Here is a 70,576-nt window from a genome sequence, read left to right as displayed (position 1 = left end):
TGTAGCTTTCATAGATTAGGAACTTTTGTCTGAGAGCTTTTGAGTTTTCAAATTTTACCACAATTGATTGGCCAAATTTTGCGTGGCACCGACGATCGTAAAAGCAATTCAGTGCCGCTCGTGTTAGTGCATCACCACACTATTTTTCACTAGTACAGATCCTTCCATCTGTGACGGCCCATAACAAGACTGGAATTTACGGGCCGTCACAAGTAATCTCAATTGGGCCGAAGTTTCGCCCGATTGAGATATAGTCGCACAGCCATGGTATATCGGCATAAAACTAAAGCCCGTCACGGATGACACTTATCTATGACGGGCTATAGTTGAGGCTCGATTGAGATGAGGGTTCCATATCTCAATCGGGCCCTAAAAGAAGCCCGTCACAGATGAGGGTCACACTCTTTTTTGACGGGCTTTTATTAAGGCCCGATAGAGATTACTTGTATGCCCGTCACGGTTGATTATTTTAGGGCCGTTACAGATATTTGTTACACAGTATAAATACCCCCCACCACCTAGTGTAACTGCATCCCACTGTTCACTATTTTGGTGGGAGGCTGTTGGGGCGATTTTTTGTCCTTTTTCCAAGGAAAACAGAAATTAAATTCCCAAAGTAATCAAAATGGATCAATCAAGTGAGTAATATTAATCATTAATTGAGCAATTTCATCACGTCTTACTTTTGCAATACTGATCTTATAATATGTGCCTCTAATTTGTTTTTTTTTATTTTGTAGCAATTGATTAAAGTTGGATGTATGCTAAAAATTTGAAACGTCATTCTACGGACTACAGAAAGGGCGTAACAAATTTTATGAACGTCGCGGAGGAGGATCGGATAAGAAGAAACAGTGATTACATGTGTTGTCCATGTGCAGATTGCAAGAATGAGAATATGTTTGATAGCGGAGAGGACGTACACGGTCATCTGATACAACGAGGATTCATGGAGGGCTATACATGTTGGGTGAAGCATGGAGAGCAAGAATCAGGAAGTGGAGCAGCAGCAGACAGAAGTGGTGCGCATAATCAGGAAGATGAAGATGAGCATGACATGTTTATACCTTCTCCATTGGGCGGTGAAATGGTTTATGTGGATCACGATCTGCTGCAAGACATGTTACGTGACGTTGAGGACCCAGCCCAGAATGAGAGAGATGGAATGAAGTTCAGCAGGTTGGTCAGTGATTCCGAGACGCCTCTGTACGCTGGATGCAAAGCAAAACACACTAAGTTGTCAGTTACCTTGGACCTAATGAAGCTGAAGGTAAGTAGTGGATGGACAGATAAGAGTTTCACAGATCTTTTAGGAATTTTGAAGGCTATGCTTCTTGGTGAGAATACATTGCCCGAGATGACATACGAAGCAAAGCAGGTTCTGTGTCCACTGGGGTTAGAGGTCCGTAGAATTCACGCTTGTCCAAACGACTGCATATTGTACCACAAGCAATATGCGGACTTGGATGCTTGTCCTGTCTGCAAGGCTTCTCAATACAAGCAAAAGAAAAGACCTGACGAAGGAAATAAGTCAAAGAAGGGTGGTCCGGCAAAGGTTGTGTGGTATCTACCTATCATTGATCGTTTCAAGAGAATCTTTGCCAACCCGAACGAAGCGAAGTTAGTACGTTGGCACGCCACGGAGAGAAGGAATGACGGTATGCTTAGACACCCAGCGGATTCGATTGAATGGAGGAATATTGATCGAAAACACAAAGACTTTGCTGCCGACCCTAGAAACATGAGGATATGTCTGCGTACGGATGGCATGAATCCTTTCGGTGACATGAGTAGTACTCACAGCACTTGGCCAGTTCTTATTGCGAACTATAACCTCCCGCCATGGTTATGCTTTAAACGGAAATATATTATGTTGTGCTTGTTAATCCAAGGTCCGAGGCAACCCGGCAATGATATCGATGTATTCCTGGAGCCTGTTATCGACGATCTGGAGATTCTTTGGAAATAAGGTGTGGAAACTTAGGATGCATATGGTCAGGAGAACTTCAAGCTAAGAGTTCTATTGTTCTGCACCATTAATGACTACTCTGCACTCGGTAATCTTTCCGGACAAACTATAAAAGGAAAGAAGGCATGCTCCGATTGCAAGGAACATACACGAAGCCGATGGCTGAAGAAATCACAATAGATGGTATACATGGGTCATCGGAAGGTTGTCAGGTGTTGGCTCAATCGGAAGGAAAAGAATTAGGCCCGATCAAGCGTCGTACGCGCAGGCTCATTACGCTGTGCTCCAACATATGGCAGAAGTTGGCCCATACTTTGAGGAGCACTTAGCGAAAATCCGAGATGAGAACTTGAGGTGATCTGATGCATGGATTAACAGAGAACATAATTCTCGGTTCAACGAATGGTTCAAGAATCGTGTGACAATGTCCACAGATGTCCCAAATGAGACAGTACAGTTGTTGGGGATGGGACCGTCTTGGACCGTAGACACATGGCAAGGATACGATATAAATGGATACACATTTTACACCGTCAAACAAGATGGCAAAAGCACAGTGCAAAACAGCAGCGTCCGTACAAATGCATTCCAGGATCAAGTTGGGTCAAACACATACTACGGCCGCATTGAGGAGATATGGGAGTTAAACTACGTCAAGTTCAAGGTTTCTTTGTTCTGCTGCCGTTGGGTGAATCTACGCACTGGTGTCAAAGTCGACAAGAAAGGTTTCACTTTAGTAGATCTATCAAAGGAGGGATACGCCGATGAACCATTTGTACTTGCGAAACAGGTCGAGCAGATATTCTACATAAAAGACCCTTCAAACAAGAAGATGCACATCGTGAGGGATGGAAAGCGCCGAATTGTAGGAGTTGACAACGTTGTCGATGAAGAAGAATACAACCATAATCTTCATGTAAGACCTCACATTGACCTTGACGATGAACCCCAAGCCACCGAGACCGCCACCGCCGCCACCGAGCCCGCCGCCGCCGCCGCCGAGCCCGCCGCCTCCACCGAGCCCGCCGCCGCCGCCACCAAGCCTCTACACTGACCGGCGTCGGCCTTCCTCGTCGTCGCCGCCTGCCTCTTCACCGACGCGAATAGCTGCCCCCACCGAGGCCGGCGACGTCCTTCCTCATCGTCGTCGCCTACTCCTCACCGACGCCCGACGCCGCCCGCCTGACGCCGACTTGCCCGACCAGCGTCTACACCGACCGACGCCGCCCTCCACTGAGCCCGGCGCCGCCGCCGCGAACTCCTCCTTCGCCGAGCCCGCCGCTGCCGCCACCGAGCCCGGCGCCGCCTCTACCGACCGGCGACGCCCTCCACCGAGCCTGGCACCGCCACCACCGAGCCCCCCCAGCCGACCTCAGGTGAGTCCTCCATCGCGCCGCCCTCTGCTACCTGCATGTGGTTAATGATGAAATGTGGATGTTGGGATGAAATGTGGATGTTGGGATGAATTTAGTGATAGATGTTTTTAGTGATTGATGACATGATGATGAATAGATGAAATGTGGAGCATTAATGAATTTAGTGATAGATGATTTTAGGGATTGATGATATGTGGTGAACGAATGATTTTTTTGATTGATGACATGTTGATGAATAGATGGAATGTGGTGCATTAATGAATTTAGTGATAGATGCATGATTTTAGGATTTGATGATATGTTTAATTTATTTATATGTGACATTCAATTCATTCTATTACTGTGAGATGTGCAATTTAGTTTATTTATGTTTCATTTATTTATAAGTGACATTCAATTCATTGTAATAGATTGTAGCACTGAATTGTGTATTTTTGTTATTTTGAAAAAAAGTAGACGATGTCTCAGCAAGGCGAACCAATGTCGACGACAACTAGTGGGTCCTTAAGGGCATGTACTCCTAGGACAGGGAACAAAATCCCTAAGGAACGGTTCCGCATAACAGCGGTGGATGCCGTAGGGTTGCCGACATCTCCAAGGAAAATATTGAGCCGATTTAGATCTATCTGTGGGGTCATAGGGAGGCAGAAATTCAGTATTCTGCAAGATGACATCAAGCTCGTGCCGGCCGCAGAGAAGGACATTGCTTGGCTAACGTTCAAGGAGAGCTTCGATTATCCTGCGGAGCATGAGGACCATCTCAGGCGGGCTGCTTTCAAGGTTATGGGCAATGCTTGGAAGAACTTCAAGACTAAGCTAGTCGGCGAGTTCGTCTACAACCCGGCGAATCCAGATCCAAGAAAGAAATTTCCTTGGATCACGGAACAGGTCTGGGAGGAATTCCATGCGAAGAAGTCGACCCCCGAGTCCAGAGCTAGAAGCGAGGCATATCGCTTGCTCCAGACCAGGAACCAGCATCCGCACCGGCTTGGCACCGCCGGATATGCCAGTAAGGAAGAGGAATGGCAGCGTGAGGATGAAGAAGCGGAGGAATCGAACACGCCGCTCGTGTTTAGCGATATCCCACACCCTCGGGCTAGGAACTGGGCTAGGGCCAGGTACCAGAAGAATGATGATGGCACAATCTTCATGCCAAATGCAGAAGATCAACGAGTATATGAAGCTATAGTAAGTGTCTAATCAAACTAGATGTTCGCATTGTTTCCCATCATGCAGTTTATTTAACCCCACTAAATTGTAATGCAAAAGGAGTTGGTTGCCGAGCAACAAGCCTCGCAAGAGGCCTGCTCTCAAAGATGCGAGGACGACCTCCTCACGAAATCGTTGGGCAACAAGGAACACCGTGGACAGACACGGGGCGTTGGGTCTTCTATTCCCTGGAAGTATGGATTTCCAAACTACGCGTGGCAGTACAAGAAGCGGACTTCCAACAAGGCGGAGAAAGATGCACGCCTTGAAGCGAAGATCCGGGCGTCTATAAGAGCTGAGCTAACATCTGAATTCAACGAAAAGCTCAAGTCGATGAGGGCCAAGATTAGGCAAGAGATCCGAGAAGAGCAACAGAACCCCCAGCTCGCCGCTGCTGCTGCGCACGAAGAGTTAGGAAGTCCCACCCAAAAACGCAGCAGTTGCGCATCAACTGAGTTGGCAAAAAATCCAACATCGGCTGACAGCGCCGTCGACCACATAACGGTAAAAGTTTCGTCCACAATACATGAAAGACTTAACGAATCCATATGATATATGATATTCTAAAAAAATTGATTAATCTATCGCAGGATCCAACGAGCTGCACCCTCACAGTTAGGGTGATGCCGACCTTCACGGTTCCAGCAGCCGAGGGACTTGCGTACAAGAGTGCATGGAGTGCAACTCAGGGGCGACTATACAAAAGTTCAAGTCGACTCGGTGAAGCCCGAATACGAGCTATTCCCACTGAAGTATCCACCGAACGACGAGGTCCTCTCACTAGGAAATGCCCGTGGTACCTTCATCCAATGGCCCAAGGACCTCATTGAGATCAGGGTTACAGCGAGGCCAACCACTGCACCAGGCGGTCGTCCACCGAAGAGACCCGCCTCTGCTCCTTCAGCCCCTCCTGCTCAAGATCGTCATGCACAATCTTACGATGTGCAGTTGCAGTACGACACGGATTTTGGGGAGGACCGAACTGAGGCCGACAGCAAGGCGATTCATGAACCCCCACTGATGAAGAAGAGCAGGAAGGCACACTCTTCCCCTCAGAGAATTACTCTCGATAAACCCGAAGCAAAGGGGAGAGGAAGGGGAGGAGAGGTGCAGGCCTCGCTTCTAGCTCCAAGGAAGCTAGATCTGGGCAAGGGCCAGGAAGAGACTAAGGGCAAAGAGGTCAAGAAGAAATATGTCGCTCCACAGGAGTTCCAACTAGGCATGCCATTGGTTGGAGATGACGTGCTTGCCGCAATGGGCACCGCTTGCAAGGACCTTCACTTATACTACATGGAGAAATCTAACGCCAGGAAGCCGAATAAAGCTACCGATATCCTTGGAGAGCACGATGGAAAGCCATTTCTTGGTCCAACAAATTATATCGTGGTCGACTTCAAGGATCTTTTCGACCTCTACAGGCTCCGAGCGGTGGACACAAGCCTCCTTAAGTGCTACTCCTTGTAAGTATTATCGCCCAACTCAATCTGGTAATAACAATCGGTTTAACTCGTTTACAAGATTGTTTATCCTGTGTGTAGGTTAAGTTGTCAATGGTGTCAGAAGAATGCACCGGAAGTTGCCTTCCTTGATCCACAAGTGGTCACTGTCACAAATCTCCAGAATGTCCGTCAAGGAATGGTCAACTACATCTACGACACCTTGTGGTCCCGCCGAGACAAGGAGTACATTATGTGCGCCTATAATCAATAGTAAGTGTGTTATCTAAATATACACAACAGCATGACACATTCCTTCAGTACTTAATTAACTTTCACTATATTAATACCGCAGTGCCCATTGGATCCTTCTGGTCATAACACCTAAGTGGAGTACATGTCACTACCTGAACTCCAGAATTGATAAGAACGCATATGATTGGACCCCAATTCAACTAGCGATAGATGAAGCTTGGGCCCAATACGTGCAAAGAGGAGGCCTCAGGAAGACAGGACATGACACCCTCATCCACAAAAAAGACTTCCCGGTGAAGCAACAAATAGGTGACCAGTGCGGATTCCATGTGTGCCACAACATGCGCCTTCTGTACAGAGAAAAGGTGAAGACTTTGGCTGAGTTTGAGGTCGGTGGTCTCAATTGTGATAGACTAACTACATTTTAGTACTTATATATGATCGATCAACTAATCTAGAATTATGACAATGTAGGGCACAATAACCAAGTCTCTGCCTACCAGCTTTGAGGAGGTTCGCGAGGAGATAGCCAGCTTTATCCTCCGCGAAATAATTAATCCCAAAGGAATGTTTAGACTTAAACTAAAATGATGAACAATGTTGAACTTTTATGTCTAGGCAATGATGAACACTTATTATGAAACTGTGATGATGTAACTGTGATGCTTATATTTATGTATATATTTCATATGTTTATGTTAAGACTTTCTAAATAAATATTTGATCCAATTAACTTGGTTTTCCAGGTGAAATATGATAAATATTTGAATGGATGTGAATGGATGTGAAATATGAGATGGCTGTGAATGTGTAGTTGTGTGAAATATGTTGATGTCTGTGTATGTGAATGCATATGTATATGAATGGGTGATGCTGGGGAGCTGGGGATATTGGATATCTGTGTTTGTTTCTATCATTTTTGCAGCGGGCATGGCTAGCAAAGGCCTGAGGCTAGCCAAAAAACAAAAAATATTTTTTTTGTGGATTCTAGTCATCTGTGACGGGCCATAACTAAATGCCCGATTGAGATGACGGTCATCTGTGACGGGCTCTAGTTTAGGCTCGATTGAGGTCAGCAGTCATCTGTGACGGGCTCTTGTTTAGGCCCGATTGAGGTCAGCAGTCATCTGTGACGGGCTCTAGTTTAGGCCCGATTGAGGTTAACAGTCATCTGTGACGGGCTCTAGTTGTGGCCCGATTGAGATAGGTCATCTGTGACGGGCTATAGTTTGACTGGTCGTCTGGGTCAAAACTATTGGTGACGGGCTTTACTTAGGGCCTGATTGAGATAGATTCATCCGTGACGGCCGTTTGCCCGATTGAGATAACTCTTCACATTAGTGACTTCTAGCCTGTGACGAACGCTGTGCCCGATTGAGATGGGGCTTACCACCCGATTGAGATGAGGGTATCCGTTCTAGTGTTTTTAAAATAGTTTTAGTTATGTTATGTATTTATTTATTTTTATTTATACATGCTCTGAAGCCTTAAAAAAAGTCTTGGTCCTTTTTTTCCTTTTGACCACAATCCGAATTTTTTATATTTTATTATATTTTTCTAGTTTTTCTATTTTTTAGTTTTTCAAATTTTCAGATGTGCCATACCTATTCTAGTAGTAGTATTGTTCAAGTCACCGGGAGGATCCAGATCTTCTCAGTTAATATTACAGACCTTGGAAGTGCAATGAGGAATAGTAAGCAGTGAGAAGGAAATGCAACGAGGAACAGTAAGCATAGGTGCATAGTTAGCTGCAGCAGTTTTTCTTTGTTCAACCTTGTAGGCCCATATGGAACAATCAGCTGACAAGAAATTTGCAAGCTTGAGAAGTAGTGATTGATTTACTACGAGTAGAGACCACTGTTTTAGGTCATCACAATTAACAAACCCTACTATATAAACCAATGGAAAAACAAGGCAAGGACAGTACTCCATGGAATTCTCGAAGATAAAGGTCGGATGCATCATGTACCAAAATTAACACTATTACTTGCTCAAGTAGTTTACAAACTTTTTCTCCATGTTACCCTGAACTTAACATCTTCCGATCTGAAGTTAATTCTGAATAAATGCTGTAATGTCAACATCTTGACCCGCTAGACGAATAGAAACGATTGCCTGAACGACTGAAGGTCCATTTTAATCAATTCCCTTTTGGAAAATCCACTAAACACGGCGTAATTACTTGCAAGCTTGTTCTTTGAGTAGCTAACTAGCACAAATATTCCCATCCAAAATATCGGCTTGGTTTTCAGACTTTGGGTAACAGAAAAACACTGATTTCTCCGTGGAATTTAGATGACTAGCACTTTGGTACAAAAATCACGCTGATTTCGCATTCATGATTCACCTGATGGCAACACCTGTACTTAATTTGCTGGTTGATGTGATCATGATGTCCGTACCAATTAAGAAGAAATTATGCACGTTTGGTCATGTTCTGATTCTCTGGTGTGTTTTTTTTTTCCCTAGCTTCCTTCTTCCTTCTGTACAGGCACTTGTATTACTAACTATGGCAGCACTATAGTAATCAGGAGTGCTACCGATTATTAAGTAATACAAGCTTATATACAAATACTTGTACTTATGACACTTCTAATTTTTTACAGCCTAAACACATTTTTTAGATGGGTAGAGCATCCACATGGCTCCAAATATCTATAAAAATTGGTATTTTTACATGTGAGCATCATAACTGTACATGAAAACCCATTTTTACAAACGGCCAAGGCACCTAATTACGATGATTTTTCCCCAAAACATTAAAAAATAAAAGCAAATCCAGAAACCCTAGCCACCTTCCTTGTGAAGCCACCGTCGTTGTTGCCGTGGCATTCCATTGCTATCGGGCGCCACCGTCATCACAGCTAGCAACTGGCAGGTCACGGTCATCATTGTAGCCCTCATCGTGATCGAGGTCGTTGTCGCAGGTGGCGGATCCACTGCTTTGCCGTTGTCACCGCCGCTACACGAAACCCGCCACTGCCACCGCATGAAGCCTGAGGCCACTACTCTCACCATCAATGACCTCCCTGGCTACAGATCCACCGCTCCCATGCATGCAGGCGGTGTATTCACCCAATCGGAGGCCACTACACTCAAACCCACGCCGCTACCCATGAGAGGCGAGGATTCTGGTAGAGAGTGGGAGAGAGAGGAGAGGGAAAGTGGGACTAGGGGAGAGGAGTGGGAAAGAGGAAATAAATGGTAGGGGTGGGGGAGCTGAAAAGATTAAAAAAAAGGAAAGGAGCGGAGGAGGGCGGCCGGTGCGGAGACCTGAGGTAGAGGAGAGAGAAACCACCGTTCGTAAAAATCGATATTTATAGACTGAACATCACCAGTATATTTTTGCAGGCGAATCTCTTTTCAGTCCATTCGTAAAAATATAAAGGAGTATCAGTAAAAATCATTTTACAGAAGAAAAACACAATAGGGAATTAGAGCGGTACGCATGGGATTCTTTAAGGTTATGGGCTATTTAGGCCCTATTTATTTTAGCTTAAGACTATTGTAATTTAGATTACAGTAAAATAATAAGTTGTTAGCTGTTTGTTTCTCTGGATTATTAGCTGGTTGTTTGGTGTTAGCTATCTAATAATCTAAAAAAATCACCTTTAAAGTGGATTACTAGATTATAGTAATCTGGTTTATAGATTATAATAATCTAGATTATAATAATCCTAAGCTGAAACAAACAGGGTCTTAATTAAGTTGATAGCTGATCAGATTAAGGACGATAAATGTATGGCGAACGCATGCATGCAGTTAAGCCACACTAGCAGATGGTCAAACTGGGAACTGACTATATAGAGTGTTTAGTACTTAATTTGCTAATTAAGCTATAAGCTGATATACCGTTGTTGAGTTGCCTTCAGCGACGACGACAGGTACACCGTATTTGTTCAAAAATCTGAGTTGGATAGGAGAGAAAAGTCTAAACTGAATGAGGGCCATCTCCAAGGCCCAACTATAATATACCGGACACATTATTAGAGATCCGAGTGGTCAATTGTTTAATATAGAGAAGCTGTAGAAATTTTAGTACTTTTTTTATACTCCCTCCGCCCCTAAATATTCGACGCCGTTGACTTTTTTAAACATGTTTGACGTTTATTTTATTGGATCCTATCATTTGATTCATTTCCGGAAAAGAATTAATAATTACTTAAATTTTTTTAATAAAACAAACGGTCAAACATGTTTAGAAAAGTCAACGGCGTCAAATATTTAGAAACGGAGAGAGTAGAACTTAGTGATTTGAGTACCTAGATAGACTCACTTGCTTCAATATGTAGTGCATGTATTTCAACCATAATACGTGTGATGAGTTAACCTTTTCAACGAGTCGTATTTGTTTTACTAGGAGTAGTGTTATACCAATTTAACCACTACTTCCAAGCAAGCTAAGGTCCAACCCTTTTTACACTACCATTTTGTCTGGGTGACGCATTACCTGTTTATATGGGCATTTTCTCTGCTCCACCTGTAACCAAACGTCTGCAGAAAATCATGGATTTTTACAGGTGCATCATAAATTAACCACCCTAGAAAATATATTTTACGCAGACGGATATCCTTTCTCCGTCTATTGAAATATGTTTTGAATGGGCTATTACTAAAGGCATCCGCCCGTGGAAACATTCACTACTATCCAGGCGATGAATAAGCTGTTTTCACTGGCATTTTCCACTCCGCATGCAAAACAAGGGCCTATGAAAATCGTGGACGTTTGCAGGTACCAAGAACCACCCCAAAAAAATATATTTACGCAAATGGATATCTGTAGTCTCCACGTATGGAATACGTTTTGTACGGGCTGTTATTTCACTAGTCAGATCTAAACTATGAACCGCGTGCATTGTTTTATTAATTACGTATGTCGGGTTGATATATGTCGCCTTGAATTGAATGTGAAGTTTGATTGGATCAATGCGTTACTGCTACCCCGAGCCACGGGGAACGAGCTCAGGGATAGAGCCCAGAGCACAGCCCATGGAGGGCCGCACCCAGAGGCGAGCATGCCTCGACCATAGCCCACGGGTGGCATGCCCAAAGGTGGATGTGTCCTCAATTCTAGGGCAAATGTGCCCCAAGCTCAGCCCAATGGGGGGCCGTGCACGAGGGCAAGCGATAGATATGCCTCGAGCAGTCGGAGATTGGACTTTGCTTCCCGTTTCTTCGACAGTAATCCCTAGCCTTAACCCTATAATGGATCCACTTAGGATTGAGGTTGAGGCCCTTCCTAACTGACATGGATTTGAATATCTTGAGCATTGGTTCGACCAGTTCCTTGCCCACCCATGTGTTGGTATTTGATACGGTCAGAGATAAATCCACAAGCGCACGAATACCGCTGTAGCATTTCATTTAGGAGTATTCCATGGGTATCGTTATTTGTTTTTCCACAGGAAACACGGTGGTGTAAAGAGTAGGTTGATATATTCATAACCATATACTATAATCAATATACCATAGTCCAAACATGGGTAAATGATAATGATAGTATTTGGGTAATGTGACACACAAAATAATCATCCCAATGTATTAGCTAGCTAGTGGAGAAAGAACTAAAGAAATAGCTATGGTTTCAAATGTACTTCTATATACTAATCATGCTTAGTCGATACAACAACCATATACATACACATGGCTAGGACATAGTTAATTATAGGCAACCAGAATCTACCAGGAGGCCACTCCCTGTTGGTCTGCCAGTGTGGCTATAGCATTTTATGAACTCTTACATCATACCCGAACGTGGAGGAATATAGAGAACAAATAGGGGTTGTCACCACCTGCTGCCTATCTCACTTTCCGTGAGGAACACCCGCATCCAAACGACATTTAATTAATCCAAGCACCATGCTTACATTAATAAATAATGACACTAATTCCTCCGGGACTTCCACCCTATGAATGGAGAGGTAAGAACTAGTGCAACCCGTTAATAAGATCATTAGACCGATAATATCGTATCATAGATTGACTAGCCCAAAAACATATGGTATACACTGGTGGAGAAACCATCTTTGGTCTGTCGACCCAAATCCACAATAGTCTGGGTTCTATTAAAAACCGGGACTAAAAACGATTTTTAGTCCCGGTTTATAAGAATAACAGGGCTAGATAATCTTTATTCCCGGTTGGTGTTACTAACCGGGACTAAAGATGGTTCCCTATCAGACCGTGTCAGGCGCCTAGGATCTTTATTCCCGGTTTGTAACACCAACCGGGACTAAAGATATAACTTTAGTCCCGGTTGGTGTTACTAATTCCGGGAATAAAAATCTAACACGTACTATATAATCCCTATTACTTATCCTCTTCTCTCGTCCACACAACAAACTCTCTCTATCTCTTTTTTTCCTCTCTAACTCCCTCCCTCTTTCCTGCCTTATCTCTTTTCTTTTTGGATAGATCAAGCGAGAGCGCTGAGAGCGAGAGCGGGCCGGCGCGGAGGGCCAGCGCGGCGGGGCGGAGGGCAGTGCGGAGGCGGCGGGCAGCGGCGCAGCAGTGGGCTAGCGCGGCGGTGGCCGGCGGGCGCGGAGAGGAGGCGGCAGCGGCCGGCTGGCGCCTCTGTGATTTTTATTTTAGAATTTGTGATTTATTGCATGATCCTGTGATGTATTGATTTGTGTGTGATGTATTTGCGATTAATTTTGTAGAACTTGTGATGTAATTTGATTTGTGTGCAATTTTTTTTAGGATTTGTGATGTATTTGATTTGTGTGTATAAGTAACTTTAAAGATTTGTGATGTGGATTTGGGATGTTACCTTGATTTGGGATTTGGGGTTTAATTTGGGGATATGCATCCCACTTGATTCGGAAGAAAATAAAAAAGAAAAAAAGAAGAAAGGGGGCATCTGGACTGCTGTTATCTCCTCTTTAGTCCCGGTTGTTAACACCAACCGGGACTAAAGACTTTAGTCCCGGTTGGTGTTAACAACCGGGACTAAAGATCAATCTTTAGTCTCGGTTATTTCACCCGGGACTAAAGATAGCGATATTTAATCCCGGTTGAATAACCGGGACTACAGGGAGGTTGCGAACCGGGAGGAAAGATGGTTTTTCCACCAGTGATACGAAAGAGGTATAAACTACTTATAGGCCATGTAATAGACAGAGCAGTATATGAACTACAAACACAATCAAATAAAGAAGATAATTTTATTATTGAGCTCATAGTCTTACAACAAAAGTAAAGTACTAAAAGCATGCATGCTCGAATCTATGAGAAAACTAGGAAACCGAACAACTATTCTAAGCCTAAACTCTACTAAACTAGAGAGTATACAAATATAGAATAGAGAAATTGCTTCTTGAGTGTGTGTTATGAAGTGAGAAGGATTTCTCCTTCTATAGTGGCACCGCGGCCCGAGGTCGCTGAGCTTCCCGCCACCCACCGCCGCCTGCTCCCTGCTGCCTCCTTGTTGGCGCCACTGCCCGCTGCCCACCGGCTCTCGCTCGGAGAGGAGAGGAAGAGATAGGGGAGAGGAGAGGAAAATATCAGGAGAGAGAGAGACAGAGAGAGAGGAGAGGAGGTGAAAAAAAATTGAAGTTGTGAGAAGACAAAGAGAAAGGATAGGAGAAAAAACTGTGGAGAAGAGAAAATATTTTCGCACCCCACATACGAAAATAGGCTTATTTTTTTATGCAGCTGCGAAAATATATATAGTTTTGTATGTGAGCCTCTTAAGGAGCCGTATGCGAAAATAGAGATCGATTTTTGCATACACGACTAGTTACGGTCCGCCCGCAATTTATAGGGGTTCTCATATAGAAAAATTATTTTTATAGTAATGTATGTTAAACTATCTATAATGATAATTATTTTGGGACGGAGGAAGTAATATACAACTGGTTGTATACAAGCACGCCATCAGTACCCAGTATCACTTAGCTACTATATATTAATTCCAGATGACCGTACGATTATCTATTATATACTATATTATATACTAAAAGTTCATTAAACTTCCTAGAAACGCTCTTAAGTCGTCATGTGGCGCTCTATAAACACTCCTAAATCGCCATGTGGCGCTCTGATAAATTAGAAAAAATCCTAGAAATTTTTTTAAAAAAAGCATCTCACCATTGATTTTCACTTAAATCAGTGGACCCATTAGTTTTAACCATTAGATCAATTTTAAAGCAATATATACTCAATCCAACATATGGGCCTACTAGATCGATCTCACAGAATATGTACCCTTCCCTTCCCCTGCCGTACATGCCAACGTACGTATGTACGTAAATATGTGATACGTATTCCATATGCCCTCCCCTTTTCTCCTATTTTCTAACAACTCATTACAAAATAGTTTAAATTTTAAATAGCTAAATAACCATGATTCTCAATTTATATACAACATTTGATTCATTTGTACTATTTTCATTTGTAATTAAATAAATACATCAAGATCGGTATTGCATATATTTTGCGAAGGTAAAGAAAAAACTGAAATACGTTTGGACATAGACCCTAGCATGTCAGTCATTAAACAATATAAAAAAAATTGACAACAACTATATCATCTTAAATCATTCTATATATACATATGCACATTAAATTAAATATCATGTAGGACACAAACCATCACCCTTCACATCTTAAAAATTAAGAAATATCGTTGAAATTCTATGAGAAATAAAAAGCAAAACATCCTACTATCATTTTACACTTAAATCGGCAGACGTATTAATTTCAGCCATTAGATATATCATTCTACTCTCATAAGCCGCTACGTATCACATCTTAAAAATTAATAAAAATCACATAAATTCTAAAAGAATGAAGCATCCGACCTCAATAAAATCATTATTTCAGTCATTAGATCTATATTTAAAGAAAAACTATAAAAAAACAAAGTACCATCCCATTCCCCCTCCCCCTCACCTGGATTAACAAAGCTCCATCTTTATATTCTGAAATTATAAATATATAGTAAATGAATAAAAATATCGTGGGAGTATATAAGCATACTAACAAAATCATGGAGTAGGGAAATCGTCAATAATTAACTCAAGTTGCACGCATTAGATTTTTAACTTATGTGGTATGAAAACTATTCTACATGGACCAACGGGAGTGCTAGAAAGGTCCATTAGGACACTTCCAAGGCTACACGTGGCCGTCGATGGAGACAACAATTAATAAAAATTCATACGGAAAAGCGTAATTTTGTAGTAGAGAGAGCATGTCTAATATCATATCACGAAAAGACAACCTTTCATGAGAAATAACATATAAACTATAACTTAAATGATTATCTCAACTCTCCTTTGTACTATGTTATTTGTAGGAGTAAATTTGTCTACTGTGGTCAATATTGTCGATGGCAGTAACATCCTTAACTCTCCTAAGATTTATTTCGAGGCCTAACAAATTAGAGAACAAGTCAGAGCACAATGGGGCCATAGTAAGAATGCACGGGGTTTGTGCGAGTCAGGAATCCCGACAATGGAATTGCCTAAGCATCAACTCTATTTTATACTGACAAAGAATTACATTGGACTCTAGCAAATGAGAGAAAAGTCCGGGCATGGCAGGCGTTGTGCGAGCTAGGCATTCATGGCAATGAAATTGCCAAAGTACAACTCGATCTATTTTGTATTAACAAAGAATTGCATAGGAACTAACTCCACTGTTGAAAAATAAGTTTGTCGTAAATTCAAGATTCCACAATTTTGGTGAATTTTAATTTAGATTTTCTATGTTTTAAGGGTCGTTACAAACAAAATCATAACCAAATTTCAGAGCAATCCCAAATAGATTTTTGAGAGAAGTATCATAAGTTTAAAATATAATAAAAAATCCAAGTAAAAATCAGCCAAATTTATACATTCATAAATCTATTATATACTAAAAGTCCATTGAATTTGCTGCAAACGCTCTCAAGACTACTACAAATGCTCCTAAACCACCACGTGATATTCTAATAAATTAGAAAAAATTCTAGAAATTCTGAGAAAAATAAAAACGTACGGCTCTTGATTGTCACTTAAATCAGTCAACACGTTATTTCCAACTATTAGATCTAATCTTTATAAACTAAAAAAACAAATTGAGAAGGATATGTGCTTCAACGGTGATTCTCACCAAGACTAGCTAATGCGGGAGCCCTTTAATTGTTTATATATGGTGAGCTTGAGTGGTCGTGTAAGTGCTGAAGTGAGAAGCATGGTGATGGTGAAGTTGGTGTGTTTATATACATTGGAGCCATAACTTCAACGTATTGGAGAAAAATAAGGTGAGCCAATGTGGGGCCTTGATTGTTGTGTATGTGAGTAGCTTGAGCAGCTAAGCGGATGCAAACAAAGTAATTATACAAGATGTTAAATTCTTATTTGTTGATAATATATTATAGAAGAACTTAATGGTGCTTTGGAAATACCTTATATTTATTTTGAGAGGTGACTGGAGTGGTGGTGGAGGGTTTCCATATAACTAGGAGCAGCAACCGTGGTTTATAAGTGAACAACATATGTATTCTTATTATTTGATATCTGATAGATCCAAGTTCATGACATATTTGACAGCATATATAGCTCTTTCTTTTCTGTCTACGATAATGAGGTAATTAATAATAAAAATTTAAGGACTATTTTATGGTGTAGATCATCATAGAAAATATTAAAGACGCTCGCGCAAATGCGCGGGTTTCCTTCCTAGTTTCTTAATTTCTTTATCCAATAGATCGCAGTAGCCGCCATAGTAGATTAATTTGCACTATTAATCAGCAGGTTTGACGATATATTTTCTGTTTTACACAGCTGGTCCGATTAGACTTCTGACCTCTATGGCTTCTATATATGTCGAGTTTCCATTCGAGTTGGATACTCTGCTAAGATTTTTAGCTACACATAAAACGATACGAATATAAAATTAGATGGGTTATTAGAATATAATTAACTAAATAGTATTAATTATCATAGATTTTAAATATATTTATTTGCAGAAGAGAACTAAGGGAGTAGTTTACATGGTGTTTTAACTTTCAACTCATGTATATAAATATAAATAAATACTGCGCCTATAGTCCTACTTTTTGATTGATCTGTTCGTCGTTGCAGATAATTTTAGAGTGTCAATCTTGCACATAAATTTACATATATTCTCTACTAAATTAATTTTCGTATAAAGCATGTGCATGTTTTGATAAATTGGAAATTGAAGGTAAAGGAGCGAGGTAGCTATAGCTTCTTCTTATAATTTACCAATTCGACAATCTTACCGTACATGTTTTCATCCTGTAGCTGATGTATATATATATATAACCTGTTGATGTTGACAGTCAACATGCATGTGCCGATTAGTTGGAGTTCTAAGTTCCAACGTTAAAGAAACATGTAATTAACAGTTTCACATACTAATTAATACTAGCATATAACCCGGTTACATCTCTCGTCAAAACAGCAGCGTTTGCCCGCTTCTAGTTCAAACTTCAAAGGAGACACGAACATAAAAAAAAAAAAAGGGACTTACCTGTACTCGCATACGTCTGAATATTTCAGTTAACTTCCAATATCATTTTGACATTGGTATATTTTAAACTATGTATACATCAATGATTAAGAAGCAGAGATAATAAATCTCAAACCTTGATTTGTCAGACGAGCTGAGAGATCAATTGCTTCGGCTCATCATCCGTGGAGTATTTGCTACGTAATCTCTGAACATTCAACTGCGGCGAATTCAATCCAAGAAGTGACATAGTACTAATGAAAGGTAATTCAGGAATAATAGTTCTCTAATTAGCGAAGCTGCTAGGAAATCCTCCACTGAATAATCATGTGCGCTATATATCTGCAACTGATGTTGAAACGAGCCAGTTTTCAACTGATGTTGAGATCGCTTTCCCAATTATTGGTTGACTCTTGAGTTCGTTCATCACGAGTCTATGGGAATTTCTTTGACTAGCCATGAAGCTGTAACATAGACAAGGACAATATCATATTTTAATAATTAGCTGATGCAAATGAAAGGCAATACAGGAATTAATAATTCCTGATTCATGACGCCAGTCTTCTTTATGAAGAATTTATTTTTTAAGGCTTCATTTTCACCCAGGTTAACTACTTTGTCAGACGTGCGTTATTTTTTTAATTTATCCGAAATATTTCTTTGGGTAGTTCCATGATAGAACAGAACTAGATGTTGTACAAAAACGACACAAGCCATACGGAATTTCCATATATATAGAAAACAAGTGCAGCAAATAATATATGTTTATCACGATGATTTGTGTACCACCTCTTTCTCAAATTATTGGTCGCTTTGACTTTTTTCTTGCAATGTTTGACCGTTCGTCTTATTTTAAAAGTTAGTGTAAATGTAAAAAAGATAAGTCATACTTAAAGTGCTTTTGATAATAAGTAAATCACAAACAAAATAAATAATTATTTCATAATTTTTTGAATAAGACGAATGATCAAATTAAAAGTTACAAACAAAAACTCAAAGCGACAAGTATTTTTGAGACGGATGTAGTACCCTTTAACTAGGACATATATTTGGATCATTCATGCATATTTCTGGAAGTGATCAAATTTTGAGGGCAATTTTTACCATCCTTAAAGTAAATGTTGGAAGGTAATATACATTTTATAGTGTAAAATTTGATGCGTTCAAATACTACTACCTCGATGTATTAAAAATTTTTATGTAAAATTTTGATAAATAATGATACTTTCTTAATGAGCATAAAATATCTTATTTCTTGAACTGAAATAGGAGTGTTTCGATCAGGAAACAGCCCCAACAATTTGAGTCTTAATTTCACCGTTTTGTACACAATTAAAGTAAATTAAGTAAAAGAATCAACAAAATGTTCATCACCTTTGACATCTGTCATAGAATTGCACCGGAGAAAGATGCAATGTTTCTGAGAGAAAACCGTTGCATTTTCCAGGTGCTCTCTCTCATCATTATTGCTAACTTTCAAGTGTATTTGGTCTCTAGAAAGATGCAATGTATGTAAAAAATTGAATATTAGGGAAGGACCTATTATCAAATAATTAGAAGGGGTGAAGCTTATAAACCCAGATCGTTCGGCCCACCACCTTGTGGAGCTAGCTGAAAAACCCTAGGCGTTTCTTAAGATGCAATGTATGTAAGCTACTACTACAGTAGCAGCAGCTACTATCATCATCATCATCATCTCATCATATGCAAATTAAAGGTCATCATTATTAAATGTATAATTAATTATTTTAAAAGTGTGCATCTGTTTTTCATTACATGTCACTGTTAAGATGTCGACTAGCGAGTACCATGTAATGCCAGTCCAAACTAACCTAATAGTTCACGACAAACATTTTTCTCATAGTTTGACTCCCTTGCTGATCAGCTCCATGATTCAAGCCGAAGCAACTCCCTTATCCATGGAAATGTCTATATCTTTGACATATTATCATTAATTTCCATTCATTGCATAGCTAAGCTAAAGTCCTAAATTCCTAGCTGGAACTCTGAACAGCTATACCAAAGTTTTGTCGACGAACATCATCAATTTCCGACAGAAATGATCGGTGAAGATTAATTACAGTCTCACTGTCTCCGATTGCATCACATCCTTGACAGCTGCTGGACTGTCATCTTTAACTACAGATTCCTTGAGAATTTCCTCGTCGCAGCTGCTGGACTGAAGAATGAACTGAATATTAGCTTTGCTTCTAGAAGTGATAGTAGTGGTTAGCAATCGTATTTTCTCAGAATCAGTCAGCAGCTAGAATCATTAATTGTTAGTCAATGAAGAGTATCTTTACTTTAAAAATGATGAAAAGCGTCTTGCTCTTACGTAGCTAGCTAGCCATTCTCCATTTATTTTAGTACTCAGAAAAAATAAAATTAACCAAGTGTTTGAATTGAGGATAGATTCAGTTTTTTGACTATTGGCCCGGTCCATGCTTACCCATTTGACATGTTAGTGGTGCCAGTTATGTACTGCAGCCTCTGATGCTGATCGAGTGATAGGCTCATAGCAAACATAGTTGACGAAAACACATGAATGACCATATGAGTTGTCTAGGACAAAATATTCTGACAATTGACTAATATATTACCCCAATTTGTCCAAAACAGTTTTGACATAGTACACTCGGAGAGTTTTATTTTCCTTGTGCATGAGGTGCAAGAACGAAAAGTTCCTCGTATTTCGTACTCCTACATGATAATATATACTCCCTCCGTTTTAAAATGTTTGACACCATTGACTTTTTAGTATGTGTTTGACCATTCGTCTTATTCAAAAAATTTAAGTAATTATTTATTCTTTTTATATCATTTGATTCATCATTAAATATATTTTCATATACACATATAGTTTTACATATTTCACAAATTTTTTTGAATAAGGCGAATGGTTAAATATGTGCTAAAAAGTTAATGGTGTCAAATATTTTGAAACGGATGGAGTATATCACAGCAAAACATCCTGTCATAGATCGATTCTCAAGGTCTAAACTCTAGCAAGATGCTAAAATTCTAATCAACACTTAGTCACAAATGCATGTCATTAAGGGTGTGTTCGTCTTTACCACCTCTTCCCAACTTTTACTCAATCATTTTCCATGCGCACGCTTCTCAAACTACTAAATACATTTCTTTTGCAAAAAGTTTCTATAGGAAAATTGCTTTAAAAATTAATATTAATCAACTTTTAACTTTATTTCAGCTAATATTTAATTAATTATACACTAAATTAATATTAAACAATTCGAATGATATTTATAGTTCAAACTCCGAAATTTTGATCGAGTGGTTGTTGAAAACAACTAATCTTACTGTGTTTTTCCCCATTAGCTGAGTAGCTTTTTCGGCCCCTGCAGTTTTAATTAGTATTCCTCCCAGCCATTGATTTTGAAGACAATATTGAAAACCTCAAAAAGTCTTTTAGCTAGTTCTACAATTTATGTGCTTTGTCTTGCACATGTATTGAGAAAGGCTAGACTTCCAATCAATTATTCTCTAAGGCTCCATTTGGTGTTGCATTGGATACTATTCTCTAGACATCTCGTTGGGTACAATTGTTTTGAACTTGTTATTGTTATGATGCAAAGGATAATAATATTTTGTCTAGCCTTAATTTGTCTGTGGAACAATACTACAAACAATTATTGTCTTTATTTTCCCAACAACTTAAAAATATGAGCACGAGGCAACATAACAACCACAAACTGAGTGTACCCCTTTTACTTCTCACCTAGAATATATAAAGTTCAACTTTCTAAAAATTGAAGTTAGCAAGTTAAAATAATGTGACTATCTATAAAAACAATATCGATTGGTACATTTATTTTCAAAATATTACTAGCCACATCGTCGTGCTTTGTGCGACTATTGATTATGTTTAAGAACTTATGTATATAGTTTATTAGTTCAGCTTAGCTTTTAAAAAGGTTTTGACATAAGTTAATTTATTTATAGAATATCGATTGGCCTAGTCAACTATTGTCTTTTTTAAGTTATATATGTTTATAAGAGGAATTGGAGCCTCCTGTTTTAATTCTTCATTATCTTTGGCCCCTCTCTATTTGTATCAGTGTCTAAGATGAGACACTAGAAACATACAGAAATTCTCATATGTTTAGCCATTTGTGTTTTTTTATTAATGCATGTATCTTTTGACCTAATGATCATTGGTTATCTAAACTCTTGATCCGACGGTCAATATGTTTTTGTGATGTAGCACATCCTTATGCAAGAAAGCTTGCTGCTTTTACTATACAGTAATATAAGTTCATTAATATATAACAATGTATAATTATGAAATATAGTCACCAGAATTGAATGCGTGAACGAGGAGATAACTTATCCAAAGAAAATGCTCTCTGCAAATTAAAATGTTTGTCATGTCCTTTTTTTTCGTTCACACCATGTTTAAACTATACTTTCATTTTACACTGCTGCTCTAAGCCAAAATCTGGTGTTAGAGTGCACCCCAACCCAACGTCACTCTACTCTAACCTAAAGATCACAAAATTTGACGATCACTTTATAGTTTTTTTAGAGAAGGGTATTTTTTACCCGGCCTCTACATCCAACTGGATATATGCAGCCTTTTTAATTTGTTAACTTAGACCCTCAAACAACTCAATCTAAAATTCGCTCCTATGGAGATTCGGACTCAGGACTTTACAATGCTACTCAGGTCACTGGAAGCCCTTTCGCGACAATCACTTTATAGATGCATAGTGCCATAGTATAAAGTGCAACACTCAAATAACCCATGTTATATAATTAGTGTTTTTTTACTTGGTTTGAGAATATATCTTTACTTGATTTGAGAATATATCAGAAGGCACTATATTTTCTACTAGTATATAAAAAAGGATCATATATACGGCGCATAAGAATATGCAGAGAAATTTATGGCATGAGCATTCAAAATGTCCCCTAAAAATTAACAAACAAACGGAGTAATTAATTAAAATCATTTATCTACTCAATTTACATAGAGTTTGTAATCTTACGGCAGGTTGTTGAGAAGACTTTGCACGGGGAAGAAGACGACGACGACCACTGCTGCTGCTGCTGCTGGAATTATGCCCTGTGGCCAACAAGCTGACATCCCTCTTCTCGTTGAGACCCTGCAGGATGCCAGCCACGGCATCCATGGCACTGCACCCCGACGACGACCCCAGCACTATCTTCAGATGAAGCTCTTGACACTTGTTCGGTGAACTGCCCTGATCTGCCGCTGATCTGCTCGTGTTGACCTCAATCTTGTCATCGTCAGGTCCGTCGTCTCGCTCGCCGTCGCCGTCGCCGGCGTGCAGCTGCTGTGATTCAGATAGCTTCCTGTTCTTCTCCTCCAGCTCAGCTATCCTCGCCTTGAGGACGTTCACGTAGTCCTTTGCTCTCATCAGCACTGATGCTTTGTCCTTCTGTGCTCATCGTCGCACAAGTTACAAATCAATTAGCATTAATTAATTGGTTAAAATTTATAAATGTTACTATTAATAAAGCATATATAGGATAACTGATATTAGCCATGCTAGTCATTTTTAGCTAAGCTTAAGATATTGATAAGCACCTTATGAGTAGCCAAGCTAGCGAGAATCTAGAAAAAGCTAGAAGCTAGATTTTCAGCTTCTGGTCTCCATTTTATTTTCTTAATTCTATAACTATAGTTTGTATTCTGAATGCTAATTCTGAATTCTATAGCTACATATTCTCCAGGTAACAATCTAGATTTGAGAGAGTTTGGGATTATGTGAGAATCTTTCGTCAAGCAAGACAACAGATTTTGCTCGAGATTCTATATTTACGTAAGCTTTTAGATTAAATTGGTCGGTAAGTAGACGGACCTTGGTGGCGGGTGGGAGCACGTCCCTGAGAGCCTTGAAGCTATCGTTGAGCTTCTCCCGGCGCTTGCGCTCCGACAAGACGTGCTGCAGCTGCAGCTGCTGGTTCTCGCCGCCGCCGCCGCCGGCGGTGGCCGCTGGCGAAGCCCGCGCGGCCATCTCCATGATCTGGTAGTACTGCGCGAGCCTCGCCGCGTGGATCTTTGACAGCACCGATATGGCCTTCTTGAACGCCCTCTGTCCACCGCCGCCGCCGGTGGCGGTGGTCGCCGCCCCTGGCCGCCGGAGGAGATGCTTCTTCGGGCCCAGGTACCGGGAGTACGGCCGGAACGCGGTGGCGGCGGCGGCGGCGCCATGGCCGCCGCTGCTCCGCCGTGCTGCTTGTCCCGGCCGTGGTAGTAGTATCTGCGACGACACCTCCGTTGTCTGGTGGTGGCAAGAGGCGGCGGCGGCGGCGAGCATGAGCGACGAGTTGTCGTCGCGGCTCGTCGTCGTCGTCGTCGTCCCGGCGGAGAAGGAGCGGAAGGAGGACGACGACGGCGACGGCGGCGTGGCGTACTGATGATCGTGCTCCTCCATGTCCATCAGCATGTAGATCTGAATCAAATAATTCGCAACGAACACGATGATGAAAACATGATTACTCCACAACAAAACAAAGTTCGTCAATTACTAGCAATAAACAAGATGAATTAATCATGAAAATTGCCTGGCTAAGCTGCTGCTGCATGGCCTGCGACTGCGAGTTCATCATCATCGTCATCGCCGGCTCCTGCTCGTGGTGGCGCAGCAGCTGATCAGTAGTCGCCATGTCGCTCCAGCTGCATCTGATGCAAGCACAAATTAACTAATTAATTAATTAATTACAGCCTGCAGAAGCTTAAGATATCAAGGATAGCTGCATGCGTGGCAACGACGACCAGGCCGCCGCCGGCCGGTGATCACCGTGTAATTAATACATATATACCTGATCATGGTGTCGCCGGCGCCGCCGTGCATGTCGCCGGCGGCGGCCGCCTTGAGCATCCAGCTGCCGCCGTCCATGCCTGTACGTACGTACGCACGATCGGATCGAGCTAGCTCTAGTCGCGTTCAATCGATTAATTGCTCTTTAATTTGGCTGCTTCTTGAGCTATCTCGTCTTTGATTGGGAATGGTGTGTATATATACTAGCTAGTAGGAGCTAATTAAGCTGTGAACACACTTAATCGTCACAAATTAATTAGTGTGCATGCACAACCAAACTAGTACACATAAGCGCTGATTCGCGCGTATTCTACCGCTCCCTCCGTACTCGTAAAGTAAGTCGTTTAGGACAATGTTTAAATCAAATCTTAGAAATACTCCCTCCGTTTTGAAATATTTGACACCGTTGATTTTTTAGCACATGTTTGACCGTTCGTCTTATTCAAAAAATTTTATGAAATATGTAAAATTATATATCTACATAAAAATATATTTAACAATGAATCAAATAATAGGAAAAGAATTAATAATTACTTAAATTTTTTGAATAAGACGAACGGTCAAACATGTGTTAAAAAGTCAACGGCGTCAAACATTTCGAAACGAAGGGAGTATAAATCATGAATAACTCTCAAGTTATTGGGTTTGAAAATGTAAAAATTATATGAATAGATTTGTCTTGAAAAATACTTTCATAAAAGTATACATATATCACTTTTCGATAAATATTTTTATAGAAACAAGAAGTCAAAGTTGTGTTTTGGAGACAGTGTCACTGTCCAAAACGACTTCCTTTACAAGTACGGAGGGAGTACTAAATATTCCTATCGATTTTTAATATACAACGTCGTTAACTTCTAAATATACGTTTAAATACTCATATTATTTAATTGTTTTTACAAACATAACAAAATAAGTCATGCTATAAACATTTTCTATAAATTAATTAAAAAAATAAATAATAGTTATATAATATCTTAAATAAAATAAATGATTAATGTATATAAAAAGTCAAGAGATTTTTTATTAAAACCTGATAGTATATATAAGTAAGGAAAGTATTCTAAACTCTCTAGGAGACATCCCTTATTGTTTATATGTCATTTAAATAGTTATGACAAAATTTGAAAAAAATAAAAAATATAGATTAATATCTTATAAATCACTCCACAAACATATAAGGTTAAATTTAATTTTTACAAATTATAACGAGATAAAAAAATTTAACTATAAGTATACATTGTATACTTATTAGTTATAGTTTTTTTTTAACTTGTACAAGTTAAAATCTAACTTACATATTTGTAGAGTGATCTATTACATATTAATCTACATTGTTGAATTTTAAAAATTTTCTTCAGATGACATGAAAATAAATACTCGGAGTAACAAACGTATGTATCCCGAGAATTTAGAATCCACGAGTAGATCGAAATGTATAGTAAGGGTGTGTTTGAGGAGAAGGGGATTGGAGAGATTGGAAAGATACGTAAAACGAGGTGGGCCATTAGTATATGATTAATTGAGTATTAACTATTTTAAATTGCAAAAATGGATTAATATGATTTTTTAGAGCAACTTTCCTATAGAAATTTTTTGCAAAAAACGCACCGTTTAGTAGTTTGGGAAGCGTGCGCGCGGAAAACGAGGAGCTTTCTCACCCAATGTCACTGGAACGAACACAGCCTAAGTCGTACGTGGTGCAGGCTATAACTGGAATTAACTAGTACTAGGACTAGTAGTTTAGTATTTTTTAACTGAACTAGTAGTACGTATTAATTACTCAACTAATTAATGAACGTACGAACGATGGGGGATTAATCAATTTATCGTAAGCCGCCGGCGGCGTAGCGTACGTACATGCATTCGATCGGGAACGTTTCGCAATTTCGCGGACATCGTCTATATATCATACTATCTAGGATTTTATTTTAATTTCGGGATGAAACTTTGGATCCCTTCAAATTCAGTTCAAACCCGTTCAGACTTAAGGACTTGTTCGAAACTCAAGTCAAATCATCGCCGTCCAATGGTATATACGAATTATAAAAAAATCTCATATAAGACGGACAATCAAAGTTGGACACGGAAACTCAGGGTTTGTCTCTTTTTTTTACGGAGGGAGTACTAGTACTTTTTTTTTTTTACGGAGGGAGTACTAGTACTAAGATTTGTAAATCCTAATACTGGACGAAGCTGGCTTTGTCGTTATTGTGCGCATATATCTGAATTAAAAGGTAAGACTACTCGGAATCAGCCACCATTTTGTTGGATAGAAGAGGCTGTAGGTAGATAGAGGCCACAGCCACAGAGGCTGGAACAAGATGATGACAAGTCACTCGAAAAATCTCTGCTCCATGCATACTAGTAACATACCAGCACAGTTAATCGTCAGTCGTGCCATCGTTTATGAGCAAACTAGTTATTCCCTCCGTCCTAAAAGAGTGTCATTTTAGCTATAAACTAAGACATATAGCACCGTAGAAAATATAATAGAGGCTTGGTCTGATGAAAGAATAAGAAGAGTGCACAAGAGAAGGAAGACTGACTTAATTAAGTAATATTAGCTTCCAATCCTATGGATCAAGACTCAAAATAGGTGCTTTGCATCAAACCAGCCCGCTGGACTCAACCTTAGCTGTAAATCCATTTTCTTTATAAGCATAAATTGCAAGTCCTCGCTAGCAAGCCAAGGTAGCAATATGAGGTTGACACTTATCGATAGAGGATGCGTCTATACCCACATGAATTAGAATAAGCACATTACTCTCCCTTGGAAATGTAACCAACATTGGCATGTTTCTATGACCCAAAACATTAGGACGACCTTGTTTGAATCATTACCAATCTAACCTTATTAAAATATTGGTAATGACAAGATTTGGTAAAGCAAAATTTAATTTTGGTAAAGGATGGTTGTTTGGATTGTTGCTAATTTTTGGTATCTGTATGAGCTTGCCAAAATTTTTGGCACCAAATCAGATAGATGCTTACCACATTATGGTCACCAATAATTTTTTGGCATGGCAAGATTGGGGATAAAATCAAACAGGTTGTATATATCTTCCCCACCCGCCCTATGAAAAATCCACCAACTGCATACAACCCTCAATTTGTTATCTCCCATTGACTTCTGCAACTCGTTGCATGCTATAGTTGTTTGTCCAGCACATATGCCACCACCCTTCCACTTCACTAGTGGTGTCTTGACGCTTACGATGCATACCAAAACTACCGATGCCTTCCTCTACCCCATAAATACATTCATCTCTAAGGCTCCGTTCTGTTCTTCAACTCTAAACATTAACTTCCTCGTTTTCCATCGTCAGCATGCTTTTCAAACTGTTAAATTATACGTTTTTTTTTAAAAAACATCTATATATATGTTGTTTAAAAAAAATAAATTTATTTTTCAAATTTATAATAATTAATATTTTATTAATCATGTGCTAATGAGGTTTCTCATTTCGCGTGCAGTACGAATCTCATCCAGGAGGAATCTAACGAAGCCTAAATCATCTAGCATGTTTTTGCTTCAATCCAATGAGTTCCCGCCACCCCACCCTTCAAGCCTATTTCTTTCCACTGCTAGGCCATTACCCTGCCTTTCTCTATACCTGAAGAAACTCCCCTCTTCTACCTTCCTAACCCTTCCCAACCAGCCTCCCCATCCCTAGCCTCGCAAATTACACTACCAGAGATTGTGAAGCCACCGCGTGCCTCTCTACGTTACCGAGAGGTTTTGCATACTCTCGGTAAGATTTAGAACATACCGTGTGTTTCCACATAGAAACTCGGGAACATCGAAAAATTACCGTGTTCCAAGCCGATACTCTCGGTATCCGTGGGACCCACTGTTTCACCGTGACGGGGCATATTATTTGGCTTCGTAGGTGATGATTTCCGTCAACGTGAAGGATGGGAAGCGCTATTTTCGTTGGCGCGGAAGGATGGCGGGGCTGCGATTTTCATTGGCGCCAAAGGAACAGTAGATTCCCGAGAATATTCAGTGCATTTGCCTTCGGTAACAGCCAGGCCCACCTGTGACCCAATTAGCGATCACATCAAAAATTAAGGTAGAAATAGAAAAGAAGTGATATGATGCCGGACCGTACTTTTGGTATTATATATATATTTAACATGAATAAGGCATAAAAGTGACAGGTTAAGAGATTGAATGGACAAATCAGATGAGGTTTATTGTACTTTATTTTTGGAAAAAATACGAATTACCCCCTAACTATTGTGGTCGATCGAATTACCCTCATAACTCGAATACCAGATATATTTCACACCCTAAACTTTTTAAAACCGGATGAATTACCCCCTGACAATATCTAGAGTGGTTTCCGTCCTACGTGGTATACACGTGGTAGTCTAATCAATATTTTTTTTAAAAAAATGGTGGGACCCACCTACTTCTCTTCCCCTCACCCCTCTATCTCTTCCATTATTCGTCGTTCTCTCTATCTCTCTCTCTCTCTCATCTCTCTCGCGTTGTGTGCGGCGAGGATGGTGGTAGACGGCGGTGAACGGCGGTGTCACGGGGAGGGCACCACGGCCGGTGGGCCGCGCCGAGGAGGATAGTAGGGGCAACGGTGGCGACGACTAGCTGGAGGAGGCGGGGTTCGAGATGAGGGCGGCGGCGGGCCAGCGACGAAGCTAGGAATGGGTTTGAGATGAGGGTGGCTGCCACCCGCGCCGCTCCCCTACGCTCGCGCCTGATGACAGAGAGAGAGGGGAAGAGGAGAGAGAGGGGGTGAGAGAGTATGACAGGTTGAACCCACCAAATTTTTTTAAAAGAAAATGTTGACTGGGTTGCCACGCGTACGCCACATAGGATAAAATCGCTCTGGATTGGGTCGAGGTGGGTAATTCGTCCGGTATAGAAAGTTTAGGATGAGAGATATCTGATTTCCGGGTTTAGGGGGTAATTCATTCGACCATGATAGTTCGGGTGAGGGTAATTCGTACTTTTTCCTTTATTTTTCTCAAGATTTAAAAACATAGGGGCAATTGCGCCTATGACTCCATTTTAAAGGCTAACAACCAATTTAATTATTTTTTATCTTGTTTAGTGGTTGGCCCTCTTTTATCAATTTTACTCATTTGACCATTCTTTTTAAAACTGAATATATGGCCTGACCTTATTCTATTAAGGCAAAATTTGCTACAGGTTGAACCCACCACCGCTTGCTTCGTTTGTACGCCTAATGAGAGTGAATGGGAGTATGAGACAATCATATTGCAGTGGAGAAGAGATTGGAGAGGAGGGAGGTTGACCGATGAAGAGCGTAAGGTGTACAATATCTGGTTTGTTAGTTTAGGAGGGTATAATCCGAACAGTATCAATAATTCACTGGGGTAATTCAGACTTTTTCTTTTTAGAAACAACACAGACACAAGTGGTCATATACTCACCCCTTTAAACGTATGCACAACACATCCTACCCCTAAGACCGGATACCTCATACAACAAGCGTCTTTGCATGAAATGCCTACCACTGAAACAAAAATAGTTGTTAAGGCGAGTACGCATGCCACGTATTGAACTTCAATCGGGATGAGTATGTTTCACTACAAGAAATAGCATTTGTAATTTTAGAACAAAATTTATTTAATTTCTTTGTATTATTATCATTTGCATTTTCTTTAATCAGCCGAACCCTATATCCTTAAAATACCATTATCAGGTCCCTAAAGCTGGTTGATTTGTTTTTATTTTTTTTCCAAAGTATTGTTGAAACAGACAGATTTATCGATGAAAATCACCAGGCTGACGTAAATTCCAAATGGATTTTTTTTATAACAGGATGAGTTAAATTGGGGTTAGTAGATCACATAGGGCTAATTTCCATATATCTTTATCGTTTGTTTTTGTAAGAAAAACTCATGATAACGTATCGTGCCCCACAAACCAGAAATCGTGCCGAAAATGTGGCGGGCACCAAAAATCTGGCGGGCTCTTATCCAAACCTCTTGGGTGGCTAGGTCACAAAACAATCCCCAATCCTGGCGTCCACCACTCATCCCCATCGACGCGCTTCCTAGTCCCCCCGCCCCCGCGCGCCGCCGCGCCGCAAACCATCGAGCCCCCCGCCGCCGCGCTGCGCGCTAACCAGGCCCCCACCGCCGTGCCGCCCAATGCCCCATCCAGCCCCACGTAGCCGCACCACGCCCCCATCCAAGCCGAGGCCGCCGCGGGCACATCCCCATCGAGGAGCACCTGCCTTCGTCCCCACCTTTGATGGCCGTCTCCATCCTCTGCTCCAGGTGGAACGCTATACACGAAGTCGTAGCTCCGTTTGTGACCCCCGCCTACTCCTCCTAGGACGCCACTGTGGCTGAGGCAAGCGACTCCGCTCGGCCATATCTACATCAGTGTGCTTCGTAAACGAGAGGTCAGTAAAGCAACTCCATGTTTCCATCTGTGGCTCTACAACTTTCCACAAAGAACCATGGTATGTTCATAGTTGATATGCATTAGAATTAGAGATTTTAGTATCAGGGTAAATTAGTTCTCTTTGGTCAGAAGTTTCTTGGTTGGGGGGAGAACATATTTTGAATTTGTTGAACCTCTTGCAGTCCCGTTTGTGCTTGATGGTACAGATTATTGTGAAGATTTATTTGCCAGGAGTCATCTAGATATTCTAATGCCACTGTGCAGTCTTTGTACAAAGCAAACGAATATAGTGTTGCAAACTCTATTGAATCGACATGTTGTCCATCCTTCCAAAAGAGTGTTGTGTGCTGCCATTTCCAGATTTGACTTGTATCTCTGAAATTAATATCTGGAGACTGTATAATATGCTAATGGAAAGGGGACCAGGTTACAGAAAGATGGAGGATGGAGCGGCTAAATTCTTTACATTCTGGTTAGAAATTATATTCTTCTTGCATTAAATTATATTCTTCTTGCTGAATTGAAATTCAGTTACTTTCTTGCACTGAACAGTTATGCACACATTTCTACTTGGTTAATTATAGGTGCTATTTGACTAGGCCGCTGTGATAGAAACCAGTAATTGCCACATGGCTTGAGATCATCTTGTAAGGGGGTGGCACATGCAGATGGTGCAACATTGCTGTATGCAGGATCTCTGGATTTTTGTTTTTTCCCTTTAGTTCTTGTTTTTATGCTCTTGCTTCAATCTGTGCTATCAAATTGCTTTGTAAAGAATACATTTCTGCACTAAGATTCACAAGCAGTTGGTTCCATGACAGTATCCTATCTCCTGTATCTGTTTTAGATAACCAATTTTGCCTCTTCTAAACTGTAATCAGGGGTAGACCATAAATTAAAGATCGAGTTAAGACTGAAGATTGCTAACACCCTAATCAGAATGGAGGAGTTGTTCTGTTAATTAATTGCTGCTTGCATCTTCTTCTATTGGTTGTGTTTTGCACATATTGTGTGGATTGAAACTCTAATTCAGTTTGCTACGGCGAATAAGATTTCAAATTTTCCTTATGGGAGAGAGGATAAGATTCAGTTTTTTTTCCAAAAATATATTAATTTCCTGCCAATGCAACACAAGATGACAATCATTTCTTCAAGTGCATAATATTTTAATGTTCTTTTTGCAGAAAATCATTGTTTAAACTATTTGGATATCATGCCTGAATTAGAGAGGCTACAGAACATCATGGAAGCAATACATGGACCTGATAGCACCAAGCACTCCGCATGGTCAGGATCAGGGTGAGATGTAGGGCTAGCGACAGAGCTTGGATGCAAATGATTGCTCTATCCCAACAATTGGTTGGATCTCTGTCTTGATTGAAGGTAATTTTCTGTCATGGTTATTTTATATCAATGTGTTGTAAGTTTGTTTGGTACGAAAGAAAAACAAAATGAAGATTAAGAGATCCATTATAGTGTTGACTAAGTTAATAATCAGTGTTGAACAAATGTATCATACTAGGAGTCTATTTGCCTGTGTTGTTGTTAGGCCTTCACAAGAATCAGTAGCAGAGATGTTCTGCTTCATTCTTTTATCTGTGCAGTGGTGTGTACACACACACATTAAGAGATGCGCTTGCAAGTTGTTTCATGCCACCTCTTTGTCATATGGAATTTCATACTTGTCTCGCGTTACTTTCATTGACATGTTTAGTCAAAAAAAAACTTTCATTGACTTGTTGCTTCATAATGTGGTATGGGAAACTAACTATAATATTATTTGGCACTCAGATAACTTTTATGTCTGATTTCAGGCATATAATGATCATGCCAAAGGACTGGGATTGATTTATGTTGTCAATGCACACATTTGGTTAGTCAGCCACTAAGATGTGTCTATTACCTTTCCAGCAGAGGTTGTAAGAACTAAGGCTCATTCTGCTTCTCTTGAGTTATGTGTAGCTAGCGACTTTGTAGATCCATTCATGTTGTGTTCTTGCCTCGTGATGTTCTCATTAATACCGGGGAATCTTCAACTTATGTTCACATGATATTTTTCTATGGTTCTAATTTATTTCTGTGATGCTTGCCTATGTTCTGCCTGTTATGTTTGCGTGAAATCTGCCTGACTGTTGCTTGTCTCATATCCGTGTTGTACTATCATGAATATAAGAAATCTGTAAATCCAGGTGTACAATATTATCTAGTGTTCATTCTCAGCAAGTTACTGTGATGAGCTACACACACGGGAAAAATTTTAACATCCCCGTGTGTCCAGTACTATAATCCTCTCGGTAAGCTCTGTCCTGTTACCGTGTTTTGCGTACCACACACGGTAATGATTGTTTTTTTCCAGTGTTTTTGTACCTCTCGGTAACACTCCGTTCCGTTGCTTCTGTCCCGTCTTGTGCCGTTAAACAGATTGTTGCCGAGTGGCTGTGTTCACTCGGTAATTTTGAACATCATCCCGACTGTAGAAGCATTGTCGCACGGGAAGAATCTCACAGTAAAGGTGTGAAGCCACCGAGAGCGCGTTCCCGTGAGCTTGCTCTCGGCAACTTGTGTTACCGAGTGTTTTCAAGATGTTGCCGAGTGTTTTTGGCACACGGTAGCTTCGCAGTCTCTAGTAGTAATTTACCTTGAATCCTAACTGATTGCTCATGGTCCTACCACCACCAGAGTTGGAGATGAATCGAGCTCTCTAGTCGCCGGAAGTGGAGAAGAATGGCTTGGAGAGTAGATTTTGTTGCCAATTGACAGGTAAGGCCGTAAGGGCAATTCACTTGTTGCAACCACCAAAAATCATATGAATCCAATTTCTACTAGCGCAGCTGGCAGGGTGTGTCATCTCAATTGGTAGCATGAAAGGCTGAAGAGATTCACGATGGTAAGTTGGGACATCATGTAGCCATTTAATCTTGGATTGGTCAAAGTGCCTTATTACTTTTTAAGAAAAAGAAGTCTAAATGTATTTACCAATCAGCGGCCAGAGTAAATTTCTACTTACATACTACCTATAGGTACCGTAAAAGGGCCTGATTAAATAAGTCCCTACTTTAGCTGTAACATGTAAAATTTGGATAATTTTCTTGATCCAATGGGTTGATATATAGGAGTACTTGACTGGTTGACTTCAACTCTAGAAAACATATTCTAGTATAAAATTGATAACCAAAGTTTCAAAAAGATTAACCCTACACACCAAACATTTATAATCGGATAGAGTAGTTCTTGATTGTCTAAATGTAGAGGCTGAGATTATCCCAAAGCATCCTAGAAGGGTCTGTTCAAATAACTTTAATTTCTCCGGAATTTTAAAAACTTTCAAGATTTGTGTGGGACTTTTGGGTTGCAAACATTGGCCCAAGCCTGGCCCAAATACGCTCAATACACTATCAAGCTAGACAGGGATGGGCTTTTGCGGGCCAGGCAAAGTTTAGGCCCTCTTTGTTTAGGCTTAGACTTATTGGCCTAGATTTTTAAGTCAGTTTATTAGCGTATATGATTTATACGCTGGTGGATTTAATGTCCTAAGTTTAGTGATTTAGCCATACATCTACCTCACATAAGCCAAAAAAAGCTTCTCCAACCTAGCTTTTGGCTTAATAGTGTTAGAGTGGCTTATGGCTTAAAAAAGACAAACGGAAAAGCTGCCTGTTTGTTTAGGCTTAAACTTTTTGACTTATAAGTTGGCTTATAAGCCTAAACAAAGAGGGCTTAGGCCCTCTTTTAAGCTTAGGCTTAGGCTTAGGCTTATTGGCCTAGACTTTTAAGTCAGTTTATTGGTTTATATGATTTATAAGCCGGTGGATTTAATGTCCTAAGTTTAGTAGTTGAGTCATACATCTATCTCATATAAGTCAAAAAAGCTTCTCCAACCTAGCTTTTGGCTTAATAGTGTTAGAGTGGCTTATGGCATAAAAAAAGCCAAACGGAAAAGCTGCTTGTTTGTTTAGGCTTAGACTTTTCGACTTATAAGTTGGCTTATAAGCCTAAACAAAGAGTGCCTTAGACAGGTCCGCTAGAAAGGATGAGGGACTTTAAGTGCACTAATTCCTCAGCAATTTAATGCAGTAGTAAGCAGTGTTCTCCCGACGAAAACCGATCAAATTCAGTGAAATTTTGACATTTCGATTGGAAATTTGAAGCTTAAACAATAGATTTGGTCGAAATTCAGTTAAAATTTATCAAAAGCCGATCAAAATTTATCAAAAACTGTGATACCGATAGGGCTCGAAATTTAGTGGTCAATCGGAAATGTAAACTCTGGTAGCAACACGCCAACACCACGGAAAGACTGAAATGAACTCTGGTAGCAACACGCCAACACCACGGAAAGACTGAAATGAATACAGTGATCAGTACAAGCCCAACCCAGCAGCTGTCTGAAGCTTAACCAAAGCTTAAACCCAAAGCAAACCAGAGGCAGATCAGATCAGAGCTAGTAGCAGCAAGCTCGCGATCTCCCCCACCTTCTAGAACCTTCTAGAACCGCCGAATGCCGCTCCACCACCACCGCCACCACCACCACTCCGCCGCCGTCGCCGTCGCCGTAGCCGACGACGACGACGAGGCCAAGCCGCGCCGCCCCTACTCCACCTTCGCCTCCCCGCGCGCGCCCACCTCCGCCTTCTCCGCCGCCTTCTCAACCCACCGCCTCCTCGTCCTCTTCTCCGTCGCCTGCCTCCTCGTCGCCGCGGCCTCCCTCGCCTTCGCCTTCTCCGCCCGCGCCGCGACCCTGCAGCCGCCGCCCCTCGCCGCCGTGGCCGAAGCCACCGCCAAGGTCGCCTTCCGCTGCGGCCGCGCCGAGGACACCCTCCGCGCCTTCCTCGCCTCCTCCTCGGGGAACTACTCCTCCGCGGCGGAGGGGAGGGAGAGGGAGAAGGTGCTCGCCGTCGTCGGGGTGCACACGGAGATCGGATCCGCCGCCCGCCGCGCCGCGCTCCGGGCCACCTGGTTCCCGCCCAAGCCCGAAGGCATCGTAAGGTTTCCCCCCACATTGCTTTCCTCCATTCCCACCTACCAACTTGGATCTAGCTACTCGCTTTGCTCTGGATTGCTGCTGCTCATCTTACGCTTACAGTACTAAGCTTCTAGCCTTGTGTCTAGCTTATGCTGCGATGGGATCTGTAGAGCCTTTGGTTGCTGTCACATCTTACATGCTTTTTTACTCTTCAACAAATTTTGATCAATGTGGCGTATTGAGCAGGTCCAATCGCTAAAGGGCAATGTGTGATCTTGATATTTTTCATATTTTGATCACTACGGAAGGCGATCCTACTATTATATAAACTTTCAGATGGGTTCTGCGATAATGTGTTTTCATGAAAAGAGCTAGTAAATTATGATAAACAAAATTAAGGATGCTGTTTCAGCCGTCCCAAGTGTCCAATACGTTTGGTTGCTAACCAGAATTTACCACAATTTTGCACAGGGATGTGCCAATGCAAACTCCTTTCTATTCAAGTCACATTATATCGATTATTTCTAGCTTTTCGATGATTGATCTTAAGTGTAAATTGCAAAAAGTCACAACCAAGCCTCATGTACATGAACCAAATCTTGTGTTGAGTGTTTCATTGAACAAATTTCCCGCTGCAACATTCAGGGTCTCCATCTAGTAATAAGGGTACACTAGCACTTTTTCCCTCTTTGTGGAGATCTTTTAAGAGTTGCAGGACATATGAATTGTACCATAACTCCCCAATTCAATTTACATTGTAGTGGCATGAGTGTTCTCAATGTCGGTAGATGGGTCTTAATTGGTCACCCACTTTCTAGTAAGTATACAGTAAACTTAAATCAACCATGTATACAGCTCGACTATTGTAGAGTGGAACACCATTAGCTCTGGAGATTTGGGGAAATTAGTTCTTAATCCCTGGCATCTAATCTCAGGGTGATGATGCCACAGCCGAAGCATTGTGAGGCCAGTTCTTCTTCATGCATATTTCTATTGTCCGCTCAATAGTCAATTCTACTGCATTCTTCATTTCCCCAAAGTCAAGATCAGCCATCTTGATTGGCATTTGGTTAGGACGAAAGCAGTGTATATCTGATATACTTCCATAAGCGAAATCAAGCTATATAATATTAATTACTTATTACAATTTTACCGTTAATCACTAAGAATCACCTTAGCTTCTGGATTCACAAACTTTTTATGAAGAGGTGTACTGACTACTGAAGCACATTACCAGAGAGAAATGAATGTGCTGATTTGAAAATTACTGTTTGTCAAGAAGAATTGATTGTCGTAAAGTTTACTTTGTATTCTGTTTGGAACTTATAAAATACATCTCTTTGTGTAACTTAGCTGTCTTAAAAAATCATTACATTCAGTTAAGTCCATTCACTAATTCAATGTTTGAATCAGGAACACATGTGGGCTAGTATGAACAGTTCATCAGTAAAGAATATACAATCTTTTATAGGCTAACTCTGGCACTTCTCTCTATATTGCAGTTTGGAACATGGAACTGGTTTATCTTTTAGGTTTGTTGTTGGACGAACCAAAGATAAAGAAAAAATGGCAGATCTTCAGAAAGAGGTAGACATGTATCATGATTTCTTGTTTGTTGATGCTGAAGAAGATACAAAGCCCCCACAGAAAATGTAAACTCTCTCTCCTCTTATGTTTGTACCTTTTTACATATACACGTGATTAATCTTAAGCCTCCCCTCTTGTTGCCCATGTGACAGGTTAGCGTTTTTCAAAGCAGCTTATGACATGTTCGACGCAGATTTCTATGTCAAAGCTGATGATGCTATCTATCTGCGCCCAGGTAAAGTTTGTGACCTGATGTACAAAAACTGTTGTTTAGATGGTTAGGTCTGTTATATGACTCGATCATGCTCTTAAGCCAGATAGACTCGCTGCTCTTCTTGCAAAGGACAGGCTTCATCAGCGGACATACATTGGTTGCATGAAAAAGGGTCCAGTTGTCAATGACCCAAATATGAAGTGGTTAGTTCAAAATTTTGATACATACATTGGTTTTAAGTTTATTTACATATTCCCTCGGTTCCCAAATATAAGCATTTCTAGGATTCAAATTTTGTACACAATATAAACATTTCTAGGACACTGATTCCAATGCACGGTAATCGAAGCGTTTTCAGCCAATCAGGTGCTTAGGAGGTCAATCTAAACAATTCAAATTCGAAATTTGACCACTGAGGTGGCTGAAAGGGTATTTTTCCCCTTATCCTTAATCGCTGCTAAAAAATCTAGAAATGCTTATATTTAGGAACGAAGGGAGTACTTCTGTTTTCTGTACATACCTCTAATTTTTTTAATGGTGATTAGATTCGCTTGTACAATGCACACCAACCTCTGGCGTATATTGGTATCTCAGACAAATTGATTTTCGGTTGCCCTGTTCAATGATCATGCTATTGTTTCATGACACAAGTGATTTATTTCAGGTATGAAAGTTCGTGGGAATTATTAGGCAATGAGTACTTCAGTCATGCATCTGGTTTACTATATGCTCTTTCTTCGGAGGTGGTTGGATCTCTAGCTGCTACAAATAATGATAGGTTGGCCAGTCATCTTTTCCTATCCATGCCATAGAGTGAAAACACAGGAACAATTTAGTTGACCATTCTTGTCTCTTAAAACATAATAAAGCAAAATTGCAACAGTTCTGCGAATCCAAAACATCGTGTAGTTTCTCCTTATCCTGTATATTTCCATTTACAAGAATACAAGAATCAAGCCACGCTTGAAATTCTATATTTGATTCATATTATAGACTAGTCTACCAACAAAAAAAAAAAATCCATCCTTGTTTTTCTGTTTGTTTTGTGTATTTTTCATGTAATCATTATTTGTTTCTTCATGCAACTCTCAGTTTAAGGATGTTTGATTACGAAGATGTTACTATTGGATCATGGATGCTTGCCATGAATGTAAAGCATGAAGACAACCGTGCAATGTGCGATTCGGCATGCACTCCCACCTCCATTGCTGTATGGGACAGCAAGAAATGTTCAAGTATGTCTTGGTAAATTGTGTTTCGTGATCGTAGTGATAAAATAGTCAGAATGGGAAAATTCATCATCGCTGATTTAATTATTTATGAAATAGTACTATTTCTTCCTTTTCCTATTTCTAATATTGTGATTCCTGATGAAAGCAAAACTAACTTTACATCTGATATATCTCTGTGTAGATGCACTAGCTATTATTACTGCATACTCCATCCAGTCATACATATTTGACGTCTAGGACAAGATTCGGTCAAACTTTTGGTACTTTGATATTAATAATCTGATAATTTCTTTAATTCTTAATCTACAAATAAAAAGAAACAATATGTATAGATTTGCCTTGAAATGTACTATGTACTATTAAATTATTAGATTTTGTAAACTTATGTTAATACAAAATTGATGGCGAAAGTTTTTATTATTAGATTTTGTAAACTTATGTTAATATAAAATTGATGGCGAAAGTTTTAAAAGTTTGACCGAAACTTCGTAAACATCAAATAGTCATGACTGGAGGGAGTAATATTTTTGGTGTCTGAAGACTTAATTTGAATATATTTTTTAGTAATTAGCTGATATTGCAAAATAAGTTTGATTAACCATAACCTCATGCCTTTGACTTCTTTTGATGCATAAATGTTTTACATTAGCCTTGTTGACTTCCAGATTCATGTAACACAACTGAGATAGTAAAGGCGCTTCACAACACTACCTTGTGCTCAAAGAGCCCTACATTGCCACCTGAGGTGGAGGATGAGTAGAACCTTAGTGTTATTTTTTTTCCCGTCAACAGATGCCAGGTATTGCCTGTCGTAACATCTGATTTCTAGTTAAATGTATTTCCATACCGTTGTATTCATTGGTGAACTCATCTGAGAGCCATACTGTTGCAGCTTCTTGTTGCTGAGAGTTCTCCGAGAAGTGTACCATCGCGAGAATGATGTAGGATTTGTGTGCACACTCCCGATATTGGGATAAGCGAACAAGACAATATGTAGGTTCAGGCAAAATGTATACTCCCGACTGATAGAAGTGGGAACATTTGTTGTCTTATGTGCCATAGCCGATTCTGGCCATCGATTCTTTCACTGGCTATGTTGTTCATTGATGTGTATATAACCATATATATACCCCAGTCTGCATTGTTGATCATGAACTTCATTTCATGATCATGGATAACTCCAGCTTATTTGGATTGATGTGTTCTCATAGAACCAGAACCCAGCTTATGTCCGGTCGGAGTAATAATGACCAATTCATGTTGCTGATTACACTCCTGAGATATGATTATCTGAAGTAAGGACCAATTTATGTTGCTGATTACACTCCTGAGATCTGATTACCTGAACGCGTTGCGTTTCCTTGCGTGTATGTGTTGTTGTTCCCTTTGCAATGCTGCGTTGCAGGTGTTGCTTCTTGTAAGAAACTGAGAAAAGCTGTGGGCTTTTCACACCGTTAATGCTACACTGTGAATACCATGATGCCGATGCCCCACTTTTGCCATTGCTTGTGCCTGAGCCTACTCCCTCTGTCAAAAAAAAGAATCAACCTAGGAGGGGATGTGACCCCTTCTAGATTGATGTATGTGGACACCCTTATCTTAGGAGGGGTCACATTCCTTCCTAGGTTGATTTTTTTTTTTGGACGGAGGGAGTATTCTCCAACCACAAGCTCGCTGCTATTCATCTGAGGTGACCTGAGATCAGCAAAATATAGGATCCATCTGAGGTGACCTGAGATTTGACCTGAGATCAGCAAAACATAGGACGTGTTCAGATTATTATGTATTTACTAAATTTGACAACAAACTAAACAAACATAGATACTTTTTTTTTAACTTTACTTAAGAAATGGTGAACAGGCCCATAGAGTTACCACCGATGCGTTTGCACCAGCAAACAATACTAGCACTATCAAATTATAATGGCACCAACAATGGAGCGAGCACACTAAGATATTTATTTGTTACTATTAAGATACAGATTTTAACTCTGTTTTTCGTTAGCACATTTACCAAACTGTTAGATGGTATATGTTGGCGGATGGCATGAGGCCCTTCGACCAAACCTGCCGAAACCCATGGCGAAGGCTATGGAGCAAGAACGGCGCAAGGCGAAGAGTCGTACAAGCGCCAGGCCAGAAGCGTCTCAGGCGAAGGGTGCAAGGCGAAGACTATCTGCCGAAGGAGGACGACTTCGCCTTGACAAGTTCGCCCCCGCGAGGGCCGAGGAAGCCTTTCCGGCCCATCAAGCCTAGGGGCAATAGGGCCGGCGATCGCCAGACGGCCCATCAGGGGCCTGTGAGCCCCTATATCATCATGTACCCCTGTAAATGTCCCTTTCGTAAGGGTAATCATGTAAATTCCCCTCTATAGCCTAAACCCTAGTAGTAAGAGCCTGTAATAGGGCTATAAATAGCCCCCTAGGGCCATGTAACGGGGGAATCCCGAGTGAAATTCAAAATTTAATACACTTCGTTTTTCCAACCACTGTTGAGTAACCACGTCTTTCGACGTATGCGGTTGTCGTTTCGATAACAGCTGGCGCCAACCGTGGGGACCTCCGAGCGAAACCACTGAGAGCGAATGCCACCGAAGAGGGTCGTGAAGGAGAAGGTTGCCAGGCGGAAGGAAAGCGACGCCGGGCCGGACATGGCCGCCGAGGAGGGAGAAGAGCCTTCGGCGCCAATGGCTGAAGATGGAGGAGGACCATCTGCTTCCACGACTGCGCCATCACAACTGCCTTCGGCCCCTGCCGCCTCTGTGCAAGTGCACGGCCGACATGGCGAAGGCGGCTGCGGCGGCGAGGGCACTCCAGACCAGGGCGGAGATCCTTTCAACAAGCCAACTGGTAGTGCCCCAAGCCGCTCCATTGCAGCCAACAGCGACCCCAACCGCGCTCGCCGCCGTGCAGGCCCAAGTCAGCCCTGACCCCGAAGCACAAGCCGAAGCCGACATGGAAGCCATGCGACAGAACATGACACGGCTCCAAGACATGCTTCGCCAAATGCAAGAACAACAACAAGCATACGAGGCGGCGAGGTGGACCAAGGTTACGTCGGCTCCAATCCTTCAGTATTCGGCAGGGTATGTCCCACCTCAAGTCCATCCGCAAGTGACGACTCAGCCCTTTCCGCCACAAGTCGCACAAGCGCCGATGTACTTCGCCAAGCAGCAATTGGCCGTAGCAGCGCATCCAGCCCCTCACGTACAACAGCCAGTCGCTGCTCAAGTACACCATCAACCACTTGGCCAAGCGCCACAAACAGTGGCGGAAGGGGTTTCGGCTCTGCAGGCGCAACTCCAAGCTTTCCTTCAGCAACTCAACCAACCCCACTGCATTTCAAGTACAAACCCATCGGCCCATCCGGAGGGGAATACAAGTCAAGGGGCGCCTAATTGGTTGCCACCGATTCAGCCGAGCCTGGGAGTTTCGCCATGGAATCAAGGACCGCAGTTCAACTTCGTCAATGCTGCTCAAGCGCTAACCGTTCGGCGGCAAGCTCCAACTCCAGGCTTTGGAACAAACCAAGTATCAATCCAAGCGGCCATGACGTGGTCGCAGCCAATTTTCGACCCATCCATGGCGGCTCAGCAAGTATCTCCAGTTGGAGCCGGGCAGTCGAATGCCACGGCCCAACCCCACGCACAAGCTGCGATTTCGCCCTTCGCCACACCGTACCCGCAGCAAGGGGCGGTAAACAGGACGGGAGGCGAAAAGGGGCTACTGCTAAGTGGGGGAATCAAGACTCGTCCAATCCCACCACAGTTCAAGTTCCCACCCGTCCCGCGCTATTCAGGCGAAACTGACCCGAAGGAGTTCCTCTCCATCTACGAGTCAGCGATCGAAGCGGCTCATGGTGACGAGAATACCAAAGCGAAGGTAATACATCTCGCTCTAGACGGCATCGCCCGTTCTTGGTATTTCAATTTACCAGCCAATAGCATTTACTCATGGGAGCAATTGCGCGATGTTTTTGTCCTTAACTTTCGAGGCACCTACGAAGAGCCGAAGACGCAACAACACCTACTCGGCATTCGCCAAAGGCAGGGGGAGTCGATAAGGGAATACATGCGTCGCTTCTCGCAAGCCTGGTGCCAAGTTCAAGACATAACCGAGGCGTCGGTTATAAACGCCGCTTCGGCCGGTCTGCTCGAGGGTGAACTCACAAGAAAAATCACCAACAAGGAGCCTCAGACGCTCGAGCACCTACTTCGCATCATCGACGGGTTCGCAAGGGGCGAGGAGAATTCCAAGCGACGGCAAGCTATACAAGCTGAGTACGACAAAGCCTCCATCGCCGCTGCTCAAGCTCAAGCACAAGTTCAAGTTGCCGAACCACCTCCCCCCTTCATTCGCCAGTCTCAGCCGGCGATCCAAGGACAACCGCCAAGGCAAGGCCAAGCCCCCTTAACTTGGAGAAAGTTCAGAACAGACCGTGCAGGCAAAGCTGTGATGGCGATCGAAGAAGTGCAAGCCCTCCGCAAGGAATTCGATGCCCAGCAAGCGAGCAACCATCAACAGCCAGCCCGCAAGAAGGTCCGAAAAGACCTCTACTGCGCCTTTCACGGACGCTCTTCGCACACCACGGAGCAATGCTGAAACATTAGGCAACATGGCAACGCACAAGACCCAAGGCCGCAGCAAGGAACGACTGTCGAAGCACCATGCGAAGCAGTTTAGGAGCAAACACCCCCAGCCGAACAACGCCAAGATGTACAGCGAAGGGTAATCCAAGTGATTACAAGGGCTGACCCGCCAAGCCAGTTGTCCAAACGGCAGAAGAAGATGCAGATCCGTATGATCCACAGCATCACTTTGGCGGGTGAGGGGGCGCCGCAGTATCTGAACCAGCTAATTTCTTTCGGGCCGGAAGACGCAGAAGGAGTTATGTTCCCGCATCAAGATCCCCTGGTAATCTCAGCTGAGATAGCTGGTTTCGAAGTCCGACGAATCCTGGTCGACGGAGGGAGTTCGGCCGATGTTATCTTCGCCGAAGCATATGCCAAGATGGGGTTTCCTACCCAAGCACTTACCCCAGCACCAGCATCGCTCCGCGGTTTCGGCGGAGAAGCAGTTCAAGTTCTCGGCCAAGCACTTTTGCTGATAGCCTTTGGCTCAGGGGAGAACAGACGCGAAGAGCAAATACTGTTCGACGTCGTCGACATCCTGTACAACTACAACGCCATCTTTAGCCGTGCAACCCTGAACAAGTTCGAAGCCATTTCCCACCACAATTATCTCAAGCTCAAGATGCCCGGCCCGGCAGGGGTGATAGTAGTCAAGGGGCTTCAGCCTTCGGCCGCTTCAAAAGGCGATCTAGCCATAATCAACAGAGCAGTGCACAGTGTTGAGACCGAACCGCATGAACGGCCGAAGCACACGCCAAAGCCCACCCCTCACGGCAAGATAACAAAAGTGCAGATTGATGATGCCGACCCCACAAAGTTCGTATCACTAGGGGGTGATATAGGCGAAGAAGAAGTTGAGAGTATCCTAGAGGTGCTCAAAAAAAACATCGATATCTTCGCCTGGAGCCCTGACGAGGTGGGGGGTGTCCCGGTGGATCTCATCATGCATCACCTAGCAGTCAAGCCGGACATTAAGCCAAGAAAACGAAAGTTGCGCACGATGTCTGCCGATCGCCAAGAAGCGGCGAAAGCCGAAGTGCAAAAATTGCTCAGGGCAGGGGTTATCCAAGAGATCGACCATCCGGAGTGGTTGGCGAATCTAGTGCTGGTGCGGAAGTCAAACGGCAAATGGCGCATGTGTGTCAATTTCACGGACCTAAACAAGGCATGTCCGAAAGACGACTTCCCCTTGCCGCGAATCGACCAGCTCGTGGATTCAACAGCTAGATGCGAGCTCATGAGTTTCCTGGATGCATATTCCGGTTACCACTAGATCCACATGAACCCGCTTGACATCCCCAAAACATCCTTCATGACTCATTCGGCACATTTTGTCACCTCAGAATGCCTTTCGGCTTAAGGAACACAGGAGAAACTTTCGCCAGGCTGGTGTACAAGGTCCTTGGCAGGCAGTTGGGGCGGAATGTGGAAGCTTACGTCGACGACATCGTCGTAAAAAGCCGCAAGGCTTTCGACCATGCGATCGACCTACAGGAGACATTCGACAACTTGCGCGCAGCAGGCATAAGGCTGAATCCGGAGAAGTGCGTTTTCGGCGTCCGCGCAGGCTAGTTGTTGGGTTTCCTTGTTTCCGAAAGAGGCATCGAGGCAAATCCCGAGAAAATCGATGCCATCTAGCAAATGAAGCCTCCGTCAAGCGTACATGAAGTACAAAAGCTTGCAGGCCGAATTGCGGCACTCAGTCGATTCCTCTCAAAGGTAGCCGAAAGAGGTTTGCCCTTCTTCAAGACCCTCCGGGGGGCAGGAAAGTTTAGTTGGACACCAAAGTGTCAAGCAACTTTCGACGAGCTAAAGCAATACCTGCAAAGACCGCCAGCTCTGATAAGCCCATCCCCAGGAACCGAACTGCTATTATACTTAGCAGCTTCGCCGGTGGCAGTCAGTGCTGCCCTCGTCCAAGAAATAGAGTTCAGACAAAAACCGGTCTACTTCGTCTCCGAAGCACTGCAAGGAGCGAAGACAAGGTACATTGAAATGGAAAAGCTCGCTTACGCCCTAGTGATGGCTTCGCGCAAGCTTAAGCATTACTTCTAGGCCCACAAAGTCATAGTGCCATCACAGTACCCCTTGGGCGAAATACTCCGAGGCAAGGAAGTCACTGGCCGGCTCAGCAAGTGGGCGGCAGAGCTATCCCCGTTCGACTTACATTTTGTTGCACGCTCTGCTATCAAGTCTCAAGTGTTGGCCGACTTCGTAGCTGAATGGACAGCGGTACTTGCCCCCAACCCCGAGCCCGCCGAACAATTCTAGGTGATGTGCTCTGACGGCTCGTGGTCGCACAAGGGAGCAGGCGTTGCGGCAGTCCTATTTTCGCCGAATGGTGTGCCGATTCGGTACGCAGCAAGACTGCAGTTCGACACAACCAACAATGCAGCAGAATACGAAGCCGTTCTCCTGGGCCTAAGAAAGGCGAAAGCACTAGGAATCCGGCGCCTACTAATCCGAACTGACTCCAAGTTGGTAACAAGCCATGTTGACAAATCCTTCGAGGCAAAAGAAGAGGGAATGAAGAGGTATCTGGAGGCTGTTCAGTCCATGGAAAAATGCTTCACCGGCATAACGGTCGAACACTTGCCTAGAGACCAGAATGAGGAAGCAGACGCCCTGGCGAAATCCGCTGCTTGTGGTGGCCCACATTCGCCTGGCATCTTTTTCGAAGTCCTGCATGCTCCAAGTGTGTCCATGGATAGCTCGGAAGTCATGGCAATCGACCAGAAGAAACTGGGCGAAGACCCGTATGACTGGCGAACCCCATTTGTAAAGCACCTTGAAACTGGCTAGCTTCCGGTAGACAAAGCAGAAGCGAAGCGTTTGCAACTCAGAGCCACGAAGTATAAGATGGTTTTGGGTCAGCTTTACCGCACCGGGGTACTTCAACCCTTACTTCGTTGCATCTCTTTTGCCGAAGGCGAAGAAATGGCAAAGGAGATACACCAGGGGCTATGTGGCGCGCACTAGGCTGCAAGAACAGTGGCCTCCAAAGTATTTAGACAAGGAGTTTATTGGCCCACTGTGTTGAAAGTCTGTGTTGAGCAAATCAAGAAGTGCGAAAGTTGCCAGTGTCATGGCCGAAGCCAAGCCGCACCCCAGTATGATCTGCAGCCCATTACGCCGATATGGCCCTTCGCCAGATGGGGACTGGACATCATTGGGCCGTTCCCGGTGGCGCGAAATGGGTATAAATTCGCGATTGTAACTGTGGAATATTTCTCTCGATGGATTGAAGCCGAACCCCTTGGGGCAATCACTTCGGCAGCAGTACAGAAGTTTGTATGGAAAAACATTGTTTGCTGTTTTGGAGTGCCAAAAGAGTTCATTACTGCCAACGGCAAGCAGTTTGACTCTGATAAGTTCAGAGAAATGTGCGTAGGGCTTAACCTGGAAATCAGGTTCGCGTCGGTCGCACACCCATAGTCAAATGGGGCGGCCGAACGTACAAATGGCAAGATCCTAGAAGCACTAAAGAAAAGACTCGAGGGGGCAGCGAAAGGCAAATGGCTAGAGGAATTGCTATCGGTTCTCTGGGCCCTTCGGACGACCCCCACAAGACCAACCAAGTTTAGCCCATTTATGCTTCTTTATGGCGATGAGGCAATGACCCCAGCAGAGCTAGGGGCTAACTCACCAAGGGTGATGTTCTCTGGGGGCGAAGAAGGACGCGAAGTATCGCTCGAACTCTTGGAAGGGGTAAGAGTCGAAGCGCTCGAGCACATGCACAAGTACGCCACAAGCACTTCGGCAACTTACAACAAAAAAGTTTGACCCACGGAGCTCATGCCTGGTCATCTCGTCCTAAGGAAGAAGGCGAACCCAGTAGCGGTTGGCAAGCTTGAATCAAAGTGGGAAGGACCATACCTCATCAAACACAAGTCCAGGAAGGGATCTTTTCGCCTAGCGACGCTCGAAGGCGAGGAGTTCGACCATTCCTGGAACGCCACCTCTCTCAAGCGCTTCTATGTCTAGAATGGGTGGCACCCAAATCGCCAACTTGTAAAAATGTGCATACAGTCATCGGCAAAAAAAAAGAAGAAGAAAGAGAGAAAAAAGAGAAAAAACTGGATGTAGGGCTATTATCCGCCATGGAGGCCCGAACCAGTATAAAATCTCTGTGCCCTCCACCTTCTTTTTGTTTTTTTCGTGTGATTGATAATTTGTGGAAAAACCCCAAGGCAAACGCTTGATCAGCGAAAAAGGCCAGGGGGCGAAACGAATCGGCCGAAGCATCGCTCGCCGAACGTTGAAACCGCAACAGCTTGCCTCGGAAAACAAATAGCCGAACGACGTTACGACCGATCAGCAGAAAAGCAAAAGCGTTTCTTTCGACATAGAGCGCTACAGATCGAAAACGAACGACGAAAAGCTGAAAAGTCAGTATACCTATTTCGCTAAAATACGCAAAGGGGCCGACATATTCCGACCTAACAAAAGCACGAAATGTGACGATGCGAAAGAATAGCGAAAAGGAAATAAAACACATCTTTATTAACTTCGAAAAAATAATCGAAGAATAGAAGGTTCACAACACGATACATTTCACCTTACAAGTAAATTACATCTTCACCCCCATAATCACTATCTCTCCCTAAGGAATGGTCAGACGAACTAGGTTCGTCATCACTACTAATATCATACACAACCCTAAGAGGAGTAGGGGCGAAACACAGACTAAACTGTAACGACACTGAAAGATCGTTTCCTGGCGTTTAGTCTTCTGATGGTTTCGCCAAAAGCGAGCCATATCCTCCAAACGTCTTGAATGAACAAGATCGTAATATTCTAAGGTTCGCCCGGGGTGCGCCCGCAGCCAGTTGGCAACCTTGAAAACCTTATAGTTGCGACCGTTTATCTCCATTTCGTGATAAACAGGCCGAAATGGACATTGCACCTTCGGCAGACCCTTCAATGCCACAAATTTCTCGTTCTGACTTCGCCAGCTCCCAGAAAGGGGCCGAATGCATGATTTTCGGCGAACCCCCAGGTAGACAGTGCAGAAAAGGCAAAACACAACTTACATGGTAAGAATAGGCCAAAGAAGGGGAAGATATGGCATAATGGGAAATGAGCGAAATAATAATATGCCAAAGGCTTTGATCATTAAAAAGTGGTTAAAATTGTGTCATACAGTCCAACTACGCAAAAGGGCCTCTTCTAAGGTTTAGCGGCAGCTTGCCAAATATACAACGGTTCGCCACATCTAGCGAACACCAAAAGAAAACTATGAAAATCTAAGAGAAGGGCGGAGGGCCTCACACCTCTGGGTGGTCCCGGGCATCGCCTCCACCCCCTCCGGCCGCCGCGCCTTCATCTTCACAAAGGTCCGCCGCCTCTGCTTTCGCCAGCTGCTCCAAAAGGCGCGCCTTAGCGGCGGAGCGGTCGTCCTTCTGCCAAAATTGTTTTCGCCACGCACGAAGCGCAGGCGAAATGTCTTGCGCACTGATTTCCCAATCCCCCCTCGCGTACTTGGGGAACTCGGCGATGTGCTCGCAGCCGAACTGCTGCAGGAGGCCCATGGTAAAGGCCGCTGACACGCGCGCACAGCAGTCGCCGTATGCGGTGGCGCAGTCAGAAACCGAACCACCAGCCTGTTGGGTCCATTCGGAGAAGTCGAAGGCTGAGGCATCTTCGGAGGGGACACCCCGCACTTTCGCGCCCATATCAGTAAGGGCGAGGCGAAGCGTTTGGCACGCTGTCCGCGCGGACTCGGCGGTTTTCACCATCTCCCGCAAAAACCGCCGCGACTTCTCTGCAGCGCTTGCTTCGGCCTTGCGCACCTCCTGCCGAAGAGTCTCCATCTTCGGCTCGGTGAGGTTGTAATAATCTATGAGCACGGCAGTGTGGGCCTTTTCTTTCTCCAGTTCGGCCTTTAAGCGATCGACTTTGGCCCTGGCTTCTTTCCCTTTCTCCAGTTCCGATTGAAGCCGCTTGTTTTCAACCTTCGCCTCCTTAAGGGTGTTGGCAAGGGCCTCCATCTCCAAATTTTTACGGCCTAGTTCATCATCCTTGGCCCGAAGACGGCTTTTGAACCCGTCAAGTCGGGCTCACACGGTTCGCTCCGTTGAGCAGTGAGCCGCGAGGATCTGGGCGCAGAATACGAGCGGCAAAGAGAACAAGTGTCAATTGTAAAAAGAAGAGAGAGGAAGAGTAAAAATAAAGAAAGGGGGAAAAAACGTACCCGAACAGCCAGGCTTTTTATAGCAGAACACCCCTCATCGAACTCATTCAGTTCGGTGAACAAGCTCGGGGCACTAGCGGGCAGTACAAGATTGCTTACCCCCTCCACAAAAGGAAGGAGGTCCGCCCGCGTCTCGAAATCGCCAAGGGCGAAGCGGGGTACCGAGAGCGAATATTCCGAAGCGGACGTCTCAGCGACCGCTCTCTTTCCCTTCGCCTCAATCAGCAGCGACGCAACCGGCTGATGCGGAGGACTGCCGAATACTTTCGCTGCGGCCGTCACAATCCTTTCCGCAGAAGCCGAAGCCCCAGCGGCGGTACTACCGCCCACTCCAGCGACGCCGAGTGGAGGAATGGGGGCGGCCGAAAGATCCAGGCTGCGACCAGTGGGTGAAGTCGGAGTCCCGTCGGATGACTCATCGTCGCTAAAAACGCGAGCGACATCGACGAGCCTTTCTTCTTAGCCACCTTTTTGACAGGACCTTCCTTCAACGCTGCACCCGAAGAGAACGCAATTAGGGCCTTCGCCCCTTCCAAATCCTTCCGACGAAGGGGGGAGCTGTTCGACTCCACCCTGGTCTCGTTGTGACCGGGACTTGGGGTAGGAATGTAGCCGGGGGTGTCGACGCGGTATTCGACCGCCTCGTTCGCGGCCTTATCGGCCACATCCTCTTCTTCCTCCTCTCCTTCATCCTCGCCGTCGCGTTCTTCGGCGTCATCCTCGTCGTCGGCATCGGAGTCCGACGAAGCAGGAGCCCTTCGTTTCCTAGGGGCAAGCTTCACTTGTCCGCGCATCCGCTTCCGTGAAGGCCCTGCATCGTCGTCGGCTTTGTGGAGATTTGCCCGAGGAGGCAATTCGCCGTTATAAACCCAGTTCGCCCGCCCGGCCGATTGTCGTGTTAGCAGCTGGCTATACTCGACGACCGACACGTCGCCGATCATCCTGCGGGCTTCGGTTTCAGCTTGGTCAAGGGTCAACACTGTAAAAGTAGAGTGTGAAGCTATGTCAAAAGTCAGATAAGGCGAAATAACAAAGCACAGCAGTATATAGCAAAAGAACAGTCTTACTGTTCGCCCCCTCAGGAAGTATCAGGTTCGGCAAACCGTCGACCTCTTCGCCTTGATCAACCGCGACTTGCCATGACTGGGAGAGGGGAAAAATGCGAAGCATACAAAATTCCTCCACCAAGTCACGGCAGCTAAGGCGGGAGCAAACCTTCCGCAGTAGAACGAACCGCGCCTCCATGGCGCCGTCCACAGCGATCTTGGGTCTCCGGTTCGGCGCAATCGCCCTGCGCCGGCACCGGAGGGCTTTCACTGATTCAGAACCAGCCTCAAAGGGGATGGTGTGATAGAACCACCTCGCCATCCAATGGCGGTCCCACTTCGACATGGCAGCGTTCACCGACCAGAGATCGGACCGCTCGGGGCGAACGTTGAAGTTCACACTCCCGAACACTGTCTTCTTCGTTCCAGCCGGGGTAATCACCGTCTTCGAGTTCACGGTGGCGAAAAATATGGCGCCGAAGAGCTCGGCGTTAGGCTCAAACCCGGAAGTCCGGCACGCCCAGTCGAAGATAGCGATCCGAACAAGCGCCAACGGGCTCAGCTGCGGAAGTTCCACCTGGAAGAGGCGAAGGATCTCCGGCAACAACACGTTGCAGGGAAACCGTAGCCCTGCCTCAAAAAATACGGCGAACACCACCGTCCGATTGTCGATAGGTTTCGGCACCACGGCTTTCCCTGGGGCGAAAGCCTGCCCCTCGACCAACGCTCCGGAGCTGACCAGCTTCGCCAGCTCGACGTCGTCCACAAGAGAGACCCCTAAAAAGGCGGTGCTGTCGTCATCGACTCGGCCGGGATCTGGCCCTTTCGCCGAACCAGGGTTTGGCTTGCGTGGGGCCATGGTGAACGGTGCGTTTGCGGCGGCGAAGAAAGAGAATGGGCGAAACGCTGGAGAGGTCGAGGGATGCTGTGGAAGAAAGAAACGGAGGAAGAGAGCGCACGCGGTAAAAAGGCAAGTGTGGCGGTGAAAAGGAAAGGCCGGGGGGGATATATAGCTCGCTTAGGCGACCGTTCGCCTACCCACCAATAATAAAGCGCCACGTGTCGCAAGGGTAGGCGAAACGGTAACTTCCCACCGTCCGAGCGGCACAGTAAAAAGCCCATGAAGGGAAAGCCCAATACTGTTCCTTTCGGCCCGGGAAAAGAAAATTTATAAAAAAAATGTGTATAATATATATATATATACATATATATATATATATATATATACATATATATATATATACACATATATATATATGAATATGCCACCAAATGCAGGAGGCGAAAGCGCGGCAAAACAATACCAGCCACACAAATAACAAACTTCACTCGCAGGAATAATGTAGGTTTCGGCAAGAGCATCTGTCGAAAGGGGGCACCGCATACCATACCACATGGTTTGCACGGTCTCGGCCGAAGCTCCAATCTCACCCTTACCCGTGAGGGGCTTGTTGGCGGATGGCATGAGGCCCTTCGACCAAACCTGCCGAAACCCATGGCGAAGGCTATGGAGCAAGAACGGCGCAAGGCGAAGAGTCGTACAAGCGCCAGGCCAGAGGCGTCTCAGGCGAAGGGTGCAAGGCGAAGACTATCTGCTGAAGGAGGACGACTTCGCCTTGACAAGTTCGCCCCCGCGAGGGCCGAGGAAGCCTTTCCGGCCCATCAAACCTAGGGGCAATAGGGCCGGCAATCGCCAGACGGCCCATCAGGGGCCCGTGAGCCCCTATATCATCATGTACCCCTGTAAATGTCCCTTTCGTAAGGGTAATCATGTAAATTTCCCTCTATAGCCTAAACCCTAGTAGTAAGAGCCTATAATAGGGCTATAAATAGCCCCCTAGGGCCATGTAACGGGGGAATCCCAAGTGAAATTCAAAATTTAATACACTTCGTTTTTCCAACCACTGTTGAGTAACCACGTCTTTCGACGTATGCGGTTGTCGTTTCGACAACAGTATATTTCGTATGAAGACATTATAAATAAAAATTGATTTAAAATATCAGATAATTAATTTTTTAAGTTTATAATCATTAAAACTCAATTAACCAAGTGCTAATGGCTTTATCGTTTTACGTGTCTCTACTTAATCTTCATCTTCATCAAATTTAGCATAGGCATGTTCAATTTACTGCTAAAATCAACCTTTATAAAAATTATCAATGTCAATTTTTTTTTGTAAGTTAGCAATATTCCAGGTTTTGATAGGATAGACTAAATGTGATGTAATCAAAAGTCCCTATACACTACCAATGTTTAGTAATAAACTAAAGCATTCACACGTTTGTTAATTTTACAAAATAATAGTATGGTTTAAACTGATACCAATTTGAACAAGCCCATATGTAGAACTAATCTTTCTAAGGGCCTAGAGTTCAACAATTTTACGAGACTTCTTTAGTGATTATTTTAATTTGTGTGAAATTGCTTGAAAATCCATCCATTTCAAAGAAATCAACGAGCCTATTTATAGGAGCTTTTATCAGCTACAGCATCTTCTAAAATTAAAAACTTTCTAAATAGTTCAGATTTTTACCTAAAATTTGAGAAGCTGGTTTGTCAATTTCTTTAGATCTCATCAGCTACTTCTTAAAATCTAAAACTCCTACGAACAAACCCCTATGCTTAGTTCGAATTTACCTATAGGATTTTTGCAAAAACTATATATGTGAAAGTTTCTTTAAAAATTAAATAAATCATTTTTTTATGATTGTAATAGTTAATATTTAATTAATTATGTGTAAATGACTAGTCTTATTTTAGGTGCAAATTAAGCCTATCCCTTATTTGAAAAAAGCCTAAATTTTACTCGAATTTGAAGGATCTCACCCAGTGTACAACTATCGTGCGAATCGATTTCTACGAGAAAAGAAAGATTTCTACAAGAAAACAAGAAAGAGCCTTGTACGCGGAGGAGTTAGCAGCTGGGCTCCCCTATCCATTATTACCTTTGGGACGCGTTGACGCGACCGCGGAAGAGGTAGGTTTGCGCGTGAGCTGCGTTGTTGCAATTGCATAGCGTCGGTGCACGCAAAGACGCCACTCCCGCCGACGGTTTGCCGGCTTGCAAGTTGGAACACCAAATGCTAGGTCCGCCACAAATTCTAAACGAGTTGTGGCTGTTTGGTGTATACTGTATTGCTCTTGCTCGATAGTCAATTCAACCATACTCTTTTCCTTCACTACGCAAAATGGAGTGACAAAATTAGTACATAATTAATTAAATTATAGTATTAGTTAAAAAAATAAAAAATAGATTAATATAATTTAAAGTAACTTTCTTATATATTTATTTAAAAAACACATCGTTTATCAGTTCGGAAAACATACACTAAGGACTAAGGGTGTGTTTAGTTCACGTCAAAATTAAAAGTTTGGTTGAAATTGGAACTATGCGATGGAAAAGTTAGAAGTTTATATGTGTATAAAAGTTTTGATGTGATGAAAAAGTTAGAAGTTTGAAGAAAAAATTTGTAACTAAACACGGCCTTAAAAAATAAAGAAGTAGAGATGAGGAAGAGTGAGTAAAGATCAACACATTAAAAGACTGGGCAATGCAGATGAAACTGGTTGTGTTCAGCAAACTGAGTTAGGAACTTATCCTTTACGCACATAAAATAGTGTAACTCATTAGTTCATAATTAATTAAGTAGTAGCTAATATAAAAATAAATTAATATGATTTCTAAAGTAAATTTTCTGGAGAAATTATTTTACAAAAAGATACAATATTTAGCAGTTTGGGAAACATGTACAGAAAATAAGTGGAATGAAGCTAGAAACATTGAGTAAAGAACACACCATTGTCCATCTTATTTGTGGTAAAAAGATTAGCATCACCAAAATGCTGGCAATAAAAGCAAACTAACCAGGCTTGCTTGTAAAACTGCACTTGGCTGTGTTCGGTCTGCGTTCTATACCAAAGGCTTCTAACTTCCCTCCCTCGTTTTCCGCGCGGACGCTTTTTAAACTGCTAAACGGTATGTGTTTTGAAAAAAAAAATTTCTATATGAAAGTTGTTTAAAAAAATCTATTACTAGGGTTGGGAACCCATCTCCCCGCACGGAAAACGGAGCAGTCTATTAGCACGTGATTAATTAACTATTAGCTAATTTTTCTTAAAAATGGATTAATTTGAATTTTTAAGTAACTTTTGTATATAAACTTTTTTTAAAAAACGCACCGTTTAGCAGTTTGAAAAACGTACGCACGGAAAAGGAGGGAGATGGGTTGGGAGTGAGCTGAAACGAACACTATACCCTACTAATATTTGAATCATATCATTACCAATACTTTCTTTTCTTTTCATAAGGTTTACATTGTTGATGCCGAGATGATCCAGACAAACCCTAAGGGTCTCATCTTTTTCTTATACTTATGCTTATCAGCCAAAATTTAAATTTTCATCCTTAAATTTAGAGCTGATTTTAAGGTTTTTTTTTAATCGAAGTTTACTTTTCAGCATTTGCTTTTATATCGCTAAAAACACGTATATAAAAACTTTATTCATAAATTATTTTTTGTTTGCAAATATGTCGTTTTGCTGAGTCCGTGAATAAGCGAAACGATGGCTCCATAAATCGTATCGTGCAAGTGAGAGATTAATTGATAATCGCTCATCGTACCGTAATACCAGTAACGATGTGTGGAGAAAGAAGCATAGGTAAGGGCCCATTAAAATCGCAGGATTGACAAAACGTAGGAATAGAAAAAACGTAGGATTCTGATAGGAATGTAAGTATAAAACAGAGGATTGCAAAATGCAGGAAAAACACAGGAATGAACGTTTAATTGAACCACAGGAAAAACGTAGGAATTGGATTAGAGAGATAGACTCAAAGGAAAGTTATCAAGAGGTTGAAGCTCTTGCTAAATTTCCTCCAAAATCTCTATAGGATTGTCCATTCCATAGGAATTTTAAAGGATTGGATTAGATTCAATCATTTGTTTCAAAGGACTTCATAGGAAATTTTTCTATAGAATTAAAATTCTCCAAAATTCATATGATTTTCCTCCAAATCAAAGGGGCCGTAAATATGTAATAGTAGTCAACGTATTACAAACGATACAGTTGTTGAAATTCAAATTCAAATTTTGGTTATAGCTGATAAGCTAATAAGCAAACGATGAGATGCCATGGTTAGGCATAAAATTTGCCTGGTGTCTATATGGATTTAAAGAGAAATACAAATTGCAAAGTTCAACCTAAGATGTTCACCGATGACAAGTCGAAACTTCATAGTGCCTCCCAAAATGCACTTGTAATAAGCAACCATACAGATTAACGACCCTAATCGTACAAAAATAGGGTTCTCTGCTCCCTTTTTTTTTCCCTGTTGCCGAAATTCTTTGCTTCAGACATACGTACATACCTGACGGCTAATCCCGATCTGCATATTAAACAATGAATACTGAAGTGTCACACGCAGACTTTTTTTTTTTACTACACGTCCTTTGCAGTTCAGCTAGCACATCATTTTCACACCGATTTCTTGGCAACCATTTCGATCAGATTCAGAGAGAGGAATATTAATGATTGACGTAAGACGCATCAAGTTGGTTATTGCCACACAATATTAGCACTAATTTTAATTTAGACAAGACAGAAGCTGCCTTGCATGACACGTGAGCGACGCTTACCGAACAAATGTGACAATGTGATTAGCCTGGCTACAGTTAACTACGCCATTATTGCTTGTATATTGAAATGGAATATCTTCTAGGACTCGATACTCCTATGCTTAAGTTAATTGGGGTCATAAGTAAGAGTATTAATCCATGTGTTTGGTTGCTAATCATTACGACCAATCACCCATTCGTTGTGCTTGTATCTTGAGTTGCATATGTCGGTGCTTGGTGTTGATTCTGGAGACAAATAAAAAAAGTGTGCATTATATTGTTGGTTTCAAATTTGAATATGATATGCGCCTCACAAACTAAAACAAATAATTAAGCGTCTATGGTTTATCATCAGTAAGGGGGGGATACATTGTATAGAAAAAAGAACAAATATTTTGTACATGAACGATGCGTCCTTGTACTAGCTTAATTAGCTTGGTCGGAACATTTGACGATTTGCTTAACTGCTGCATTTGCAGATCTGAATGTTTTTAGTTGTTAATATACTCGACAGCTAGATGCTCTATTACTTGCCAACCGTTGGATGGTTCACCATTGGATTTGGAGGAGCCTCAATTAGGTGAGGTGTGCCTAGCTATGTGTTTTTCACATTATTCAAGTTTTAGGAAATGACATTACGAATAATTTAGGTTCCTAATTTTAAAACTAATTTAGGTGTTTTGATCATTATATATTTTTAGTTGTCTTTTGAACCAGTAGGAGTAGAGGTATAAAACAAGTCTCTACCTAAATTTATTTTCATTGCGTATAAGTCATAGCTGGCCGACAAACGTCAACCAATCATGCGGTTTTGAACATGAAACATTATTTCGAAAATTTTCTCTGTAGACTGAGTGAAATTGGAAAACAAAATGTTCTTCCAATTTGAATGCTACTATAACAAATATTTTATCATGTCAATAACAAACTTAATTTGATACCATAGAAAGAAAAAATTGCTTGTTTCCTTATTCCAAACATGATCAATCATGTAAGCTCACAGGTGATGTGCTCAAGCCACAAAAATGGCTTGCATTAATGAACGTGTTCGGCTAGCCGTACTACTGCAAGCCGCTACGGTTGCGACAATTGTAAGTGGCTGACGGCTGCAGCTACTATGAACTGTTGCAGCTGCAGCCGCTGCTGATCAACCCATTGTATTTGAGTAAACAATACCAACAAAAAAGAACAATCAAGCTAGCAAAACATTGCTGGAAATATATGGAGTTTACACATCCCTATTTGATTAAAAAAAATGGTTATCCATTTGTACAGTTCAGGTGTACAGCTCGAGCTGGATCAACATCCTAAAAGGGGCCATGGAGTTGTATGATTCGACATCTCTACCGTGAATGCCACATGCCGTGCTACAACAACACGACGGTGCATCGGTCACAAGCCAACAAATTTTGAGTTTCCTGCTGAATGACATTTTCAGGTAGGGATAAAAAAAAAGTTTTGTGTTCCCATGCAGAATGATATATTCCCTCCTTCCCTAAATGTTTGACGCCGTTGACTTTTTTAAATATGTTTAACCGTTCGTCTTATTTAAAAACTTTTGTAAAATATGTAAAACTATATGTATACATAAAAGTATATTTAACAATAAATCAAATGATAGGAAAAGAATTAACAATTACTTAAATTTTTTGAATAAGACAAACGGTCAAACATTTTTAAAAAAGTCAACGGCGTCAAATATTTTGGGATGGAGGTAGTATATTTCACTAGTGTCTTGGATATGTTTTGTGTTCCTTTACAATATTGACGATAACTGATCAATTATTCTGATAAATATTGGTCATATTCAACCACACTGAATTTTAAAACAAAACTGCTCGATAATTCGATTAAGTTTCAAAAAGGACATATATTAAACTTTAATTTTTTTGATAAAATTTATTCAACATTAACCGGTTTTCGTCTATAACATTTCAGTTATCACGATTTTTCGTCTATAACATTTCAGTTATCACGATTTTTCGTCTATAACATTTCAGTTATCACGATTATCGATGAAAATCCAAAGTAGCGGCTATACGTGCCTAAACAATATTGGGAACCCTGATCTAAGGAGTGCGTTCTCCACGCCCATTTTTTCTTGTGGGAATTAGCATAGTACCTATTTGTTGCGATGGATGATTAAAAAATATATATTGTAAGATTAAAAATAGGGAAAAGAATTAGAAGAAGTTAGGAACTTAGGTTCCCTTTAAATCGCAGGATTGAGAAAACGTAGGAATAGGAAAAACTTACGATTTTGATAGCAATATAGGTGTAAAAAAGAGAATTGCAAAACTCAAGAAAACACAAGAATGACCGTTTGATTGAAATGCATGAAAAACGCAGGAATTGGATGAGAGGGATAGACTCAAAGAAAAGTTACCAAAAGGTAGAAGCTATTGTTAAATTTCCTCTAAAATTTCTATAGGATTGTCCATTCCATAGAAATTCAAAGGATTGGATAGGATTCAGTCCCTTGTTTTCGTGGGTAATTTGGAGCCATGCCATTATAATTTTGTAAAGTTTGAGATATGTCATCGGTATCTCAATGACATGTAGGACCCACATGAGTCAATGATATGTGCGTCAGGATGGCATATCTTAAATTTTACAAAATTATAATGGCATGGTTCCAATTTTCCCTTGTTTGAAAGGGCTTCATAGGAAATTTTCCTATGGAATTAAAATCCTCCAAAATTTCTACGTTTTTCCTCCAAATCAAATAAGCCCTTTACAGTGGTGAATAAATCCCAGAGTAAAAGCACAATGTCAGTATATCTCTTTATGGAGACCTCGCATAATGTTCGGTAAAATGTGGCCCAAAAATTCCCAAAAAAGTGTTGCAAATTCAAGCATCTGTTTTATGATTTAATCCATGATCCCGTGGGTGGGCCAAAGTGTTGCATCACCCCGGAACCACATCAGATTTAATTATTATGTGTACTTCCATATATAAGAGTTTGTTCATATATGAGAAACATGGGGTTTCCCATAAATTAAAACCTCGACGACCCCTTCATGTAGTACATGTACCATGCACTTGCCCTACCGGATTAGTGAAATAAGCTGGTTGGTTGGAACTTAATTGGAAGACCTCAGCTTATCTGAACATGCACAGTCAAGTTCAGTTGGGTGGTCGCTACCATATTACGCACACATATGTACCTGCATTTTTCTAGTTGTAACAGCCGACCATTAAGCTAGGTCGCCAACGTTGTTCCTGTATATATGGTGCCCACATGAACGATTGACTTTTCCTTGCTATAAACATAAAGCTACAGTCTAAGATGGAGTTTGAATAGAGGATTAATTTATCAGAATTGCTAAATATCATTCGATTGAAAATAAGGGTTAAAATCTTAAAAGTTTCTAACTTTAGGATCCGCTTTACAATTCATGCTCCGGCAACCCTAGCTCCCCCTCCAACTCCGGCAACCCCTTCTACTTTAGCTCCAATGACCGTCGGTGATCCGACGAGTTATGATTTAGGGTCCTGTCTTAGGATAGGGGTTGGGAGGAGGGAGGGAAGGAGAAGAAGGGGGAATCGTCAGGCTTAGAGGAATGACCGTGGGAGATGGTGGCCTCGCGGTGGACGGTGAACATGGGTGGTCGGTGAGGCGCTGGCGGCGGCGCTAGAGCCGCGGGGATGGAGGAGTGCAATGGACCGGTGTGGGCGGCGGGAGCAAAACAATGAAATGGTTACAATGCGCACTTCAATGGCACTGTTGAGTAGGAGGAGAGGTGGAGGGGAATGGGTTGAGGGAGGACGGATGAGGTTGATTGGGGGAGGAGGGTGATGTTGATTCCTTTGGCTAGTCGGTGAGGCCGGACGGCGGTAGCGTAGGAGGTAGGGGAAAGCGGGCCATGGGCAAAGTAGCAGTGGTGGCGCGGAGGGATGAGAAAGGGAAGAGAATAGGGATATTAAAGTTAGATGTGTTGCACTAATCTCAAAGCAATTCAATGGTCGAGAATTTACAATATTAGGAGGTGTATTTCGGTCGAATGTCATACGGGCAGTCTCTTAATTTATTTATAATTTTGATTTCATTTAATATTCCTTTTTATTTTAGACATAGGTAGTTTTGGAGTTAGGCACAATTTAAAATTGTTAAATGATGTTTTTGCCCTACTATCATTACACATTTGGATAGTTGACGGATAAAATATGGAGTTATTCATTACACATAAGGGGGTAATGTTCGTCACTTAGTAAAACACGCAAGGTAAAGATGAGAGACAAGTGTTAGATTCTACGTTGACTTACGTTTAGATAGAAAAAAGTAAAAAGAAAAAATGTGCCACGTTAGAATCAAAGGTAGTACAAATGTATTTATACAAAAGTTCTCCTGCTAATTTAGTTTGTAAAGAATATAATTAAAATCACAACAGATTTTCAAAACCAAACGAGGGGTGAACCACGTGCACCATGTTATTCCTGCAATGTTTTCCCAGCAGCAACAGGTCTTCCCGATCCTCCGGGCTGTGTCGATGATAAGCGAAAGGGGCAATTAAAACCAAACACATGTTTAATTAACAGGTTAGTTAGATCTTTAAAAATCTCGCTTTAATTTTATACTTGGGGCAGATACATGAACAAAGGCATACGACCAGTCACTTCCTAGCTGTTGTGCAACGGTAAGATCATTATAGTTATTGACAAAACATGGTAAAAATATATTGAGTAAAATACACCAGCGGTTCTTAAACTTATCAGGAGGTTTCACTTAGATCCATGAACTTGTAAAGTACACATCGAGGTCCCTAAACTTGGTTTATTGTATCATCCCGATCCAAAGCCACGTTTGACCGTGGTCTTGCCTACGTGGCACGTCACGTGGACAATGACATGTATTTTTTTTTATTTTTTTCTCCCTTCTTCCTTCTTTTTTCTCTTTCTTCCTTCTTTTTTCTCGGTGGTGAGAGGCAGCACGAGGGGAGGGGCTGTTGCAGTGGTGAAAAAAAGAAGGAAGAAGGGAGAAATTTTTTTTAAAAAATCCATGTCATCGTTCACATGGCGTGTCACGTAGGCAAGACCACGGTCAAACGCAGTTTTGGACCAGGATGATACAATAAACCAAGTTTAGGGACATCGATGTGCGCTATGCAAGTTCGTTGACCTAAGTTAAACCTCCCGACAAGTTTAAGGACTGCTGGTGCATTTTACTCAAATATATTTATACAATTACTTCGATTAGCATTGACTTCAATATTTCTATGCATGCTATAGAGCCACATGTGCACCTACCTGAAAGCCTTAGGTAGCTCCTGTCCTCAATTACTATTCATATATTTTAACTGTTTAGAAGGCAATTTATCAATGTAGCTTAAGCCATAGGTACATGTAGTTGAGCAATGTAAAATAAGTTTAGGATAAAACTTTACTTTTGTTCTTAGTGGTCCAAAAGCAAAATTGAAAGATGGGAAGTGAAGAAAAAAGTTCATATATCAAATCTAAAATCTAAAATTAAAAGTGTGTTCCTGTCGAAAAGGTTGGAGTTTAATATCTAACTTGAACTATGATGAAGAAATTTAATTGTCAGGACGTGTTAGACCTTCCTATCAGGGTTTCAAAAACCGCCGGGGGCCCGGTTACCGCCACCCGGCGGTACGGCGGTTACCGGCGGTAACCGCGGTAACCGCGCAAAACCGCGACAAATTTACAAATCGAAATTTGAATTTAAAAATTCGGGCAAACCGCGCGGTTTGGCGCGGTTACCGCGCGGTTTGACGCGGTAACCACGCGGTTTGGCGCGGTTACCGCGCGATGTGTAATGGGTTGCACAGTAACGGGCCGGCCCATTTTTTTTTCTTTTTCCAATTTTCAAATTTATTCTCCGTTTTGCTCTCAAATTTGAATAAATATTACTCTTTTTTAAGAAATTTCTTCACCATAAAACACTATAAATCAAGCACTACCTTCACTATTTTTTTTTGATTTTTTTCTTTTTTTTAAAAATTTTTTTGAATTTGGACGAATTTTATTAAACCGTACCGCGCGGTACGGGTAACCGTACCCCCGCGGTACGGGCGGTAACCGCGCGGTTACCGGCGGTTTTTCACACCCTGCTTCCTATCTTGTAGAAGTATGATTGCAGTGCATGATCTCGTGAGATCCATCCACCAAAAGGTAACATTTCATTCCAACCATTCATTTTTCCTATCCCATTTTATACCAAATTCAAAATTCCCTATATACCCATGAGTTTTCGTTCGATGGCTTCTGTAACCTTGAATTTTGCCTCATCTTCCTTATGTCCATGAGTTTTTATTTTTTATCCCCCTATACCTATCAGCCCATGCCGCTTATTAACTGTGAGTTGATCATTAGATTTTTTTTTCAAAAATAACTATATTGTACTCTGATACTTTACGCTACATACTTTAAAAACATACTTAATATGAAAGAATTCTTACTCTATAATAAAACCAAAATGAACATAATTAATTGGCATCGGATTCTAAAACCAAAATTTAAATTTACAAATATTTTTGAAAAATGATGAAATCCATACATAGGTTTCACTAAAAAAATTTAAAAAAAAACAAAACTGATTTTTAATTGGGTTTAAATTTCAGCAAAAATTCTGAAAAAATTATATCAATTTGATTTGAAACATTTTCTAAAAAATAAATTTTAGTTTCAAATTTATGATAAGTAATTATGTCCTGTTTATTTTTTAAAATAAATCAATTTTTTACATTAAGGGCCGTATTTTTTTCCATTGAAGAGCAAGTAAAAGATATGGGTAATATATATATTTTAAGAAAAAATTAATGGTCAACAAACTACCAACTCACGGAGTAGGCATAAAGAAGGTCAAAATACATAGTCAATGATATATAAAAAGAACGGAATTGCTAAATATCATTTGGCATAATTGTAGGGTCAAAATCTTGCAAATTTCGACCTTAGTGTTTGATTCGTGGTTCATGCTCCGGTGACCAACTCTCCTTCTCCATAAGATCCTGTGACCCCTTCTCCTCCATCACGGGCAACCTTGACGAAGGGAATGGAGTTACGAGTTAGGGTCCCGGGTTAGGATAGGGGTGATAAATGGGTTGGAGAGGAGGAAGAGGAGGAGGAGGAGGGAGGAGATCGTCGAGCCTAGGGGGATGCTAATGGGAGGCGGTAGCTCGGTGGTGGACAGTGGACCCAGGTGGCTCACTCGGAGCCGCAAAGATGGAAGAGGGTGGTGGACTGGGAAGACGATGGAGCAGGGGCACCTCGCCGACACCGGTTTGAGGAAGAGGGAAAGGGGGAGAAGCCAGTCGGGGAGGTCTCATCAGCGCCATTGATGTCTTCCGGCTAGCCGATAAGATCGGACAGTGACATGATGGTGGTGGCAGTGGGAGCGACAAGATCAAGCACTCGAGCCCGCATCATGGCGGCACCGAGGGTGGATAGAAGGGGTAGGTTAGTAAGTGCAGACGAATCTTAAAGCAATCTGACAGTTGAATTTCTACAGGATTTTTGGTGGGCTTCTCTATCAAACAATACACATACAGTTCCTTAAAAAAAAAGTCTAAATTCAGGGACACAGAAAAAAATAGACGAAAATTCGTAGGCACATGGAATATATTTTCTCAAATGGAAGAGTGGGCGCCCACCGAGAGCAAAGGAGCGGCTGGCTGTTCTGACCAGTGGGCCCCACCCCACGGGGACGGTTGGATTCGGCCTGTTTCCAGGCAGGGGAGGCGACCGTTCCTTCCCAGAGAAGCACGACGCCTCCAGCTCACCACACCACACCTCGTGCCCTCCAATTATTTCTCTCTTTTTTTTTTCTAGAACAATTATTATTTCTCTCTTCCTATTTCCCTGACGGCCTCAACATGCATCCTAATGACAGCTACTGATCCTTCTAATCAACCCATATTTTTTTTGTGAATATTGCATCTGAAATGAGAAATAAAAAAAAACAACCACATGTTGTGTTCACCTCACCACTATCACTGAACATTCCTCTTAATTTTGCTGGGTAGTTTTAGACAATTTTTCATCTCCTTTTAGTTTCTCTATTGGAGGTCCCTCCCTTACATTGGAGATTAGTTAGATGGGATTAGTGAACTTGAGCATCAGGGTCAGTGGCAGCCAATTTTGTTAGTAACCTGTTGATAGCAACTCCAGCCACTAAAGTCAAACCCCATGTGTAACTGCTCACACTCTTTGCTCTAATCATATGGTTAATTAAAATGTGGCACACATGGTTGGCTTATTGACTGATACGTGCCAACTTGCGGTTAGTATTTTACAAAGATGATACAACGGTTCATACATTCAAGTCGTGTTTGGACCCAAGTAAACTTTCATTTTCCGATCCACCAGGAATTGAACCGTTTCATGTGAAATTTTAATGTAATTTTCTCGCAAAATGAAAATTATGACATCTTTATTTCTCATCTAGATTTACTAACGTTCATATAAATTTGAACGCATATGAATTATATATATCGATTTTTGCATAACTATATTCAAAAATCAAAGCGTTTTGTAATATGAAACAGTAGAGAGTTTAATGTAATGCATGAAGCTACCAAATTAATCAAGGGAACAAGTCATTAACTGTTATATAGCCTATAGGTTTGTTTAGCAAAGCACCAAAATCATTAGGTGAGGCGTCAAGCCATCAAACCCCAATTCGCGCGTAGAATTTGGTGACGCGTCTCTTTTCTCTCTCTTCTTCTTCTTCTCCCTTTAATTATCATCACAAGACCTCTCTCTCTCTCTCACTCCAAGAACTCCACGCCACCATCCCCACCGCCTCCATTCCACCGCCGCCACAAGCCTCGCCTCGCCGCGCCGCGTTCTCGGCCACGGCGGCGCCAATGGCCGACCGCGTCTACCCGGCCGCGAAGCCCAACCCACCGCCGGCAATGGCGAACGCGGGCGGCGGCGGCGCGACGGCGTCGTTCCCGGCGCCCAAGTCGCAGATGTACCAGCGGCCAATCTACCGGCCGCAGGCGGCGGCGGCGAAGCGGCGGCGCGGGCGTTCCTGCCGATGCAGCTTCTGCTGCTGCTTCTGCTGGGCGCTGCTGGTCGTCATCCTCCTGGCGCTCGTCGCCGCCGTCGCCGGCGGCGCGTTCTACCTGCTCTACCGCCCGCACCGCCCCAGCTTCACCGTCTCGTCCGTCAAGCTCACCGCGCTCAACCTCTCGTCGTCGCCCACCTCGCCGTCGCTCACCGACTCCATCCAGCTCACCGTCACCGCCAAGAACCCCAACAAGAAGGTCGTCTACCTCTACGACGACTTCTCCTTCTCCGCCTCCACCGCCGCCAACGCCGTCCCGCTCGGCGCCGCCACGTCGCCGGGCTTCACCCACGACGCCGGCAACACCACCGTCTTCACCGCCACCATCGCCGCCAACGCCGTCGCCGTCGACCCGGCCGCCGCCGCCTCCGACATCAAGAAGTCCGGCGCCTTCTCCGTCGCCGTCGACGCCGAGACGCGCGCCGGCGTCAGGGTGGGCAGCCTCAAGACCAAGAAGATCGGCATCCAGGTGCACTGCGAGGGCATCAAGGTGACGCCGCCGCCGCCCGCCGCCCTGCCGCGCCCCAAGGCGGTGAAGGGGAAGAACGGCACCGTGCTGGCTCCGGCGCCGGCGCCGGCGGACTCCGACACGGCGGCGACCACCGCCGCGACGGTGAGCACCGCGGCGCACTCGTGCAAGGTCAGAGTCCGTGTCAAGATCTGGAAGTGGACCTTTTAGGTACAGAATTTCGCGAAAGTTTAGGGGCTCGGATGCAAAATTTTCAGAAAAAAGGATTTTCACTTTATCATTTATTATATATTGGAGTAGAAATACCATGCGTCGGTGGGGTGTAAATTCTCTCAAACATTTGTTTTTTTGTTTTTTTGCTTTTCGTTTTCTTCTATATTATCTTATTAAATACTTTTTTCCTCCTCTTTGTAGCGAATGTACTGTATAATTTTGTGATTTATTATTTGTAACATTATAATTTGAATTTTATATTTAAATTTTCTACCTACAAGCTGTTGCCAGTACTCCAGTAGTAGTAGTACTACTGATACAATTTTGGCTGCGTTTAGATCCAAAGTTAAAGTTTGGATCTAAACTTCAATGCTTTTATATCACATCAATATGTCATACACACGTAACTTTTTAGTCACATTATTTTCAATTTCCACCAAAATCTAAACTTTGCGTTGAACTAGACACATTTTGGAATTTGGTAGTGTATGCCAATTGCCAAGTGAGTGTTGGTAAGGTGGGTAATCATGAAGTCATTAGTAGTATAAAATACTACTAACAATCTATATAATTAGAATTAATTATTTAACTAACGAGATTAAATAAATAAGTAAATAATAATGTAATTAAAATCAAGTCATGGAAGGGCATGACATGAGTGAGAGATTGAAGACATGTGAAGGACAGCGAGGAAAGGGTTGCTACGTGACGTGCAGATAGCGGTGCACACAGCTGTAACGCCTTGTACTTGAGCGCAGGAGATTGGTTAGTTTAACGACGACTACTATAGTAGTAGTATTAATTTATTATTAGTTTTAGTTTAATTAACCGTGCTAGCTGGTCAGGTAATAGTACAATCAGCAGCAAACAGTAGAAGGAAGGCAAAATGTCATTAAAGGTCAACACCATCATTGAGTGGCGTGAGCATTTTCAAGTACTACCTCCGTACCTTGCAGCCATGAAAATTCATATCTAACGTTGACAGTATGTTTTATTTAAAAATTTTATAAAAAATTTTAAAAAAATTAGTCACATATAAAGTAATAGTAATCATAAATTTTTTTTTAAATAATTCGAAAACATTGGGTATAGTAGGTCGGACAGACGGAGACAGGACACACACCGCCGTGGATGGACTTGATAACACCACAACTTTGCACGGCATCGGCTGTGTTTCCGATGTGACTCTACGACCCTGACCATCTTGTAGCTTCATCCATCTCTCCCTCTCTCCACTCCATTGGTGCAGCAAGTAAAGCAACCTCGCTGCCGTTAAGCGGGGTACTGGAGAGGAAATCAGCGATACAGTTTGGATGAATTTTGACCAAATTTAAAATTTTGGAAAAAAGCAAAAAAAATTAAAAAAAATAATGGATGTTGTTCTTAATTTGTAATTGCCAATGGTGAAAAAAATTTTAAATAGAGTAAGCTAAATTAAAATTTAAGGGCAAAATCGAAAATAGTTTACAAGTTGAAAAAGAGAAGAGAATATTGGGCCTTAAGTATCCTACATATTCTTCCAATTATTCCAATTATTCTCAATTTCTAGTTTTCTATACATATTCAACCGTATTTTTGATTTTTTCCCCTATTTATTTTACATTTACATGATTTCAGCTACACAGCCCATGATAACCGTGCGAATATCGCGGTAAACCGTGCGATTATCACGGTCAAACTGCGAAACCGTCAAGTTTTGAATTTGAACTTTTGGATGTGATTTTTGTGCGACTTTAGGCGATTATCGCAGTAATCGTGTTGCCGCGGTGTGGCGGTAATCCCGGCCCAAACGATAAGGTAAACCCTGGGCAGTACATTATACTACTCCCTTTACTTTTAGCTCCTCTTATTTAACCTAAAATAATTCTATTTTTAATAATTATTATATCGAAATTTAGAAAAATAGGGATAAATATAATAGGCGTAAATAAAGTGGAGAATAATATCATTGATATTATGCAAAGATATTACTTTTTTTCTTATCTGTATATGTGAGATGGGGGAATAAGATCTTCCTTCGTTCTGAGTGTACGACGTTATTAACTTTTTATGGAACGTTTTACCATTCATTTTATTAAAAATATATATAAATATTACTACATCGGTATTAAAATAAGTTTATTTTCATCATTCTCCACATATCACCAAAAGACTATAATATCACTACTTTATTCAATCCCAACAATTTTTCACTTTATTTACCCTCAATACAATTATTCTCTACCTTCACAAACTCTAATAAAATAATTACTTAAATTTATTCTCTTAACTTAATAAGAGAGGGAGGGACTATTTATACTTTTACGTATTTATACTAAATTTTTAAATAAAATGAATGGTGACGTGTTATTTGAAAAGTTAGTACTCCATTCGTCCCATTTTAAGTGCAGCTATGAGTTTTCATGTGTAACTTTAATCGTCCACCTATTTGAAATTTTTTTGAATAAAAATAAAAAACATAAGTCACACCTAAAATACTTTTTTATCTCTAATAACAAAAAAAACTAATCATAAAAAAGAATTTAAAATAAAACGGATGATCAAAGTTGAACACGGAAACTCATGACAATGCTTAAAATGGGACAAAATGGGACGGAGGGAATAGCTTTATATATTTTAGGATGGAGTTAGTAAAATAATTATTTCGTGAGTTTGTGAGAGAGATGAGGTCGCGCATCACATGGAGAGGGCGGAGCCAGAACGAAATAGAGGAGGATACCTCTTGCTTAATTTACTCTGTTTTAAATCAAGTTTAAGTTAATGCCTGTGTCTAAGTTTGTATTAAGAATGCACACACATAATAAAAATCGATAAGTTATAACTTAAAAAAAAAATTTGACCAAGTTACTAGACACACCCCTCCCATAGTACTCTACCTCCGCCCAAGTGACGACGGGTCGAACGGAGCACGCGCGCCGGAGGCGATCCATGTGACGACAACGGCGATAGACCTTGTGCTTGCTTGATGTACACATACTCTCTCTGGTCTCTGCTCTGCTAATACAGCTGCTGCCATTGGTTGCTTTGCTGCTGCCGCTGCGCCTGCATACTGGAGTAAGTAGGAGTACTCCAGGCCGGACTATCCCGTGATCCATTTTTTGAATCCGCCGGATTCGATTCGGCATAAACGCAGCAGCAACCAGGAATACGGCCGGGTCTAGGAGATCCTCTGCTGCTGGTCATGGTCATCGTCTCATCTTATCGAGACATGGAGAGATGGATCCATGTTTCGTCACGTCCGTACTTCCATTTTATATTTAACTCCCTGTCTCCCTCGTGTACTCACGCTCAGGCCTGATTCAGTTCCCAAATTTTATTTCCCCATAAACAGCGTATCAAATCTTTACACATATGCATAGAGAAATATAGATAAAAAGAAAAATTAATTACACAGTTTGCATGAAAATCGCGAGACAAATCTTTTAAGCCTAATTAGTCTATGATTAGCCATAAGCGCCACAGTAACCCACATGTGCTAATGACGGCTCAAAGATTTGTCTCGCGGTTTCCAGACGAGTTATGAAATTAGTTTTTTCATTCGTGTCTAAATACCCCTTCCGATATCCAATCAAACATTTGACATGTTATCCAAAAATTTTCTTTTCGCGAACTAAACACACCCTCAGTCTTGTGAGAGTGCTGCTGTCCTTTAGAATCATCCTTCGTAAAAGTGCATCACCGGAGCGGCAAAGGAATATTGAAAAACATATTCCCATTTTTGGTGCAAATGCATATATAAAAGAAAAAAGAATTGCAAACCCGTAGAAAAAAGAGTAAATTACACCCATTGTACAACAAGTTGGCAGGTGGGTGCGATATAGTGCAAGAATTTTAGAATTGAACATCTAAGTACAACAACTTAACAAGTGGGTGTGTTTTACTGTTTTATATAAGAACTTGACGATTTAGTATTTTAGTGTATCAACTTGGCTAAGCATATGCTAGGTGATTTTTTTTCACGATGTCAATATGCCATTACATATGCCATTACATAGTAATCCTACAGATATTAACTTTTAATATTGAATTGAGCAAATTTCATAAAACTATATGTATTTTGATTAAATTATCAGAAACTATAAATTTAATATGATGTATCACAAAACTACAGATTTAACACTAAATTTATCACAAAACAACAAATTTAAGGTGAAATGTCACAAAACTACAAATTTAGTAACAACTTTATCACAAAACTACAGGTTTAATGATAGTTTAATCATAAAACTTGACAATTATAAGTCCAACATATCATTAGGACGAACAATTTAAACCCGAAAATCTGTAGTTTTGTGATAATTTTATTATTAAATCTATAGTAGTCTTAAACATATAGTTTTGTGATAAATTTATTGTTAAATCTGTAGTTCTGTGATACATTACATCAAATCTGTAGTTTTATGATAATTTGACCAAAATATCTGTAGTTTTATGAAATTTACTGTACTGAATTTAATCTTTAATA

The 70,576-nt window shown here is 42.0% G+C and overlaps 4 protein-coding genes and 1 long non-coding RNA gene across 8 annotated transcripts; 4 read left to right on the top strand and 1 right to left on the bottom strand.

The window, feature by feature from the left end:
* Positions 1-19,432: 19,432 nt before the first annotated feature.
* Positions 19,433-24,775, bottom strand: LOC4338056 (transcription factor SPATULA). The gene is made up of 5 exons (XM_015783465.3): positions 24,519-24,775; positions 24,261-24,378; positions 23,555-24,148; positions 22,718-23,131; positions 19,433-19,887 (listed from the first exon to the last, which is right to left on the bottom strand). The coding sequence occupies exons 1-5, from the start codon at positions 24,593-24,595 to the stop codon at positions 19,786-19,788; spliced, it is 1,305 nt and encodes a 434-aa protein (XP_015638951.1). The 5' UTR covers positions 24,596-24,775; the 3' UTR covers positions 19,433-19,785.
* Positions 24,776-30,663: 5,888 nt separating this feature from the next.
* On the top strand, positions 30,664-33,013 carry LOC9266265 (uncharacterized). Of its 4 annotated transcripts, none has more exons than XR_010741325.1 (5): positions 30,664-30,918; positions 31,281-31,392; positions 31,505-31,604; positions 32,105-32,303; positions 32,735-33,013. It is a non-coding gene; the product is annotated as an uncharacterized lncRNA (long non-coding RNA). The 4 variants fall into 4 exon arrangements; XR_010741323.1 differs by having other exon boundaries at positions 31,103-31,392; XR_010741326.1 differs by lacking the exon at positions 31,505-31,604.
* Positions 33,014-35,296: 2,283 nt separating this feature from the next.
* On the top strand, positions 35,297-40,238 carry LOC4338054 (probable beta-1,3-galactosyltransferase 12). Its single transcript, XM_015782521.3, has 8 exons — positions 35,297-35,906; positions 37,386-37,535; positions 37,623-37,705; positions 37,788-37,887; positions 38,349-38,462; positions 38,777-38,919; positions 39,582-39,715; positions 39,809-40,238. The coding sequence occupies exons 1-7, from the start codon at positions 35,419-35,421 to the stop codon at positions 39,674-39,676; spliced, it is 1,173 nt and encodes a 390-aa protein (XP_015638007.1). The 5' UTR covers positions 35,297-35,418; the 3' UTR covers positions 39,677-39,715; positions 39,809-40,238.
* Positions 40,239-42,463: 2,225 nt separating this feature from the next.
* LOC136356540 (uncharacterized) lies at positions 42,464-43,516 on the top strand. Its single transcript, XM_066310567.1, has one exon. The coding sequence runs from the start codon at positions 42,464-42,466 to the stop codon at positions 43,514-43,516; it is 1,053 nt and encodes a 350-aa protein (XP_066166664.1).
* A 21,613-nt stretch (positions 43,517-65,129) lies between these two features.
* LOC9268269 (NDR1/HIN1-like protein 13) lies at positions 65,130-66,384 on the top strand. The gene has a single exon (XM_015782453.3). The coding sequence runs from the start codon at positions 65,227-65,229 to the stop codon at positions 66,106-66,108; it is 882 nt and encodes a 293-aa protein (XP_015637939.1). The 5' UTR covers positions 65,130-65,226; the 3' UTR covers positions 66,109-66,384.
* The last annotated feature ends 4,192 nt before the right edge of the window (positions 66,385-70,576 follow it).

This window comes from Oryza sativa, chromosome 5 (genome assembly GCF_034140825.1).
Source record: "Oryza sativa Japonica Group chromosome 5, ASM3414082v1".
NCBI lineage: Eukaryota > Viridiplantae > Streptophyta > Magnoliopsida > Poales > Poaceae > Oryza > Oryza sativa.
This window is presented reverse-complemented; position numbering and strand designations above follow the sequence as displayed.

Excerpts from the sequence above, each read along its gene's own strand:
- LOC4338056 (XM_015783465.3), bottom strand. The coding sequence starts at position 24,595 with ATGGACGGCGGCAGCTGGATGCTCAAGGCGGCCGCCGCCGGCGACATG. Across the intron at positions 23,132-23,554 it reads TGCTCCCACCCGCCACCAAG|AAGGACAAAGCATCAGTGCT; the intron begins GTCCGTCTACTT and ends CGATGAGCACAG. Across the intron at positions 19,888-22,717 it reads AGTCTTCTCAACAACCTGCC|TCCAGCAGCTGCGACGAGGA; the intron begins GTAAGATTACAA and ends TTCATTCTTCAG.
- LOC4338054 (XM_015782521.3), top strand. The coding sequence starts at position 35,419 with ATGCCGCTCCACCACCACCGCCACCACCACCACTCCGCCGCCGTCGCC. Across the intron at positions 37,536-37,622 it reads ACAAAGCCCCCACAGAAAAT|GTTAGCGTTTTTCAAAGCAG; the intron begins GTAAACTCTCTC and ends CCCATGTGACAG. Across the intron at positions 38,920-39,581 it reads GGACAGCAAGAAATGTTCAA|ATTCATGTAACACAACTGAG; the intron begins GTATGTCTTGGT and ends GTTGACTTCCAG.
- LOC136356540 (XM_066310567.1), top strand. The coding sequence starts at position 42,464 with ATGACGTGGTCGCAGCCAATTTTCGACCCATCCATGGCGGCTCAGCAA.
- LOC9268269 (XM_015782453.3), top strand. The coding sequence starts at position 65,227 with ATGGCCGACCGCGTCTACCCGGCCGCGAAGCCCAACCCACCGCCGGCA.